This window comes from Bidens hawaiensis, unplaced genomic scaffold, assembly GCF_021521415.1.
Source record: "Bidens hawaiensis isolate Kalapana, Puna unplaced genomic scaffold, B.hawaiensis_p1.1 tig00023403_1, whole genome shotgun sequence".
Lineage (NCBI taxonomy): Eukaryota > Viridiplantae > Streptophyta > Magnoliopsida > Asterales > Asteraceae > Bidens > Bidens hawaiensis.
In genome coordinates, this window is record NW_027493669.1 from 63,300 (window position 1) to 135,388 (window position 72,089).

Genomic DNA, 72,089 nt, shown 5'->3' on the forward strand with positions numbered 1-72,089 from the left:
GCCTCTTGGTTCTTCCTCTTTCGTGAACTCTTAGGACGACTGCTTTCAGGCTTTGGAAGAGAACTGGGGTGATTTCCTTCTTGATAGTACTACGTGTGGACACAATGCGTCAATATTTTTGAGAGCAAAGATTGTGGCAGACTTGCCTGCAAAAATAACAGGTTAGTATCTCTTAACCCTTAATTCTTATGACTAATAAATTGGTGTTTCTTACCAGACATATCGGAACCCACCGATTGGGACGGATCTTGGAAGCTTGATTGAAATTGGAAGGTCCTTTCCTCCTCGTCTATAAGGTAAATCGAGTTCACCTTATTCCTGGTCTACCGGTCGGGGGGGGGGAGCAATTTCAAAAAACTTCAGAGCTGCAAGAAGAATGCAAAATATGTTAGTTCGATACATTTCAGCATATTGCCTCAGGATAACGTATCCTACTTTTGGTAACCCAAAGATATGGAAGACTTCCGGGATCTGGAAGTGAATCCCTTTTGACAAAGAAAAACTGTTTCTTCCACTGGTCATTGTTTTGAGTGTTCCTCAAAACAAGAGGGGTTCTGTCTGACTTGGTCTTAAGGAGATAGCGAGAAGAGCCATGGCTACGAAGGTCATACACAAAGGCCAGCTCTGAAGGGAAAAGTCTAAAGCATGGTCAGTAATCAACCTTTCAAGCACGAACAAGGTTCTCCAAACCATGGGCATTGTTTGGATAGAGCTAAGGCCGGTTTTTCTAAAAAAGTCAGTGGTAAAAGCTGGAAAGGGGTAAGTGAAACCAATTTTAAAAGGTAAAAAAGAAAAGCAGATCCAGGATTTCGAGATCATATTAGATCTGATTGAATAATCAAAATGCCTAAAGACAGTTCCCGGTGGAAAACAGCCTTTGGCCCTTAGATTGGCAATATCTGTATCATTGAAGATACACGCCTCACTGGCGGGATCTTTGAGGAGCCGTTGTAGAACGAACTCCTCATTACCGGAAAACTTAAGCTTCTTATTCATGTTCGAAGAAGAAGATCAAAGAGAGAGAGAGAGTAGATTACTTGGATAATGATCAGATGAAGGATTGAGTTATTTATCCGAGTAAATATAAGGATAACCAAGGGTTTGACAGGCTTCATGGATGAATGACACGTGTAGTTAATCTATTCCACCGGCAAGATTTGAAATTCAAAAATTAACACCTGTAAAGCACTTTTACAGCCGTCAATTTTGGGGACAACTGTTAAGCATCAGATTTTCGGTATTCTAAGCAAGCGATATGTTCAGGATAACTCAAAGATACAGTATCCTCCAAAGCAATAGGTATCCTTAATATATTGTATAACTAACGGATCAATCGTCATTTTCTGTTGTTTACCAGGTCATATAACGTTCCAATGATCTCCTGAAGACTCGGACCACTCGGCAACGACTTCAAAAACGTGCATAATGGAAGGCAACGGCTAGTTATGAAGTAGTCCAGCTTTCCCTGATTTTTAGGCATGTTAGTTAGCTAAATTTTTGTATAAATAGAGCAGTTATCTCTGGATCAAAATTCAAAACACACGACATTACTTACACACTAGTAATAGCGATCTTCTGTAACACCATCCAACGAGAAAGAGCTCCACTACTTGTAACCGATTTCGATTATTAATAAACTGGTGGTGATAGTTTTCACCAACCGGGGTTTTTTTCTTGTTATCCTTAGGAAATTCCTCGCAACAAATCCTTGTGTTAATGCATTTTTACATTCATTTCTACTCAACCACCACACCTCACTCACTAATTTGATTACGAAATTACACTTGTTAATTTTCAAAATACGGACGTTGCAGTGGTTCAAGCGGGATGGTGGTGCACGGTGATGGTGGTGGTGGCCGGTGATTGTTGCAGTCGGTGGTTGTGGTCACTGGAAATATAAAGGGATTACTTATTAAAGGTTAATTGGGTTTTTATTTTTATTTTATTTTATCAAATTTGTAATATCTATATACTACATGACTCTTTTTGTATTAAAAAAATAAACGAAGTTAACAATCTGTTACTCTGTTAGTGTGGGATTGTTATTGGTAACCAAATTGAAAGTTAAAATTGTCACTGATTATATTACTAGTTGAGATTAATATGAGTCAATAGTTGAAAGTTTGAATTATTAGAATCCAATTTTCCTATATATTTTTAACACCCAAACCTTGGTATTTCAATTTTTGAAGAAGTGTAAAATTTTTAAACATTTTCACAAAACCTAGAATATGATGAATCAATCACACGAAACACAATTACCAATTTGGCTTTTCATAGATCATATCCAACAAAAATGAGACTTCAACCGAAACATAGGTTTACGGGTTAAAGTCAACCCAAGAGCGCACAAATCAGAAGCATCTGATATTGGTCAAAAGAATTATGTCTCTAACAATGTCAAAACCTTTTGTTTTGCCATGCAATTGACAAAAACAACATAAATCAAAGCAAAATAGCGCAATAGAACGTTATTTGTTCTGTCATTGTTATTCTTTTATATATGCGATCAAGGAAGTGTAGCTCTGAGTTCTTTCCTGTCTGTCCCAAATGACTGCAAGACATAAGTAACAAGTTAAATTATAACAAATATCAATTAAAGAATGTTAACTATAGTTATTATTATTATTGTATTATTAGGGTTTCAGAAAGATTATTAACAAGGGAACGGAGAATTAAAAATAAAAATAGAAAAAGTACCTCGACCCCGTATCCTTTACGGAAAACATTTGTAAAGAGCTCAGATTCATCGGGCATTGGGCTTTCCTGTAGTTTAAAAAAAAAAGATAAAATCGGTGAATTGTTCGGTGGAAGTTCACTTATGTTTGTTTATTTAATATATAAATGAACATAATCAAAACTTTTGTTCAATTAGTTAAACGAACGAATATGAACAAATGTCACGTTTGTTCATTTTTGTTCGTGAACGTTTATTTACATTCATTCACTTATGACATTTGCTTACATGTTTTTAAGTTCGTAAGTTTATGTTTATCAACATACCAATTTAATTTTTTTACGCCGGTTACGATAGTCTAGTTTTAACCTTTAATAACTTTTTTTAAGGCCGAACAAATTGTTGTTCGCATTATGTTTGTTTATCTATGTTCAGTTAAGGCCATTCGGTTACTTTCATGAACCGTTCGTTCACACTGTTAACAAGCGAACGCTATATTTTCTTAACGCACGAGCATGAACAAGAAAACCTCGTTTGCTTAGCTGTTCGTGTTCGATCATTTGTTCAATTAAAGTTAAACGAACAAACACGAACATGCATTGTTCGTGTTCACGTACAAGATTCAAGATCTTAAATTACTAAAAAGAGAATTTTGACTGGTTTTTCACCTTAGCCTGAGTAACGGCTTCATCAACTTGTGTTCTAATTTTTTTCTCTAAATCCTGTAAAAATACATAACATAAATCATTATTATATTTCAGGTGGGACCCATTAAATTCAATATTGAAAAGAGTAGAAATGCAGAACAATAATATCACCTTCAATTCTTTTTCAGTGGCTAAATCGTTAGCCAGTATCAATTTCCTTACTCTTTCAATCGGATCGCGTTCCTGAAAGTAATAAATTAATTACACAATATTGATAAATGAAAACCCTTTTGAAAAAAATATGTTAAACGGTTAACGAACCTGTCGGATTCCACTAATTTCATCACGTGTGCGGTAAGTGCTCCCAGGATCCGACATAGAGTGACCATGATACCTATAAGTGTCCATTTCTACAATCTGAATAATAATTATAAGGTTAGCCAACTAATTAATAACATAAAATTGAAACTTGAGTTAAATACTAAGGTTCGCCCAAAAATAACTCTTCTAGTCGTTATTTTAGTTTTGACTTTTTAAGTCCGATAATTTCACATTCTGTTAAATTCACTGTAAACTAATGGCATTATTGTTACTTAGTAAAAATATAAAATCAGAGACCCAATAAAAAATTTAATATATTAATTCATAGATTGTACCTATGATAGTAATATACTTTGTTTTCAATAGGTCCCAAAGTATTACAAATAATTCAAGAGTATTTTGGTAAAGGCTAACATGGCATTTTGATGAGGTTACTAGTAATTATTATGTTGGACTTTAACTGAAAAGCAATAAAACTATTGGATTAAAAAGGTCAAACTTAAACTACTGGACTAAAGAGTTATTTGAGTAAAACCGTAAAACCATATGGACTAAAACCATGAACTCTTAAAACATTAACTACTTACAATAGGCCCATTCTTCAAAACATGTTCCTTTGCAAATTTGCAAGCTTGTTTCACAGCAAAAACATCCATACCATCAATCTACACAACAATTAAAATCATTTACAGATTGATAATAATAAATAATTACCAAATAACAAAATTTAACTTTAATCAAGATATATAAATGACAAACTAACCCTTAACCCTGGAACATAATCACCACGTTTGTAATAAGCAGGACTTTTTGCAGATTTCCATTCAGCTGTACCCATACCATCTGCATATCAATCCAAAAACCCTAAACTATACCATATAACATTTAGGAGAGCTGTGAATAGTAGGTTATTTATAACTCTTAGAATAAAATCTTTTATAAAATTCCAAGTATGCCATCACAACATGCTTACTTTTATCTATGTTTCAATGTAAGTTTAGTAGGCGGTAGCCTCGCCTACTAAACAAGCCATTAAAGCTTTCTTTAGCCTTTTTATTTCCTTTTTTTACATGACTTTTCACTGTTACGCCTTATTCTTTTTTACCACAGTGTTTTACATTTCGGTTTAAATTTTGTTATCACGTTTTAACTTGCCACAATGCCCCACCCCCGGTCCAACGTTTTTACGTATGTTTTTTTGCAGTTTAACGCCTACCTCCTTATTATATAAACATGTAACAAACCAGCAAACACAATCACTCATGATTTGACTTACAGTGATTATTTTCGCATAGAAAAATCACAGGCAAGTCCCAAAGAGCAGCCATATTCAAAGCCTCAAACAGCTGCCCTTGATTGGCAGCACCATCCCCATACATGGCAAACGTAACATGATCCTCCTTCCGATACTTCTGCGCAAACGCTAGTCCGCACCCCAAGGGCACCTGCGCGCCAACGATCCCATGCCCGCCGTAAAAACACGCACTCTTTTTGTAAAAATGCATGGAACCGCCTTTCCCATTGGAACAGCCGCTTTTGCGGCCCATAAGCTCACCAAAGCTCTCCAACAAGGTGCCACCGCGGCCGAGGAACAAGCAGTGGTCGCGGTAGGCTGTTATTATGCAGTCTTGCTTTGTTATGGCGGCTTCCATGCCGATGCTCACGGCCTCCTGGCCGTCGTAAAGGTGGCAGAAGCCGCGGATGAGTTTGGATTTGTAGAGGGAGTCTGCGGCGATCTCCATGCGGCGCATGACGGCCATGTCGGTGAAGAATTGGGTGAGTTCCTTTGGGGTGGTGTCGATGGATCGTGACGGTGGGTCGCAGTTGTGGCCGGTGAATGGGAGGGTGGTTTCGACGGTGATGGTGGTGGTGTCGTTGGTGGAGATGTGGCGGCGGTGGAGGAAGGCGGAAGAGGAGGTGGTGAGAGGGAGGATCCGGCGAGCTAACGACATGTTGAGGGTGGTTGTGGATCGGGAGTTTGGAATGCTAGGTTTTGGTGACGGTGGAGAATAATAAAATGATAGATAGATTGGAAGTGAATGCATGTTGTGAAGAAATAGAGTAAAATACAAGTGTTGTCCTCCGTCTTAAGTTTATTTACAAACCAAGTCCAGAAGTTATGCCGGAAACCCATTTTTAGGGTAGGCTTTACAAGTCTCACTACTACATTCTCCTTGTTATATCGTTTATAGTTGTTTAAAAAAAATCAGCTTATATATTCCGTTCCTTTTTTGACCTCACATACCCTTTTATTTCGGCTCGGTCGACGTATTTAAATCCTTAGAGACGATCATGTTGCATGTTATGGGTTTACATGTAACTATATGTTTGAATGTTTTGAGATTTTAATCGTTTGAGGCTATTTGTTGGCTATTTGTTTGATTGCTTTTCTTTTCCTTTAATCTTTTTTGAATTTTTATTGGGATTTTGTCGTTATATTTTCATGCCATTTTGGATTCTCAAATAAGTACATAAATTATCAAATACATTAGATATTCTATGCCTTTTATAGAAGATTTTCAAACTTCAAATTATATATATATATATATATATATATATACGATCAGGATCATGTGAGAACTTTTTGGGAATTGAGAACTATGAAAACCATTTTGGACCACAAAAAAACCCAAAAATAAAAAAAATCATAAAACAAAAAAAAACACAAAAATAAAAAAAGTAAAAAAACCAAAGTTCTTATTTATCATCCCGGTTTCTAAAAAAAACGTAAAAAAAATTCTCGGTTTAGCTAAATTATACATATGCATATATGTATAATATGTACATATATGTACACACATATTTTTTTCCTATACACATATGTATAATTTAAGGTAAATGATAATGTACATATATGCACATTACATAACTATAGATTAAATGAAACTATACATATGTGTATAGGTATAATACGAATTAAAAAGAAAAAAAATCGGTTTTTTTTTATTATACATATATGTATAATATGTACACACATGTTTTTTCCTATACACATATGTATAATTTAAGGTAAATGATAATGTACATATGTGTATATTACGTAACTAGAGATTAAATGAAAGTATACATATGTGTATAGGTATAATACGAATTAAAAAGAAAAAAAAATTCGGGTTTTTTTTTTAATGAAACCGGAATGAAATATAAGAATTTTGGTTGTTTTACTTTTTTAAAATTTTCGGGTTTGTTTGTTTTATAATTTTTTAAATATTTTTTTAGAAGGTTTTTTTAGTGGTCCAAAATGGTTCTCAAAGTTCTCAATTTGCCAATAGTTCTCTTAGGATCCTTACCCTATATATATATATATATATATATATACCTATCTACCTATTCTAATAAAGTAAAATAAATGTGGACACTTGTCATGTTTTGGTTAATTCTTACAATTTTTTCCCTCCAAAACTAATTTACCCTAATATATGTAATAAATCAATAATTATTCACTTTTCTTTTAAACTATATTTACTACATATTTCAAGATATATTTTTATATATTTTTATAAATATAAATATTAACATATTATTTTACTACATATTTCAAGATACTTGATGAATTTCAAAAAATCAACAACAAATCATGTTTCTTAAATGAAAATTGTTTCGGGTTTTTTATGGAAATTAAATTTGATATTATGGGTCAAAAGTTGGTAAATAGATTATTTGATACAAGTTAACTACATTTAAGTCAAAATTTGTTACGGGTCAAAAATGAAAATTTTGAGTATTTTTGAAAGTTTGAGAATGCAAAATAGATTTATCATCAAATTTGTTATAGGTTCAAAGTGTTGACTTTGAAATGTCAAAAGTATGAAAGATAGAATTTTAAATATGATTCGGGTTTCAAATTTATTTTTAAGGGAATTTTTTAAAATAATCAAAATGTTCGGAATTTGACAAACTGACTATTTTTCCCTCAACTATTAAAATATAAGAAAAGACTGCGAACACTTTCGATATACCATCCCCATGCCTATTAATGCTTCTAACTTTTATTAATTTTAAAATATTTATGTTAATATTAATTTTTTCTTCAATTGTGACCAGACTGTTGTATGGGAAGCATGTCATGGAAAACTATGCTCAAATGAAACAAAATATTCACAAAATTGGATGGGTTAACATGTTATTTTTTATATTGTCATTATGACAAAGTCGAGAAGCCCTCTGAAACTTATCAAAATCGTTTTCATGGTGTAGTTCAGAAAAACATAGCTCTTGAAGAACATCCATTGTTATAATTTAATGTTCAACTTTCCTTTAACGAGTGGTAAATTGATAAATATACAATAAAGGTAACGCTCCTTTTATATTTAGACTGAGTGGTTAGAACTACTATCGTATGATAAGCTTTATTTCCGAAATTGGTTCATAACCAAAAGTCTTTCAATTATACATATATGGCACCGAGAATAAATTTTTCAATAGAAATAAATATTCTAGGGTACGTTTTTGCACGAGCATTTTTTTATTAAGTTCATTTAAAAAAATAATTTTGTGATATAAATAAAATCAATTTATGTACACATTGTATAGATACAAGTATAGATGTAATATATATTTTTTCATATGCGCTATGTAATTATTTGTTTTACTTATAATTTTATAATTTGAATTATCTCGTGTGTGACACGGGCTCTAAAACTAGTATTCTAATAAAGTAAAATAACTGTGGACACATATCAGTTTGTGGTTAAGCCTCATAATTTTTTCCCTCCAAACTAATAATTATGTCATAAATCAATAATTATTCACTTTTCTTTTACACTTCATTTATATTATATATATATATATATATAGGGTAAGGTTAAAATGAAAACCCACTTGAGCTGTGAAAAACCGCGAAAACCCTATGTAACATCGTTTTTTTTTTATTTTGTTACATGTAATATATGTTGTAACATTTAATACAAAACATCAAAAAAAAATATTTTGCTATTTTTTAACATTTTTTTTACTAATTTTTATATATGTTTTCAGGAGAGAGAAAAAGTTATATTAATATTTACATTTTTATTAACTTTAATTGTGGACCAAAAGATTTAAACATTAATTAAAAACATGTGGTTGAGAATGAGTTTCTAGAGTTTTCACAACTCAAGTGGGTTTTCATTTTATACTTAGCCTATATATATATATATATATATATATATATATATATATATAACATTATTAAATTATTTACATTCCTTTAACTCTATTTTATTATATATAATATACATTTTTATAAAAATAAATATTCTTATAATTTATAAATGTATGCTTTAAATCTATCTATTTATTTTTTAGTTAATTTTACTAAACTATATATGTTAAAATGTAATAATATATACCATTCACTTTCATATATAATAAAGTTTATCATAATCAGTTTCTCAGACTTTTTTATCAATGATTGTTCAGGTTTTTTGTGGGACTTAAATTTGATTGTTACAGGTCAAAAGTTGGTAAATGGATTGTGTGGAACAAGTTAATTACATTTAACTCAAAATTTGTTGCAGGTCAAAAATGGGTCGTATGAGTATTTTTAAAAGTCGAGAATGCAAGTAGATTTATCATCAAATTTGTTACGGGTTCAAAGTTTTGACTTGAAAATGTCAAAAAAATGAAAGTTAGAATTTTTAAACGTGATTTAAGTTTCGAATTTGTTTTTAATGACATTTTTTGAAATAATAAAAAGATTCGGGATTTGGCTAATTGACTATTTTTCCCACAACTATTAAAATTTAAGAAAAGACGGCGAACATTTGCGACATGCTACCTCCAGACCTATCAATGCTACTAACTTTTATCAAATTTGAAACATTTGCGTCAGCATTGACTTTTCCTTTAATGGTGATTAAAATGTAGTGTGTGAAACATGTTATACAAAATTATGCTCAAGTGAAACAAAACATTCACAAAATTGAACAGATAACGTGTTATTTTCATGTGTTGTCATTATGGCAAAGTCGAGAAGCTCCCTCAAAATTATAAAGATCATTTTCATGGTGTAGCTTAGAGCTATTATTGTATGCAAAGTCTTTTTTGAAATTGGTTCATAATCAAAATTCTCTCAATTATATGTATATATGATACCGAGAATCAAATTTCTAATAGATGGACCGTTCTCAGGTATTTTTTGCACCTGTGTAATTACTAATATTATTTATTAAGTTTATTTTTAAAAAAATCATTTTCTGATATAAATAAAATCAACTTTTGTACAAATAATATAGATATAAGTATATATGTAATCATTTTTTATATACAGTATGTACTTATATGCTTTATTTATAACTTTATTATTTGGATTATCTCGTGTGTTACACGGGATCTAAAACTAGTATCTATAATATATATAAATGAAAACCCTAAAATCCTACATGTCGCGATGTGGTCGCTCTTCCCTTTTATGGAAGCCACCAGATTGCTTGATTTTTAAATATAGGCCTCTCATTGATTTAACCCAAATTCATGGGTATGGGTTCTACCAAAACCAGATAGCTCTTAAACGGGTTATAACATCTCATTAAATTAAAAATTAATCTTACCAATTATTTGATAGGAAATCCTATAAAATAGGGATATATTAAAATTTAATATCCAATTTAAAAAAAAAGATATTATCTATAATTAATAAACAATTTTATAGTAAAAAACATAAGCGGGTCATGGGTCATCATATCCTAAGAGCTTTTAAACGGGTTATAACATATCACTTTTTTTATGAAACCCTCTCATCATCAAACCCTAAGTATATTATTAACTTTCTTATAATAAAATAAATTAAAATCCAAATAGTAAATATTAAAAAATAAAAAAATGTAAAAAGCCATTCTCTCAATCCATCAGATAGTTTTATTTGTAAATGAAGGCTTCTCACGTATTTGATTCGAATTCACGGGTAAATGTAACAACCCCAAAAATAAGGCTATTTTTTTTTAGAAAACTCACCGTTAGATACCGAGTGTGATGTTGGTTGAATAGTTGAAGTGAATTATATATTAATGTGCTTGGCTCGAACCGTTGAGATGACAACTAATGGGACGGCGTAGTGATTGGGCAGATTTCAGTAGAGATATGGATAAGTTTAGTAACAATACCATAATTTATAACATGGGCTCGACCCAAATTAATCAAACGGGACTGCGACTCGTTTAACCCAAACAAACCGGAACGCGATAACTCCAAAAAGTTTACGAAGTATTCCATAATCATTTAAGTCATGTCAGGTGGGTGTCCGAAATATTTAACCCAAAAATCAAATGGTTTCTTATATCATCAACTGGTTACGGAACCCAAATGAAACAAAAACTGGTTAACATCTAACATCGAAACAATAAACGGGCATGGCCCGATATTCCAGATATTAACCTGAACCCAATAATAAGTCGAGATATATAATAAATATTTAAATCTTACCCTATATCTTAAAATCATATGATTATCGGACCGTTTACTGTTTATCTCTAAACCGATCCAACCGAACCAACGGTTAACGGATCCGCCTGAATCTGAACTATCTGAGCATCTTATCATGATAATTAACAATCAAAAACCGATGTTTTATATACAAAGTCCAGGTTCTTTATTTTATAAAAAAGGTGTTTTTAAATTTATACAATTAAAACAAGATTCTTAAATTTTATCAAAATCCTAACTAGCCAATCCAGTACACCCCTTCCTGCATACGCTCTCTTCTCTGCTCCCTTCAGAACTTGCAGCCAATTCACCCAATAAAATTTCATGCATTCATCTTCAATCAAGAAACCTTCTAATCCTTTAAAATATCAATCTTATAATCGCCTGCAAAATTGCTCTATGCCCTCTTGAAGAACCGAACCAGCCCATGAACAAGAAGAAAATTGGCCCTAAGTCCATTGGTCTCTGCTCTCTCTTTCAACCAAGAAACCTGCAAATCGAATCTTTTACAACCTTACACGAAATCACCTGCTGCAAATCATAGACAAATCTCATCATCATCATCATCATCTGTTGAATTAATTCCTAGCTTCATCCTCTCAAGAGTGCGGGTTTTGTTTACAAGAACACAAGTATTCGGGTAATCATGTATTGTTATAATCAATCTGTTCAATCCATAATCTGTTCCTTACAATCATTCTATTGATTCTAAGGTTATTATACAAATTCCCAGACCTAAATTCCTCCTCTCTTGCTATCCGATTGCACTCGGGACTGGAGCAACCGAACCTTCAAAAACTGTCCAGTAACCAGAAGCATATGTGAGTTTGGTTTTATCATCTTTCTCGTCTAATCCTAAGTGTTTTGGAACCCATGTGTTGTCCGGTGAATGACCAGCTCTATACACGATGAATCAAAATCATGGACTAGTCATTAATATTCCCCAACCTCAACCTTTAACCAAACAAAAGCTGAATTTTTGTAAGTATAGAACCATAACCGAAAACAAACCAAACAAACGGGATATAAACTAATTCATTTAACTTGTTAAACTAACCAGAACACCTGGAGATTATAACTGGTTTTGAAGCTTTAAAAATTACAATTGTGCAGCCCCAAAACCATGCCCAAACTTATGGGCCATCCGGTAACTCGTTTAAGGGTAAACTAGCTTGCAAACGAACCCGATAAGTGACCTTATTAACATCTGTACATTTAACAAAAGTTCCATAAGTTAAACATGCATATTTAAGACCTCAAACCTGGTAAACACCAGCCCCAAAAGTTAATATCCAACCGAGTAAGAAAAACCACCCGAACCGACATTTTGGTGACCCTTTTGATAAGAAATAAGCCGTGCAACCCAAGTAATAGTATGATATCTTTTTGCAGCCATAAAAATAATATTTTGATGATATATAATCTGACCCGTAACCACTTTACATGAATTATCGCATTTAAAACCGAATTATGTCCTTAACGGGCCAAAAACCTTAAACCGCAACATTAACCGAAACCGTTGTCGTTTTATGAACCAAGATATGACATTACATCATATTTTATATATTATAGCTGGGAATAACTGATTTGATGATCAAAACTGAGTTTTGTTGATTATATAGCTAAAAGGGTATTTTTGGAACAAACCTTGGACGAGTTATATTCTTAAATTGTGTTTACACACGAATACTATTTCAAACAGAAATATATATGATTTATTTACTAAAAGCAATTTATAAATATTTTGGACTAATTTGGTTAGAAAAAGAAACCCGCTTACGAGCCTAGACGCGTGTTTCGCTTAAAACCGGCAATGAACAAGCATAGATAAGTCTAATTGTTTTAAAATGATAAAATACATGTTTTCCCAGAAATATACTTAAAATACATTATATTAATTATATATAATCTGACCTGGAACCATTTTGCATGAATCTTCGCTTTAAAAACCGAACTAAGACCCGAAAGAGCCAAAACATGGCCCGTTAGCGAAACTGCAGCTGTGAATAATCTTTCAAAACCCATGAAATGCCAAAACAACCTATTTTAATTTATTATAACAGGTCCTAAAATGTTAGATAACCAAAATTGAGTTTTGTTAAAAATATAGAATAAATGTGATAACGGGCCCAAAACCGAACCGAACCGAAACCACGGTTTGGGTTCCTTACACCCTATTATCAATATAAAAGTTTTAATAAGTCATTACCATGTATTATAACAGGTCCAAAACTATTTCGTGATGAAAGCTGGATTTTAAGTGATAAATGTGGCTAAGGGCATTTTTGGAACAAAAGAAAAGCCGGTTGTTTCTCAAAAACTTAAAATATAAAAATATATTTTTAAATCTAAAACTTATGATCTAAAATGACAAATATAGGTTATAAAATATTAAAGAATAAGCGGAGTTAGAAAAAGGGCCCGTTTACGAGCTTAAAAGTGTTATTTCGTTAAAACCGACGAACGGGCCAGCTTCTAAAGAATAAAATGCTTCAAAAATATAATTTGGGTATTTTTCCAGAAGTTAGGTGTAAAATACTTTATTGTAATGATATAAACCATTTTCAATACATACAATACCCTTTTTGTCAAAAACTGCCGTTTAAAACGTGAATTACGGTAAAACGACATAAATCGGACAAGCATCTTGAAAAATGCAAAATTATGAAGTTTTTTTTTTAATTTCTCACAGTAAGTATAAGCTTATAAAACCATAATTTGAGTGTTTACTTATTTTATCAAAATTAACTAAGTCTTTTACCCGATTTTTGCCGAAACAAACGTTAAACGAAAGTGCGGGTACTAAACCTGTGCAACACCAAACTTTCTGAAATAGCATATTTTTGTGTAATATATTTTTTCTAAAAAATTAGAAGTTTTAGTTACAAGAGCATTCGTTTATTTAAACTATTCATTCAAGACATAGCGTTAAAAACCGACAACACCGGCTAACCGATATTGTCAACTTTTGCACACACTAGGCATGGCTGTTTAAATAAGAATCATTAAACTTTTGATATCAATGAAATGTATATAACTTCTATGTTCATACGGTGGCCCGAAACCTAACCGAAAGCCCGAACTTTCCAAAAATGGAAACTTTATCGAAACCCGACAAGTAAATCGAGGTAACTAAAACTCTCAAGAGTTGAACTATAATACTTATACAACAACACCAATATTGTAAAATTATTTAAGTGTAAACTTTCCATAAAGGGGAACTTTATTCACCAGGAACCAAACACATTGGCCGATAGTTAGAATTAACTAGTACACGACAGCCATAACGAAGTTTACATTGTTGTCCAATAACTTATTGTTGATATATATATATATATATATATATATATAATAGGCGTACTTGGTGGTTCCTAGCGTAGTTGCAAGCTCATAGATTGTCTTTCATTTACACATATTGCGTACGGACCAAGGTGAGTTTCGTGCTGCCCCTTTTACTTAAACTTTTTGGGCTGAATACATGCTGTGATTTACTTATGGTGTGATGTTTATCAAGAACTGTTTCTGCCATTTTTTTTGTCCCACTTTAAATTACGCAATCATTAACTCAGGGAGTGAGCCTATGGCTCGTATGGGTAGTACTATTTGGGAGACCCCCATGCACAGTGACCCTATGTCGGGTAAACCACACTGAGGTCTGCGGACCGTTGCGGCATATGACCTAACATTTGGATTATTGCTTGGCAGAGTAATAATCGGGGACAGGTGCCTTTCGGTTGTAAGTCGAGGGGAGGCTTATGATTGAATGCAGGATTGATTGTGGACTTGATTGATGTGCACCATGCTTTATACTTACATACACGCCAACTTGCGCGCTTTTATAAATTAACTCTTTTATGTGTATGTGAGCTAAACTCACGAACTCACCAACTTTTTAGTTGACACTTTTTAGCATGTATTCAGGTACGTTGAGGATAACAATTTGGATTAAGCATTGTAATGAGTATGACTAAAGATAGAAGCGTATGTCGAACATGAATAGTGAAGATTAGATGCCAAGAAGATTAGTAGAACCGAGCACGGGATTGCAGCAGTGTCAGAGATGAGATAGTTTTGTAGTTACACCTTGTCTTAAATACATAGTGCAAACGTTGTAACTTATTTTTATCAATAATATTCCGTTGTTTACATTTGGTACCAATTTGTCCATAAAACGACCAGGCCCCCATGGCAGGGTGTGACAGTAAAGATCTCACCAAACCTATACAGTTCTTAAACGGGTTATAACATCTCATTATAATAAAAATTAATCTCATCAAATATTTTATATGAAAATCCTATAAAACGGGATATACTTAAAATTAATATCTTATCTTATTTAAAAAAAAGATGTTATTTATAATTAAGAAACAATTTTATAATAAAGAAAATAAATGGGTAATGGGTATCACCAAACCCAGATGACTTTTAAACCGGATTATAACATATCATTTATTTGTGAAACCATTTCATCATCAAACCTCAAGTATATTAATTATTAACTTTCTTTCAATAAATAAAATTAAAATCCAAATATACATATATAAATATTGAAAACGAATAATGTAAAAAATCTAGTGTGTGTATGTATATATAATATATAAACAAAACCCCTAAAATCCTAGGTGTCGCGATATGGTCGTCCCCCCTTTTACGGAAGCCACTAGATTACTTGATTTTTAAATGGAGGCCTCTTATTGATTTAACCCAAATTTATGGGGTATGGGTCTTACCAAAACCAGATAGCTCTTAAACAGGTTATAACATCTTATTAAATTAAAAATTAATCTTGCTAATTATTTGATATGAAAATCCTATAAAACAAGGATATACTAAAATTTAATATCCAATTCAAAAGAAAAATATATTATTAATAAACAATTTTATAGTAAAAAACATAAGCGGGTCATGGGTCACCAAATCCAGATAGCTTTTAAACGGGTTATAACATATCATTTATTTATGAAACCCTTTCATCATTAAACCCTAAGTATATTATTAATTTTCTTACAACAAAGAAAATTAAAATCCAAAAAATAAATATTAAAAAGCAAAAAATGTAAAACAACCATTCTCTCATGCCATCAGATTGCTTTATTTGTAAATGAAGGTTTCTCACGCATTTAACCCGAATTCATGGCTAAAGGTCTCACCAACCCCAGATAACTCTTAAACGGGTTATAACATCTCATTATATTAAAAATTAATTTCATAAAATATTTTATATGAAAATCCTATAAAATAGGGATATACTAAAAATTAATATCCTATTTTATTTAAAAAAAGATATTATTTATAATTAAGAAACAATTTTATAATAAAGAAAATAAACGGGTAATGGGTATCACCAAACCCAGATAGCTTTTAAACCAAATTATAACATATCATTTATTTATGAAACCATTTTATCATCAAACCTCAAGTATATTAATTATTAACTTTCTTACGATAAATAAAATTAAAATCCAAATATACATATATAAATATTAAAAACAAATAATTTAAAACAACACCCGTAATACGGGGGATAAAATCTAGTATATATATATATATATATATATATATATATATAAAGAGAGGTGGGATCTAGAGAGAACTCTTCTTAAATAGAGAACTAGAGAACTAATAAAAACTATTTTTAACTTTTTTTTAAAAAATATTTTTCAATTTTTTTTATTTCCTCCTTCTAATAAGATGATATTGTTTCTTAAAAAAAACCTTCGATGTAGTTCATATGTGCACTAATGTGTATTGCATATATACGATAATGTGTTATTGCATATAATACAACACAATTGCATTATACAATACACACTATTGAATATATGTAAAATACAAACACCTAATAGTTGTACTCAAAACAATCGCATATACGTAATACAACACTAATGCACATATGCACTATATTGTTTTTTGGTATTTTTGTATATAATATAACACTATTGCACTAATACAATACAAAAAATTACATATATGTCATTTAACATTATTGCACATATCAAAATACACACCAGTGCACATATGCAATAAAAAAAGTCAATGTATTGCATATGTGCACTACAACGAGTTTTTTTTTATTTTTTTATATTTTTTGAGTGAATGGTAACAAAATATAAGAATAATGGCAAAAACGGAAATTTAAAAATATTTTTTTAATTTAATTAAAAATATTTCTTTATTAGTTCTCTAGTTCTTTTTTTAAGAATGAGTTCTCTCTTGATCCTTTCTCTCTCTCTCTCTCTCTCTCTCTATATATATATATATATATAAATATATATTACAATTAAGGAATTTGGTGTCACAAAAGAATTTTTGAATATTTTATTAGTTATGTTTTGTATTTATTTAAATTATTTTTACCAAATGTGATATCTTGGTGGGTTGTTTGGTCCAAGTTTGTTAATTGATGAGATGACTTGCTATAACACAATGCAGGTTCAAGACCCAAATTTGGTTTTCTTGCATGGGGCTCCTTCGTTCTTTGAATAGATACTTTTATGTTTTTTTTTCTTTTTCAATTATTTTAATTGTGTTTTTTTATAAATGTGTTAATATTGATAACAATTTTGGTGCCACAAAGTATCCCATTGGGACATTTGGCGAAAGACATTTTTCTTTGTTTTATTTTTGTTCCGGTACCGTATTGAACGTGACGAAAACCTGAACGAATTCGCGTAAATTCAATGCGTTTTGTTTTAGCTCTCTAGTAGCGTAACGAACATGACTAAAACCGACCGAATGCCAATTTTTTGAAGTTTCAGTACCGTAACGAACGTGACAAAAATCGATCGAATTTGCGTAGACTCTCCGCGTCAACGCTTGGGATTGATAACGATCAGGTTTTACCAACACTTGATTTTACCAACCGACTTTACTTCATTGGTCCAAGTTTTTTGTTTTATTTTCGATTTTAGTTACCGTATAATAACGCACGTAACTAAAACCAACCGAATTCGTGTTGACTTACCGCCTCAACGTTTGAGACCGACAGCGCTTGGGTTTTACCACCGTCTGAGTTTTACGACCTGCCCGGCGCGTTGTGTCGGGTAAAACTCTAGTAAGTACATACATTCAAATTTGTAATTCGGACACTTAATTTAAGAGCCTATTTGTTGTAATAAAAAGGTATGACCTATAATTGAGGTGGTTATTGGGATGGCAATGGGTCGGGTTTGGGCCGGGAAACCTATACCCGATTATTAAAGTCCGTTTCAAAGTCGTCGGGTTTTAATCGGGTAATTACCCGTCGGGTCTCATTGGGTTTTAGGTAAGTTTGTTATCGACTTTTAACAGTGATTGCGTCTGACGTGATTTTCTCACATCTAGATCTAGCAATCTTGAAACCGCCCAAGAAGAAGCCGAAATTGAGTGATTTGTTGGTTAGGAAGGCTGTTACTTCCCCACTTATCAGTGGTATTTGCTTATGTATGTCTTTGTTGGTTCTCCTGTTTTATTTCTATTTTGGTAGATCTTGTCGAGGAAGAAGGCCGATAGTGTCTATGGAAACTGCCCATAATGCCATGGATCCCAGGGCAATTTGGCGAATAAGGAAAAGGGGATATTGCAGGGCACCTCAATGGGAAATATCAACTATGCAGTACCCCATAGGATTGTAGCGCTTTGAGGCGGATCTTTTGGGCTCCCGCTTTTTTCTGTGGCTAAGTGCCAAAGGACAAATAAGCTTTAATAGGCGAAATCCAGGACTCGGTGCCTGTTTGGATGACACACAATTTTCTTTGTGGGACCAATGGTCTAATGGTGATGCTAGGACTCAATGCACGCCTCATTTGCTAGTTGATTGAAACATGTTGAAGCCAATATACTCAAGGCATCATAGGGTTTTTTTTTTCTCACGGTGCCTGATGTGAATCACTTTGCAAGAGGCAAAGCACTGAATGAGCTCTGTGTGATCCGAGCCTCCTGCGAAAGCATACGAAATGGTGATAAACGAGCTAGGATCAAGGATCGATCTACAATGTGTATTCACTCTTGAAAGATTAATGAACGGATGTGGAGAGTTTGATTCGATTAACAATCAATATAGGATGAACAATTGAAATAGAAACACAAATAAATAGATGTAGTAGTATGATTCATTAATAGATCGATTCACATGAAGAATACATACATACATACATCCATACTCGCTATCCCGGGAGAGCTCACCCTGGGGTAGAAACTCTCAATACATAACAATATCACACATGACGACCTAAACAAATAACATAAATTATTTATTTATAGACGTCTTGTGCCTTGGTCTTCACTCCATCCGCCTTTTGGATAATACCAACGAAATAATATAAAACTCGTTTAGTTCACCCAAAATAAACTTCAATTACTCCTTTTTTTCCTTGTCAACTTGCAATTATTGTTTATGATAAACAAATAACGATTCAATGCGTCGGTCTAAAATATAAAACCCAACAAGCTCCCAATATTAGGTCAAGTATAAGGCCATGATTTTATCCTTGGCTTAATAGGTCCCATTAACCTGACCTGCTATCAGCATGGAATCCACGTGTGCTTCTACATGGCATTCACCAAGCTTGTCCGAGATGCGCAAACCTACCAAGAAAGTGTCGTAGTGACGTAGGTTGTCGCGGTCTACTAAAAAATAATTAATTAAAAACTTAAATACCTATAACTAGTACGGGTAAGTAAGGTCGTCTCCTCAGGGACTCAAGGAAAGTGTTAATTTTAATACTACTAATTTAATTATTAAACTAAGTCGGACAGACGATGTCAAACGATTTTTAGAAAAAGATTAATTAAAACTAAATACTTACTTACATACGATTTGTAAATAATATTAATGAAAAGTATCCATTCTAGGTTCGGTTAATGTGACATTCAACTTAATCCCATATTCACTTATCTTGATCGCGCAGTAATTACTAAACCTAGTAGTTGGATTGTGATGTCAAACGATACCCTAACCGAATTGACGACACAATTGAACTCGGTTTACCTAATTACCAACTTGTGTTTGTTAAAACCAATTAAGAGACAATATTTGATGATAACTAGTCAATGACACAAGAGCTTAAACCCTAAACGTTGATGAACACAAACAAACAAATGTTGTATTAATTAATAATCCAAAACACAAATTGTTAAAATAATCAATCAAGAATTAAGCAAGACCAAAGCAATAACTCAATCAAGCTCATAAACATTAAGCATATGAATTTGGTCAGAAGTTAAAATACATAAAAACCTACCCTAGAATGAACACGAGAACTTAGCCAAGCATTGACATATCGATTATATCACTTATCTTGATGATCATGCAAATCCGAGATGAACCGGAAGCCTTGGAATGGTAGAAAGTTGCCCTAAAACACCGCTTCAGCCTCTGGAAGTCGTAATAATCCGAATGGGGAGGTTAAGAGGTTTATATCAGGCAAGCCCTAATTTTTGCCGACTTTGAGCATTTCCGCGTATCGCGAAGATGACAGGCAAGCTCCTTCGTGTATCGCGAAGGACAAAATAGTCGCGGCCTGGATCTTACAACTTCGCGTATCGCGAAGTTGTTCCCCCATACGCGAAGATGCAATTTTTCAGATTTTATTATTTTCTTTTCTTGACTTCCTCGTGATGCGTGCACTTCTAATCTCTCACTTCTAGATCTTCGTTCCAAGCCCATAAATATCCTCATTAAGCTCCATAGCTTCCAAGTTCCTGAAAACACATAAACATACTTGAAGTACCAATGTTCATTCGATTATTTAACTAAAACTAACTAATTAATATATAAAATAAACTAACTTTTATCCAACCATCACGTAGTCCACTTCACTGTTTATTCTTTTGGAGTCAAGGTGGATGGGATACGTGAATTTATGTTTTTCAGGACTGGTCATCCTTAGTCTCCCTACAAATCCTTCTTCATTCGAGGCTCCATCTGTTAATAAGGCCCACTTGATTTTCTTCCTGTGCGGTTGTGGGTTCTTATTCTGCATTACACTCTCAATCCTCTCAACCGGCACTTCCATGGTGAAATCCGCAACCGTTTAGCCCTTTATGGTGGGCCCGGGCTTATAATGTAATGTATGTTTGCCCAATTCGATTGCCCATTTGGCCAATCTCCTTGAGAGCTCGGGTGTAACATCCACTTTTATCAAAATAATAAATAAAGGAATTTTATTATAATTGTGTGTTATTATTTATTTTAAATGATAATAAGTTGAGTGTTGGACTTGGAAATAAATTTAAAAAAAACATCGAATTAGGAGTGGTTATGGGCTTAGCATATAAAAGCACTTTAAACCCCTCCTAAAACCCTAGATCACATTTACATTCATTCCACCTACACCTCAAGAAACACACACATAAGCTCTCAAAACACCAAGTTTCGATTTAGCTCGGAACCAAGAACAGACTTCACCAACATGTATATTAGTGCTAGATTAACAGAAAACGTGAAAGGGTCAACATAAAAAACACTATCTATAAAACCCGGATTTCGGATTTAGACTCGTTAAGGTATGTTTTAACTAAAAAGGTTATGTATTTGATGTCGGATTGCCATAAAGTTCGGTAGGATGTTTGATTGGGTTATAATAAAAATATTAAAGTTTCAAACATTATCATAAACGAGCTAATTGGTTTGGTTCATGCTAAACGAGTACAATTTTTGGTTCGTAAAAAGGATGGGTAACTGAAGTCGGTTTACATGAAATTTAGTATGCCACTAGATTGGAATCAAACACTCAATAAAGTCGCAAGCTTTATTTTAAATGAGCTTAGGGGAAATATAGATCAGATTTTGAAGTTGCAAACCGGAGTTGTGAACGTGATTGTGACCGGAAGTTGCGAACCGGGGGCTGCGAATCAGAAGTTGCGAACCTTGTTAGATCTGTTAGGCTTAACTAACAAAGATGGTCTATTAGGTTAGCTTAGTTGACCCCATTAACTTGGTAAATTAAACTCATTAACTTAGATAGTTTTGTAAGTCTGCTATATGGTAAATTAAGGCATTTAGATGTTAAATAGTTAGCCATGTCCAATTAAAAAAAAGGAGTTACTATTAATTCAGAACGTTTCAGGATCTAGGTGTATTTCTAGCCCCCTTTCCTTTTAAACGTCTTGAGGGCTGCATACTCGTAAGTAACAAAGTTAACATACTTTCTTTAATTAGCAAAGTATATTGTATGTGAATGTTATATATATTTTATTTATTAAATGTATGTATGATTAGGGATGAGATCGGTACTGTACCGGTACCGATATCGAAAGTACCGATACCGCATTTGAAGAAAAATAGGAACCGAATACATCGGTTCGGTACCGGTACAGTATTGGTATTGGTACCAGTATCTCGGTAATTTACCGCTTAGATACCGCTTTAGTATTTTTTTTTTTTAGCATTTAACTAGTCCAAAATGGCTTCTATTTTTTTTAGCTACAAAAAAAAGGTTTTTAGTTAATTCTATGTTGAAAATAACTTCAAATTATTATATATCGTTTATTATCACTAACATACACAACTATTAAAACCTACTGTGATATAATGGAAATCACAAAGTGAAAAGTTTTTTTTTTCATAAAATACTTACAAAATCATAACCTTATTTCTTGGTCTGCACAAAAGCAATATTTCATATCAAAAGGCACATTAAAAAATAAAAACTATTACTTCAAGTAAATAATGGTGTTAAGTAATTTATCGTTTCATACCACTAACTTCATATTGTTCTTTGTGGAGATGGTGTTCGGAAATTTTGAATAAAGATAATGGTTTGATCAGTAGGTTTTCAAGAAAAAAAAAGAAAAATTGAATTGATATTATAAAACTTCTTACGAATGCAATATAGATCGCTTAAAATTCGCACAAAATAGGTAAACATAATCAGTGATATTCTTAAAAGTTTAAATAGGATCCTCTAAAAAATTATCTAGATTTATCTTATATAAATTCGGTACCAATACCGATTTTTACCGCAAAGTACCAGTACCGATACCGCTTTTTACCGATACCGAAATTGACAAAAAGGAATGCTGATACCGGTACCGCTTATGAACGGTCGGTACGGTATTGGTACGGTAGCGGTACAGTTTTGGTATTCGGGAAAAAAAGCTCATCCCTATGTATGATTATGTTATGATGACTGACCCTTATAATATCTGTGAATGTTAGGGTGGTAGACCCTTATAATATCGGCGAATGTTAGGGTGACGAAACCTTATAATATATTTGAATGTAGGGTGGCAAATCCTTGTAATATCTGTGAATCTTAGGGTGACGACCCTTATAATATTTGTAAATGTTAGGATGACAGATTGACAGACCCTTATAACCACAATTTTTTATGCCTAGTGATCGTTGGCTCAGGAGATGGCTATCACATACTGTAGATGGTCGCCGTAATAAAAAAAAACTAGTTTAGACGAGTCAAATCAAACCATTTTTGCTGGTCTAGCTGACAGACCAACTCGACTGCTTTAGCACGCATTCGTCGAAACCATAACTAGCAATTTGTTCGAGAAATTATGATAAAACCGATCATGATAAAAGCACGTACTCCGACACCACTACTATCACCGTTTTGCTGCCACCAACTCAGCTAGGGTCTCCACCACCACCATGATCACCGATATAAAAAAAAATAACGGGTTGACCCATTTTGATATATCTTTCCCCTAAACCGGCTTGGTTCAACCAAGGCTAATTGTAGTTCACACCGGTTTTGACTAAAACCACAGTGATACTTTTTTCTTTTAAATGAGACATTTTGACCCGACACCCAACATGCCCCCGTTTGCCAACCTTAATTGTAACCGCCACATATATTAGGATTTAGGAATGATTATATATACAACAAATAGCAAACTGATGCGAGTGAAAATCACTCTTCATTATCAGCGATTCTTTACATCTCCTAAATCAAAAATTACAACCCTACCAGTGATTTACAAACCCATGAAGCACTATTGTACAAGCTTTCAAAGCATTAATTTGTAAAAGTACATTGCCACCTACCAGTGAGATTTCACCATATATGAAATTGATGTAATTGTATATCCAGTTGAAATATATCCATTCTAAGATTTTACCCTTCAAATTTCACCGACAAGACGTAACACGTCCTTAAGGGGTATTTTAGTCTTTCGACATTTCAAGGGTAAAAGGGTAGTTCACATTGACTGACCTACATACTTCATCCTGCAAGTTCACTTATTGGTGGTCGATCCATCACGCTAGATGCAGCTATCGCGTTTCTTTGTAATTGAGGGTCAATATCAGGCAACTTAGGAATCTAAATTCACAAAAAAAAAATGTTGAAAAGTTTTTACTTTCTAGAAGAAAAACATAACCTTAAACATATACCTGTGCCAGCACATCAATTGTTCGGCGTAACAATCGCGCTAAATCTCCTTCGTCCATTGCGCAATCCACCATCATTTCCCGCCACGTCAGACCAGATGCCCATGCTTCTACCATACCCGAAAATTGGCTATCTAAACAGCAAGGTATCTGCATTCATATGCATAAATATTTAAAACCTCATAAATCGTTTTTCATATTATTTCTTTTAGTAATCATATAAGTTTGTATAATCATATGTTTTGGCCCGTTTAGGGCTTGTAAACGACCAAAACAAACATGAGCGAGGCATTTTAACTTTATCGAACAAACGATTGAGTATAAATAATGGCAAGAACAGGGTTTTCTTTTCGTGTTCATTCGTTAAGAAAATGAGCGTTTTCATGTTCGTTCGTTAGTAGTATAATGAACGACTCATGAATGTAAACGAACATAACCAAGCAAGCACCAATTATAAGTAAGCATAAACATCAATCTGTTGGGCCTAAAAAATTAATAAAACTGGACTACACTGTAACAACTGATATTTTAATTTCATAAAACTACAGTAAATTGTAAAGACCTCGTAAACTTCAAGTCTTAAATGAATATATAAACGAACGAACTTAAGCAAGCGTAAACTAACAAACATAAACAAATTTTATTGAACGCACGGTCATGAACATAAATGAACGAATGAAACGTTTTCATGTCCGTTCTAATTACTAAATGAACAAAAATATTTGTTCATGTTCGTTCGTTTATTAGATAAACGAGCTTAAAAAAGCGTAAACTAGCAAACATAAAAAACAAACATAAATGAATTTCATTAAACGATTATTCACAAGCATAAATGAACAAACGAGACATGCGTTCACATTCCTTCATTTAACTAAACGAATAAAAGTTCATAAGTTAACTAAATGAGCGAACTTCACGTTTGGTTCATTTACAATCCTAGGTCCATTAATTAACCCGATGAACTAACCTTTACGTCATGCTTTTCTTGAAGTTGCAAGAGTGATCTTCTGTGGTCATCTAGAAAATTAATAACTTCTAAAACAGTACTAGAAGGTTCATAAATATAACTGCAAGAAGAAATTATATGTTAAACAGTTAAAAACCAATTAAACCATTAAACATTATAATAAGATAAATATAATATAACACACCTGTTATTTTTTGAAGGTCTAACTTTAATTCCTTCAGAAACAATGCTTCCACACACAGCAGCTAATTGTGGTGGTTTAAGATTAAATAATACTTTATTTCTAAGAACCATTGCAATCCAAAGCTCGTTTTCGCCTCGAAGAGCCGCAGCGGTTTCACCAAGAGGAAATATTACATGTGTATTAATATCTAAAGCACGTATTTCATGTATCACATTGCTCACCTGTTGAAAGTATTTATCATTATTACTATAGTAATTACTATATAGATTAACTTCAAATGTCAGTATGAACAGTGTTTTTTAAAGTTTCATTTTCACCCCTTATACTATAATAATATGCACCTTTAATTCATTTACTTATCATTCAATTTGATTTTTCTCTAACGTACGTTAATAACTTTTTTAAAAAGCTGAATACACAACTGCATTTAATTTTTTCTTTTTTTCTTTTCTCAACATTCTGGTAAAATTTTGTTGAAAACAGAGTTGTATTAAAAATAGAGTATTTTTTTTGGTATGGTAAGCTATACGAGTGCCTCGGTACCATGACGAATTGAACTGATTCCGGCCAAATATTTTCGATCGATGTATTTCGGTCGAGTTTAAAACACGTGTCGATATCCTTTTGGGCATATCACTACTTTATTTTATTTTATTTTTTTGGGTTTTCGCTTTTGGTTGCTATAGCGAGTGCTGGTACTGTAACGAACTGAAACGATACAGACCAGTTCCCGCCACATCGCACGGGGAATTATTCGAAGTTATTGTTACTTATCAGATTACCTGCAGAAACTCCTTCCATCCAGATGGTTCAATCTGCCGTAAACGAGTTATTAAACGATTTGATCTCGCTTTCAACCGTTGGATCTTTTCCTCAGTGAATCTAGCAACATCCACTATTTTTTTGTATTCTTTAAATCCTTCAGTTTTAGCTATTTTTTTCTTTAAATGAGAAACTTTATTTCTTTGATTCTTATAAGCTTCTACTGCATCGTAGTATACTTGCGAATATTGCACAACCTAATTAACAAAAAAGATATATTTATTAGTAGTTAAAACACAAATATCCAAATGATTTCATAGGGATTTGAAGTTGCAATAATCAGTTTTTAATGTTTGTAATTAAAGGTAATCTGTTTATCATCTACAGGCCACAGAATCCGTTTGGATAATCGTTTTCATACTAGTTAGTAACATATATAGTATATGACTATTTTACCCTTCTTAAATATTCAATTTTAACTCTACTTTAATATTTGAATCAAAATGGTTTAAGCCATGTAAACAGATTCATTGAGATTAAGGAATCGAGTTATAAAGTTTTTAAATGTAAGGTATAATTCATTTATAATACGATACAAAAGTTGATTTATAATCCAATTATTTATTTGCACTTCCATACCTAAGGGTCTATTATATTTTTAAAAAAATCAGGTTATCAAATGGTTAATATATTTCATGATCAGAGGAAACAGATTATTATCTGATGCATCAAAAATATCAATTTCAAACTTATTATTGAAAAAAAAACATTTTTTCCATGATAGTATGATATGTGTATTATTTAGTTAAAGATATGAAGAGGATGAATATAAAATATTTCACACCACATGCAAAAAGTTATACGTGATTATTAGACAAATGCCTTATTTTTTTAATAAAATAGGTAAATCTTATATTTATTGAAGAATAAGGGCAGAATAGTCATATTCTCAATTGTGTTTTAATGAAATAGGTAAATGTGATATTATCAATGATATCTCTTTTGCCTTCACGGTAAGTATCATAATCTTTAAAAAATACAAACGAAACAAGAAACAATGATTATTAGTTATTACCTCATTATCCTCAGGAAGACTACTTAAAACAGGCACGTTTAAACTCCAAGACCACGTCTCTAACGACCCTTCCATACACCAAATACCTCCAAGTTCAGATTGACTAAGCTTCTGCCACTGCATCTCCATTTTTTCAAGATGAACAGTCATGATTTCACGAGGCAAAGCATCACCATTATTCAAAGCAACATTAGGAAAACCCACTCGATAAACCGTCTTAATACACCTTTCTGTGAAAAGATACCATGTGTTATCTGAACCAAGAGCCGCATAATAACACGGTTTTATTGTTAGTTGACGTTCCAGGTCACCATCATCTCCCGGTATCATTTTGAGAGCAAAAGAATCATTCTCAACAACCTGTATGCAGCAAAGTAATATGATATTTATAATTTACTTTTAGTAATAAATTTTAATGCATTAAAAACACATACCATATTTTTAAGTTTTGAACCATGCATGGAATCAACTTCACCTAAATAAACAGCAGGGACCAAATGTTTGGTTCCAGCATTATCATGATACTGCAAACACAAAAATGGTAAATGCCCGTTTTCCAATGTCTGCAGCAACGGTCTCAAAGAAGACATTCTTTCCATTTCCATTTTTCTACGCAACTCTGTTCGAACACGTTTTTCTGCCTACAAAATATAAATATCATTGTGACATTGTTTACTATAATTATTAAAGAAGGCACTTTTTTATGATAATACATACTCTGAGTTCCTCCTGCAAATCTGCCATTTCTTTGTATGCTGATTTTGATAAAATAGTCTTGCTCTTCCTGTCAATAGCTTCATCACTAATTTCAGAAGTCAAAATCTGAATCTCGTTTTGTATGTTATTAAGTTCATCTTGAGCAGCAACCATAACATTACTCCCAACATAATTTCCAAAACTCTGTTCAACCAACTTTCTTGCTTCTTCTAGAGTCCGTCCTGTTCTAGAAACTTCTGTACCGTCTCCTTCATTTGGTATCTGAGTAACTTTTGCACCCTGCCAAGACATATTATTAGTTATGCTATGTCACTACAGGTGGTAGGGCAAAGGGATCGTGTAACAGGCCAAAACATGTTGGGTTGAAACGCGTCACCTTTTAATATGAGTTGAAACGGAATAGAACCATTCCATCGATTCTACACGTACCCAATTAACCCGACCCAATCAAACGCTTTACCCAAAAACCGACTAAACCGATTGTTAAGGTCGGGCATCGGTTATACCTTTAACACCAAAAACCCACATAACCAAAACTGATTAACCTGAAACCCAATTACCTCGAACTACTTGGTCCAACATTTGGTCTTTTATCAAGAGTTCGTGAATACACATTAACTTCCCAAATAGTTTGATTATGTTCCTGTCTTAAATTATATTAATTTATTAACTTTCCAAATAGCATGAGGGTTTGAATCTTTTAGAACACAAGTGTAGTGTGTAAACATTTTTTATAAATTAACATATATGTCCAAACGAAAACTACCCAACCCGATAACCAACAAGCAGAACCCGACAAACCCGATTGTCTTACGGAATTATGGATTGGTTGCCAGATACATTATTATGCATAAACACCCGAAAACCCTGACCCAGACTACATGAAACCCAAATAACATGCCCGATCAACTATTCAACACCCCTACAATGGGATGAGTCAGATCTTTGTCAATTCTTTTTTAATAAACGATCAATGTGTTAACTATGATTACAAAAACTATTATTATTATCAAAAATATAGATCACTTAAAACAATTTAGGGGGTGTTTATTTTACCTCCTTATAACTTTTCATTAAGTTAATAAGTTACAAAATTGTAACTTATTAACTTTTCCCTCTCACATCAAAAGCAATCCCAAACACATCATCATCATCATCATCATCGTACTCAGTATATCCCACCAATAGCCAAGCTATGGTAGGGTCTGAGGAGGGTAAGATGTAGACAGCCTTACCCCTACCCCAAACACCTTATTCTTTTTTAAAAAGTTAATAAGTTATAAGTTAGTGAAAATAAGCAATCCCAAACACCCCCTTATTAGATTGTATGAACTGAAAATGGACTTTGGGCTACTTTCGACCCATTTGAGCAGAACCATTTAGTTAACTTCTTTCTTTGATCCGTTTGAAATAAAACACAACCCAATATTAGACATAGGTTAATATATATTACATTAGAGGGATTAGAGTGTAACATTGAGTTATATGGGTTTGGATCAAATACAAATGAAATTTGTGTGCTAATTGTGAGAATCAAGTAGAGTAATTATATATACAAGTAGAGTAATTATGTAATTACATCATAGAGTAATTACATAATTACTCTATGATGTAATTACATAATTACTCTACTTGTATATATAATTACTCTACTTGATTCTCACAACTAGCACCTTAATTTCATTTGTACGTTAACTTTCCCCATCTTTGTAATATGTACCATATAATTACAATACACAATATACGATCTTTTACAAGATAATCGTTTGCATATTACCGCAAGAAGATTGAGAACCATTCCATACGAAGCAGTAAACTGTGAAACAAGTGGTTGCAACCCAGCTATAAGAAGTCGACAACATTCTTCAGCACCTTCATAAGGAGTCTGAACAACAACCGCATGGCCCGTTTTATCAATCCCTCTTCGTCCAGCCCGGCCCGCCATTTGAAGCAGCTCATTGGTGGTTAACTGGATCCGTCCACTTTCACTCCGTTTACTGAGTGATGAAATCACAGCCGTTCGTGCAGGCATGTTGATCCCAGCAGCAAGTGTTTCGGTAGCAAAAACGACTTTAACGAGTCCTTTTTGAAACAATTCTTCTATAAAAGATTTCCAAAGAGGTAAACAACCTGCATGGTGAGCTGCAACACCTCTAAGTATCCCTTTCACAGCTGATTCTCTAACCGCATCGGGATATTTGAGTCGGAATCGTTTTAACGCAAGATCAACTTCACTTGTTTCGCACTCGTCTAAAAGTTTGTAGTCTTCTAGATACTGAACTGCCACGTCGCACCCTTTTCGGCTAAAGATAAACCAAACTGCAGGTAACATATCCCTTGTTTCAAGGTGCCATATTGTATCTACAACTTGAGGAACCTAAAAGATATCATAAAGGAATGGAAGATTATGTTAAGAATTGTAAACGAATAGAATATTCGTGTCCGTTTGTTTGGCATTAACTGAATATACAATCGAACACGAACAATTAAACAAAAGTGTTTTTCTTGTCCGTGTTCATTCGGTAAGAAATGAACGTGTTTGTGTTCGTGTTTGTTTATGTTTGTTCATTAACAGTATAAACAAATGGTTCACGAATGTAAATGAATGAACATAACTGAATATATATGAATGAACATAACTGAATTAAAACCAATTTAAAGTGAAAATGCACAACAATGCATTAAGCCTAAAAGGTTACTAAAAGTTAAAACTAGACTAAGTTGTAATGGGCCTAAAAATAAAATGAATATATTAACGAACACAGCTGAACGAACTTATACAAACACACACTAAATGAACGTAAACGAGTTTAAATGGACAAACGTTCACAAACATAAATGAAAAAACGAGACATTTGTTAATGTCCGTTCATTTAATTAAATCAACAAAAATTTGTTCATGTTAGTTCGTTTTTTTAAATAAAGCAATATAAATGAACTTCTTGCCGAACGGTTCACTGAGATAAAACCAATTATAAGCGTGAACAATGTGTTGGCCCTAAAAATGTTGTTAAAAGTTGACTACATTGGAATGGTCCTAAAAATTTTACGAATATATTAATAAACGTAAACGAACCTCCAGCGAATGTTGATATAAATATATCAATATTAATATATTAATGATTGTATTAAAAAAATTTAAGGAACAGATCTAAACTAACAAACATGATGAACGTAAACCAGCGGGCATAAACAAATTTAAATGAACGAACAAACGAGACATGTGTACAGGTTTGTTTGTTTATTTAATAAGCGAACCTCCCGCCAAATGGTTCATGTATGGTTTACTAAACATTTGATTTGTTTACAGGCCTAACTATGTTGGTCAAATATTGAAATTGCAAATGGTTTGTACCTGTGAACGTCGAATGTTGCTTTTGTCATTCTTTGAAGACGGTGATGCATTAGAATCATAGTTTCTTGAGTTCCTTCTTCTAGGTCTTTCTTCCTCATATGACTTGGTTCCCAAAGAATTAAGTTGCAGATAATTGGTTGATAGCTTCCGGTTCATACCCGTTCCAGTTTCATTGAGAAGTGGAAGCAAAGCGGTTTTGGTAGAAAAGTGCCAATTCAAAGGAACTGGACGTTTTGTTGATGTTACCAGCTCGGTTTTACCATGAATCTAGAACACAAAAATCCAAAAATTCAACATGATTTCAAATGTTGGATGCTATTGGTGTATAAGATAGGCCTGTAAGGAACCAAGCAAACAGAAACGAAGCATGCTCATTATGTTCATTTGTTTAACTTAACCAAACAAATGATCAAGCACGAACAATTTAACGAACGAAAATCTTTTGTTAGCGTTCATTCCTTTAAGAAATGAGCATGCCCGTGTTGTTTATGTTTGCTCATTAACAATATAAAAAACAGTTCATGAAAGTAAACGAACTCAAAAGAGAACACAGATGAACACGCATAATTGAGCGAACAATTAAATTATATTCGAGTTGTCAACATCATTCTGTTTGGCTAAAAAACTAATAACTAAACTAAATCGTAATCAGTGATGTTATAATTTCATAAACCAGACTAAATTGTAGCGATCCTTCAACTTTTCTAATGAATATATAAGTGAAAGAACTTAAAACAAATGTAAACCAACAAACATGACTGAATGAACAAGGCGTGGGCTCATGCTCATTCGTTTAGTAAATAAACGAGTATAAACGAACTTCCCAACATTCTAAAAATTTACAGACCTATAAAGCGGGACTATATTTTAACTGAATCTTGTAATTAGAATTGGAGTGGGGTGCTCAATATATACAGGAAACTGGAAAGATACTAGAAACCAGAAATCCTTGAGATACCTATTTTTAGGGCTAAATACAGCTTAACCCTAATAATAACTCTTAATAAATATAATTAGCATTGTGAATAGAGAAATACCTGATTAATCCAACCAGATAACTCATCTGGATTTGCTACTGTTGCTGACAAGCATATAAGTTGAACTTCTTTTGGACAATAAATAACCTATAAAAACGTATAATTACACACAGTTAAGAGTGTTATACAGCACTCAATGTGTCAAATATTATACAAACTTAGGTCAAGGAAAAAACGCACTATCTCTTCCCAAACTGTACCCCGAGATATGTCACTAAGATAATGCACTTCATCCAAAACAATCACATCAACATTGAAAAGTCCACTTTCTGATGACATAATTCCAACACTGCATTCAAAAAGACGTGCAATGAATGTAATATGCATAGAAACATGAACTTACACAGTACACAATACACACCTCTGATACAACATGTTTCTAAGGATCTCAGTGGTCATAATTAGAACCAGTGCATCCCTGTTAATGGCAGAATCTCCAGTAAGAAGACCAACATTATCTTCACCAAATGCATCACTGTAAAACCAAGAACCAAATGTGTTGATTGTTGAATAATAATCAAATTCACATTAAGATTAAGTTATGCTAATTTCTAATATAATATTTACCAAAACTCGCGAAACTTCTGATTCGATAGTGCCTTTAGAGGAGTAGTGTAGAATATTCTTTTCCCTCTAGCTACTGTAGCAACAGCTGCAGCTTCTGCAATCAAAGTTTTACCTGCACTTGTAGGTGCAGAAACTACAACTGAAGAGCCTCTTAGAAAAGCTTGAATTGCTAACCTCTGTACAAAGTCAAAGTCAAAGTCAACATTATCAGGCTTTATACTTAATGTTGGAATCATATATGAAGATCAGCAATTGCAGGTTGCTAGAAAGCTGACTTTTAGGGCAAAATTAGGCCTGTAAATGAACACGAACAAATGCATGTTCATGTTCATTCATTTAACTTCAAACGAACACGAACACCTAATCGAACAAATATTTGTGTTTATGTTTGCTTGTTTAAAAAACGGAACATGTTTGGGCTCGTTCATTAAAAAATCTAAACGAACAGTTCAGTAATATAATTGAGGTAAGATAAACGAACATAAATGAACAAAAACGAACACGCTTAAATGAACAAATATAAAACATATTAGAGTGATATAATTTGTAAAATACAAATAAGATTAAATTACTTTCTATTAATATGTAAACGTACAAGAACGAACATAAATAAAAGAAGGAAATCGAACATAAAAGAGCGACCGAAACACGTGTTCATATTCGCTCGTTTATTACCACTGAACGGTTCACTTAAACTAACAATTATCATAAAACTGAAAATAGGACCTGAAATTTATCAATTCTGAAGTTATAAACCGACGAAAGCTCATCAACATCCAGTATCCCGTCACCGTACTCTCTGACGTCATTCCGAATCCTCTCAATTCGTTGCCACTTAAACTCTTCAAACCGAGACTTGTTCTCCACAACAACATTCTCGACGTCATCGTCTTCAATTTCATCATCATCTTCTTCAAACTCCGCATCCACTGCGTACTCTTCCGCTGCTTCTTCTTCATCATCTTCATCTTCTTCGGTGTCTGAAACCTGAGACTGAGACTCGCTTCCTACCGAATAACGTGGTTTTGGGGATTGGAAATGGTGGTTGAGGCTTTGGAAGGATGTACGGAAAGAGAACGGTAGGATGGCGCGAGAGTGAGGTTTGAATGTGAAGAAGAAGAAATAATGGTGAAAATTAGGGTTTTGAAATGAAGATGAATATGAAGAAGATGAGAGTGTGTTCATGGCGGGAGGGATGGATTGGGTTGTGGCGTATGCTACTTGTGGATATACTGTGTGGTGGTCATTGTTACGACGTCGTTTACGGATATTATTTGTGGCTTGCAAGTTATAAAGAAGTTTATTATTGCTCGATTAGGCTTTGATTAAGCTTTCTTAGGATAAAAATAGAGTTTGTGATTGTTGATTGATTACGTTTGCAAGCATATACATCTACTCACTCCTGTTTGTTTGTATCGAAGATATATGTAAATCAAGCATATATATAAAGCAGTCATTTGTCACTCACATAAAACACTATTCATTAATGTTTAAATTAAGTTGCAAGTTGTACAAGTAGCTAATACTTTTGAGTTTACACACGTTTTCTCTTCTTTGTGTTGCCCACCTACCGGAATCCATGAGTCATCTTCCTGGATTTTACTTTCTCTCTTATAGATTTTGTTCAAATAATGTTTTTGACGGAATTTTTTGTTTAGCGTTTTCTATATTGAGTTTTAAGAGAATAATTGGGTTGACTATTGTTGAAGTAAGATGACTTAAAACAAATTTTAAATGTTTTTGTAAACACAACTTCTTAAAATTAATTCGGGTCAAAGCCTATTTGAAATACTCATTGTCCAGTGTGTTGAGGGCATTCTCAAATTCAAGGTAAACATGTCATATTATTAATATGTCGCATATATACGCTAACTCTTCACTAATTATTTATGCACTTCTCTATTTCCTACGAATTTCAAAATTGACATGAGAACTGATATTGTCAAAATGTGACCAATGTCCTAGGTTGGAATACTTCTTTATATATGAAAATTTGATTTGTTAGAGCCTAAAACATGATAGATATATTATACCTGCATTTTTTAGGCTAACTTATGCATATCCAAATGCACAAAACTACCACAAAACACGTAAAATGAACAATGGCTACCACACACTGTAACGTACGGGTATAAATACATGTTAAAGATAAAGTACATGGATGATTTGTGGTGAGGAATTCTACTCACAACCAAGACAAATCCGATAATTTCCTTTCCTTTTGTTTAATCCTTACACAAAGAATGTCGGTGCATGACTTTGATGTCATTAGCGATGGGTTACATGATGGACATAGGCGATTCGAAGTGGAGACGTATAGATTGACAACGGTTGGATTAAGAAGTATCTTGATTTTCAGGGAACCGGGGAAGAGTAGGCGAGCAATGTTTTTAAAAATAGTTGAATCAGCCATCTAACTGGTTTAATGATAGGGTTGGTCGAACCATACTAGAAACTGAACGATTTAAAATTTAATATGAAAATGAAACATATAGGTATATGAGAATTTAGACTAAATCACAATTTTTGTTCTTATGATTATCCCAAATTATGGAATTGGTCAAATACCTAGAGGAGTTGGTCCTTTCTTTTAAGGTGATTTAACTAAAAAGCTCGGCAGTAGTTACTTGTTAGTGTAAAGGAATAAAAGCATGGATAAAATTCAAATAAAGGGTAACAAGTGAAGGTCATTTTTGGAAATGACTCATTCCATAATTTGAGATACCAAGGACAAAGTTGTAATTTACTCAAGAATTTAAAATAAAGTATATTGCTTTACTTTTGTATGGTTTTAAATATTTAATAAATAAATCATTTATATGAATTGGTCCTTCAATTAATAACCCCGATCTTGTTATGAATAACTACGTGATTATCTAAACGACTCTGTAACTTAAAAAAACATGTTAAAACTTTTAATTTAATAAAATATAAAAGTTAACTAACTTAATTGAAACACTTTTTAAAGTTGAATGACCTGATTGAAACACTTCGAAAACTTTAAAATGATCATTCATTTCACCATTATATATTTGTATTCATGTTATGGCTTATACATAATGATCTCTTGTATTGATCTCTTGTATTTAATACGAAAGACCTAAATAAAACGAGTTCTTCCATTCTCTTCTATACATCCTACGTTGTTATCTTTATGTACTTTATATATCGTACATCCTACGTCGTTATCTTTATGTACTTTATATTATAGTTTATATATATGTTGTTAATGGCTGTTGTTCATGTTGTCAACAAAGCATATCTTTTGGAGTGGGGTAACTTCGTTTCTGTTTTCGTTCTCTCAAACGTAGTAACGTAATATGTTTGGTTTTGACGTGGATAAACGAGTTGGGACAATCGGGCAAATATTATCTGATACCATATTCGTCCCAAACCTACAAAATCTTTAAATCTAATCACATACCCGGATACCATCCCAAATATTTTTTGTCACCTCTATCAGGCAAACAAATGAGCATTTCACAATCCGTTTTTAGGTATAAAATGACTCGTAAAAGGTAAATGTTGCACAAACGTAATAAGAGATAAACATCAAAACATGGTTCCTACCGTATTTTTTCTAATTTAAATACAATTATGATTATTTCTAAAACTGGATTATGAACTAACAAGTAATTATCAAAGATAACTCGTTGGTCAAAGTCAAACTGAGCAAGAGACATTTGTTGCTATGCAAGTACCTCATCCAATTGCTTGTCGTGGTTCCATGGATTGAAGCCTAGACAACAGAAGCTTCTCTAACTTCAATGCTTTTAGAGAACGACCATTCGAAACAGTAGCATGTTCAAGAGATGGGCCCGACCCGGCCCGACTACTGACTCGTTTTCTGCCCATTTGCACCATTGAATCCGATGTACCCATGACATAATATACCTGTCATATATGATTGCAAAATCTATTATGGGACATCCAAGAAAGTAATGTGATTATTATTACACAAAAGGAATAATGAATGTTACTTTATGCGTAAATGGGGCTATCTTGAACTCGAGCCCATTTACAATATGAAATTTTTCCATGGCCTTTGCCATTGCCGAGTCAACGTCATCACATGCATATTTCCGCTTATTCCTAAAAACGAAAGAACAAAATTATATAAACCCACATTTATATTTCCAGTATCTAGGGTCATATACTAGTAAATCCTAATAATAACACTAATAACTATAAATAACAGCATTAAACTATAAATTAAAAATTACAGAAAACGGCCTTAATGTTTATATGTAATCTACAGGTTTCATCCTTTATCTTCAAAAAGCACGCCGAACATCCTTTATGTAAACTTTTTGTAACAGATTTCGTCCTTTAAACTAACGTTTGTTGGTTTTCATTGTTCATACCAAATTGCTCTCACCTGCTATGACTCAATGATGAAAGCTAATGGACGTTAGTCTAAAGGACAAAATCTGTAGCAAAAAACTTATGCCCTGTTTGGTTGGATGGAATTCAAGGGATTTCAATGGAATTGGAATTTAAATTTCATCCCTTAGTGTGTTTGGTTGGTTAACAAAAGGATTTGGAATTGGAATTCATTCAAACCAAATCACACAAATGAAGGAATTCAGATTCCTTCACTACTTTGAAGGATTTCATGGGATTGTGTGTGAATACCATAAATAACCCTCGACCTCTACCAACAGATCCAAACCGTTCGCCGCACTAATCAGCACTACCACCCACTGCCAACCAACACAGGTCGCCCGCCACCGCCGTTGTCGCAGCCCCTCCCGCCACCGCCGTTGTCGCAGCCCCTCCCGCCACCGCCGATGGCAAACGCCCGTTGTAGACATCACTGACAATTTCTCCTGCCACCACCACCAACAACAACGAAATTCCGGCCACCTCCTCCAACATAATTCCGGTGATGGATCTGCCACATGATTTCAGATCTATCACGTTTTTCAAATCAAATATTCATGCAACAACCGATTATGAGAAGAGAGAAAAGAAAGAGATACGTTGAAGTGAGAGGGGTAGATGTTGTGACCGCCGGAGGCGGTTGTTGCCGGAGACGGTGGTTGGGCTTGAGAGATGAAGAAGAGTGTGTTGGTTACTTGAGAATATAACTCAGGCCCTTTTTTCACTCATATATTAATTTGGGGGCAAATGTGTCTTTTTGAGCTATTTTATAATTTCAATTCCATTAAAAAAGTTATAACCAAACACATCAAGGATTTGCAAAGGGATTTTAAACTCCAATTCAAATTCCAATTCAAATTCAAATTCAAATTCCAATTCCAATTCCAAAACAATCCATGAACCAAACGCCCCCTTAGCATAAAGGATGTTCAGCGAGTTTTTCAAAGATAACAGACAAAACCTGCAAGTACATGTAAACATAAAGGACGTTTTATGTAATTTTGTCAACTGCAAATGACAACCACATACCTCTTTAAGAAGATTCGGTGCTTCTTTTTCCTAGGATTAACCGAAAGGAGTTGGATGTTTAGATATGCTGAAAAACTTGGGTCCATCAAAGAAGCCGGTGGTTCAGACTTTTCATATCCGAAGTTTATTATTTGTATCGTTAACCGGGTTTGTCTATGCATTTCTGGGATAGGTGACTGCAACAAAAACAATGCTTGTTAAACCAGACTATCAGGTAGAAGTAACTTTTAAAACGGGCCAAACGGGTAGGCTGTAAAGCAGCGAACCGTCCGGCTGGAAGTTCGTTCGTTTAATAAATAAACGAACATGAACAAGGAATTCTGTTCGATCAATTAAATGAATGAACATAAACAGAGGTCATATTCGTTCAATTGTGTTCCTAAATGTTCGGTAACGTGTTCATGAACGTTTGTCGTTTACGTTCGTTTATGTTTGTTTGCATTCGTTTATGAAATTAGCGAACGAACATGAACAAACTCATTTCCTTAATAAATGAACACGCAAAAAAAATTTTATTCGGTGTGTGTTCGTGAACCATTTGTCCAGTAAATTCTTCACAAACGAACACGAACAAGGTCTAGTTTGGTTTAATTACAGCCCTAAAAACAGGATTAATGAATAAACCTCCTAAATTACGTATATAAAAAAATTAGACTACTCACACAGTCGAACCGGAAGATCTTGGAGTCGTTAACAATAACGCTCGCGTTTGCGTTGTAAAGTTCGTCTGCGAATCCATTCTTCCTTAAACTCTCATATGCATGCAGATCAAGCAGCTTGTTATTAACTTCATCCATGGTGATGGCTAGTAGCTGTGGAAGTGTTAGTCAATGGTCAAACTGGGAACAATATATGTAACTGAAAACAATAACTACGGAGAAATGATGGTGTTACCAATTTTGTCAGCTTGTCAATTAGCTTGTCCAATGTGAAGACAGGAAACGACCAGGTGCCGAGAACAGCCCGGCATTCATCCTCATATTTTGCACTATCAATAGCACCATCAAGAAAACTATAGAGTAGATCTAAGAATCTGTGTACAAGATAATAAGAATGATCATTGAGGGTAAAACGGTAAATAGTATGGATGTAAACGAACCAAATGCTAAGTGAACTGTTCGTTTAGTTAAACGGGCGAACATGAACACATGTTGCGTTCGTTCATTATGCTCATGAACTTCATTTACGTAATTCACTTAAATTTTTAGGCCCATCACAACTTAGTCAATTTCATGATTTTCCTGGGGAATTTAGTCTACCTTTAATAAATTTTTAGGCTCAACAAATTTATGCCCTTTTATGTTCACGTCTGTTCATTTAAAACTCGTTTACGTCCGTCTGTTTAGTTTGTTCTTTTGCATTCATTAATAATATATTCGTTTATATTTTTTAGGCCCGTTATAATTTACTAGTTGAATAACTTTTTAGGCCCAATACATTGTTGTTTGCATTTAATTTTAATTATTAGCTCAGTTATGTTTGTTCATTTACATTCGTGAACCGTTTGTTTATACTGTTAACAAACGGCATTTAAAATAAACATGTTCATTTTTTTTAACAAACGAACACGAACAAGAAAACCCTGCTCGTTTAATTCTTCGTGATTGATCGTCTGTTAGGTTAAAGCTAAACGAACGAACACAAACACAAACACGTTCATTTTCTTGGCAAACGAACACGAACAAGAAAACCCCATTGGTTTAATTGTTTGTGTTCGATCGTTTGTTCGGTTGAAGTTAAGCGAACGAACAAGAACAAACTTTTTTCTTAACAAACGAATGCGAACAAGAAAAACCCGTTCGTTTAATTGGTCATGTTCGATCGTTTGTTCAGTTAAAAGTTAAACGAACACGAACACACATTTTCTTAACGAACAACACGAACAAGAAAACCCCATTCGTTTAATTGTTCGTGCTCAACCGTTTGGTTCAGTTACAGTTAAACAAAATAACAGTAACATGCCGCATTCCTGTTCATTCGTTCGGTTCGTTTTACAGGTAAGTAGACTTCAATTGAAATAGTTAAAACACCTAGCATATGAATCATTAGGTGTTGTATCATTTGAGCCCCTCCATCTTTCAACCAGAGACTTTTCCTTTGCTTCCTCTAGCCTTGAGTATAATATCTATATTTAAAAACTAAATTTAATAAAAACTAAATTAATAAACAAAAATAATTATACCAATATTTAGCATAAAACACAATCTTTACTTGATGAAGTCTGAAGAAAACATAAAAGTCATCGTTTCCATAAAAGACCCTAGATTTTCTGTTATTATCAACTTCTGCAGAAACATGCAGCATTACCGGCTTCGCTCTTTCCAACAAATCTTCAACCGGATAAACATCGTCACCAACCGCATACGCCACATCATCACTCTCTCCATTATTATCATGATCGCCATCAGGAGATAGATCCTCTTCATCACCAGATTCACTTCCTGAATCATCACCATTTTCAAAAGCAAAACCATTCTCTTTAACACCACCATTAGCTAAATGTACACCTGTAATGATACGATTGGCTGATTTTGCAGCAGTTTGGTGTGAAGACCGAGGAGGAACACCGAGCATAGGCTCCACAAAAGTGGTCCAAATCTTTACAGCTTTAGTAATTTGTTCGGGTGAACTCGTTTGTGCAATTGCATATTTCATAACCTGATATAAATCTTCATGTATATCCAAATCAGAATATTTAAATTCTTGATGTGGAATATTGTTTTGCTTTTTTCCGGGTCCGATACATTGACGGATGTTATCTTCTATAGATTTTTCTTCACTCATTTCCTTAATTTCAGCCAACAAAGCTGCAATAATAATATAAAATCATGAATAATATACTATCTATAAAAAAGAAAGGGGTACTTTGATATATACCCTATAAAACTTGTCTAAGTGTATATGCTTCTAAAATAATCAAAATATCATATATATTATATGTATATAGTCTTAAGAGAAGTACTTGGAATTTGAGAACTTTTGATTACCATTTTGGTCCATTCATTTCCCTTCAAGAAATTTTTTTTTTAATTCTTTACAAAAAAAAGGACTTTTTGAGAATTTTTTTTTTTTTTTGGAATTTGTACGTGTACAATGAATTGAAAAATATGTGTGTATACGTGTTTAAAATTGAAAAATAACTATTATACATATATTGTACAAATAAACAAAATTAACAAATTATGTGGTTGGATGCATACAAATTAACAAATTATGTAAATGGAGAGGAAAATGATAATGTACATATATGTACAATTAAGAGAATGATAATCTACATATATACACAATTAAAAGAAATGATAATGTACATATATATTCATAATGCAACCTATGCAGTTAATGCGGTAAAAAAAGCGAATATCGGTCAAGGATATCGGTAATTTTATATACCTGTATAAAAATGTAAACATATATAATATTAATAGTAACATCAAAAGTCAACACTCAAAAATGTCAATATTTGTAACATGATCTAATTGTAAGCCATGAAATCTTCCTCCAAGTCCACATCAATCAAGGCATCTAAAATATCGGTTAAATATCAGTCATATCGCCGATATTATAGGTACCGATATTTGAACCGATATATAGCTTGGGGACCGATAAATGTCAATACTCAAAAAATGTCAATATTAATAGTAATATCAAAAGTTAACATGATCTAATTGTAAGCCATGAAATCTTCCTCCAAGTCCACATCAATCAAGGCATCTAAAATATCGGTTAAATATCAGTCATATCGCCGATATTATAGGTACCGATATTTTGCTTGGGGACCGATAACCGATATATCATCGACATCCGATACCGATATATCACCGATATCCCACCGATATATCGCCGGTATTTTTAGCATGGTATGTAACTGGAGATTAAATGATAATGTACATGCATGTACAAACTAAAAAAGAAACTCGAAAATTTCCGTTTTTTGACCAAAAACAATGCTTGAAGGGAATTAAGTGGTCCAATATAGGGATGTTCAACGGGATGGAACCGTCAGAACCGGAACCGAAAATGACTGAAAAATAAAACCGGAACCAAACCCTTCATAGTAAACCGGTTTGGTTCCAAAACCACTAAAATCAGTTCTCGCCTAATCGTTTTTGAGGCAGAACTGATTCTGTCGGTTATGTAATCAAATGGGGATGTGCAAACTTAGCAAATTGCCCCAATAAAAAACTAAAATTAAATCAAACCAACAAAAAGTAGCAACATTTATACTTCAAAATTCCTGCCATCCAAATTAAAAGTAGCAACAATTAAAGGTTTCAATCCATAATTTTTCGGTAAAAATTGGAATATTAATATGAAACATGACTTCTCATTTGTTAACTTATTATATCTTCTTGCTTGTGAAAAACGTTACGATCGATAAATACCTGCTCATTATAGAAGAAGTTAGAAACAAAAAAAGAAAATAAATACATGTTCATTATAGAAGCAACTAAGCCAAGAATGGAAGACTTGCAATCGACCGGTCTTTGCTAACAGTTGCAAGAGAAGATTAGGGTTTAATAAGGTTCCAAGAGAACGTTAGGGGGTTTGTTTAAAGTTGTCGATCGCGTCTGTTGGTCTTTGGCTTGTGAATCAGAAAGGTGGTATATGCAAAGCCATTAAACAATAGAGACTAAAGTTATTTTGAATTTTAATATTCGGTTCTTCGGTTCCACATCTTGAGCCTTTGGTTTTACCAGGAACCATTTAATACAAACCGAGAACTGGAACCGTAAGATAACACACTTGGCGGTTCTGATACACCAGTTCAGTTCCAGTTCTCGCGGTTCCGAACCATTTCTGGCCCGCCCCTATCCAAAATGGTTCTCAAGGGTTCTCATACAATTCTAATCCTACACACACACACACACATATATATACATACACATTTTAACATAATTCATAAAAGCAAATCAGAATATGGCCATTTTAACCTTACCTTTCTTAGAACTTTTGAAGTTCCATTTAACCCATTTTCATCGCATCTTTTATAGTGCTTTTTTTTTCCATTTTACAGCAAATATTTGGCTGTTTTCCATTTGACTCAATTTTCGCCAAACCAAATCGGAATCAGAAAGTCAGTAAAAAGATCAGTAATAAACACTGTAAAAAATGAAGTAAAAGACGAAAAAACAGTAAAATGTGGAGTAAAAAGATGGATAAAAAAGTAACCGTTACAAAAAAAAACATTTTTTTAATCAAGCAAATTGGAAAAAGCAATAATAAACTTCATTGTAAAAAAAGAAAAGAGAGGGTAAAAATGAAAACTTGAAGTTTTAAAAAAACATTAAGAGTTGTTATGATATTTTTAATATATTAGAGAGATATATAAGATATTTATAATCTGGTTTGAATATATTTGATATTTTGCAAGTTTTGCTGGGATATTATATATATATATATATAGGGATAGGTTATTGTAAAAAGACAATGTTTCCTATAGGAATGGTAAGAATAATTATGGGCCATTAGATAAGCGGATCCAAGGGTTGAGATTTAAAATTACCAAAAACCGACATAGTTTCCTAGAATTACTCTTTCACTATTATAACCAACATAGTTTCCTAGAATTATTCTTTTACCATAGGTTTTAATGCCAAATGTCAAAAATATATTGGTTCTTACCATTTTTAGGAAACTCTTTATTCTTATTTGAACCCTTTTCTATATATATATATATATCTATATATATATATATATATAGAAAAGGGTTTAAATAAGAATAAGATGTTTCCTAAGATAATAAGAACCATTAGAAAAATCACATGTGGCTTTACTTTTAACTTGCATTAAAGGGTAGTTAGGTAATTTTCTCTTTGCATTTTATTATATTAAAAAATAAGAATAATTGCTTATGAATTACGATCAAAGGGATTATTGTCTTTATAGTATTTATGAATTATTAATAAATCTGATTAATATAGTTAAAATCCATGCCTTCAATCATCCATTTCAATTGACTTTAGAATCTTTGTAACTGTTCAACGATGACATACACTAATTTACGTTATAAATTTTCATTTCAAATTAATCATTTTTTCAATCAAACTAGTTATCAGCGAATGACATGGGTAGTGGGTTGGTAATTAATTAATAAGAATTAATTGTTTTATCACACACCAATTTACTTTGTGAAGATCTGGGCGTTTTATATCAACTTTAGATCTCCACCATTAAATCCTAGATCTAAGGGTTCATGTTTATTCCTACTCTTCTTAGGAAACACTCTATTCTTACAATAACCCCACCCTATATATATATATATATATAGGATTAGTATCATTTGAAAACTCTTAAATTATTTAAGAACTTGAAGGAACTCTTAATAACTAACGTTTTTTATAAAAAATTTTGTATGTTAATGTTATTTAAGTGTAGTTTTATCACTTTTGACATCTATATTTACGATTACAATTATGAAAATTAGTTTTTTTACGCATATCTATGTTTTTTTTACACATATGTAAATTTTTATCACATAAATTTTACACGTGTATAACTTGTGATTTATATATGTAATCAAAATTTTTTTATAAATATGATAAAACAAGTATCAAATAATGTTAATATATAAAAAAAGTTAAAAAAATATTAGGTTTTTAAGAGTTCCTAAAAGTTCTTAACTTTTTTTGAGTTCTCAAATGAAACTAACCCTATATATATATATATATACACAAATCATTCTTAACATGAAAGCGGTGAGAATCAATTTGCTGTTATTATTAGGATTGTTTTTATAACTGTTTGCTGTTATTTTTTGTTCTTATTTGCTGATTTTCGATTATGAGACGTTATAAGTATTTGCTGATTTACATTTTGTTGCTATTATTAAGTTTTTTTATTATGCTGTTATAAGTACTTGCTCTTATTATTTTGTTAATAATTTTGATTCTTTTGCTGTTATTATTAGGGTTTTTTCTTTGTTATTATACAACATTGCTTATGTAGATTGATATTGTTTCCTACGTTCTCATTTTAGGTAGATTGATATTGTTTCCTACGTTCTCATGTTAAGATCATTTTGTACATGAAACTTCCCCTATATATATATATATATGGGAGGGTTATAGTAAAAAAAAGTAGTTTTCTAGGAAGACTAAGAATAAATCATAACCATTGGATCATGCTAATCAATGGTTGAGATTTAAAATTACCAAAAACCGACATAGTTTCCTAGAATTATTCTTTTACCATAGGTTTTAATGCCAAATGTTAAAAATCTATTGGTTCTTACCATTCCTAGAAAACTCTTTATTCTTATTTGAACCCTTTTCTATATATATATATATATATATATATATATATATATATATATATATATATATTTTTTTATCAAGTTTTGTAGGGATATATATGAAATTATCCATAAATGAATGTTAAATGAAGTGTTAGTTCACCTTTAGCGCTCAAGCTCTTTGAATCTTGTTGTTTGAAATAAAAGCTGCGATGATCAAGTGATTTGTGGTAGTTTTTAGCATAAATTTCGGCCCAGACTTTCTTATTATCAGCACGACACCGAAGCCACTCTTCTTGTTTCTGCTTCAAACGGGTTAATATTACTGGTAAAGCAAGAGATGCATTTTTTCTTAAAACATCCATCACGTCATGCCCGTGATCACCGTACAAGCGTCCAATGCATTTCAAATGAATAGCTGCATTACACAAAAAAAATCAGCCAAGAATTATTCGTGTCGTGTTCAGGTCAACCCATTTTATGTTCGTTTACAAATATGACTAATACCTAATGACTTGGTAGCAATTTAAACAGCTGATTACTCATTCATATGAAGCATTTTTTCTGATTTCTGTTATTTTAATTGTTTGTGCATTTCTCTTGTTCCAAAACAAACTTGTGTACTTAGAATAAGCGAAAGAGGATAATTGGAAAATGAGCGGTTACCACAAACAAAATAGCAACCCGCTTTTTCACAGGTCATGTTCGGGTTGACTGGTTTTATGTTCATTTATGAATTGAGTAATACCTAGTGACTTAGCAACATTTAAAACGGTTAATTGCTCTAAGTCATATGAAACATTTTTGTAGTTTTGCGTATTTATCTTCCATTCCCGATCAACAAATTTGTTTATTTAAAATAAGTAAATGAGGATAATCAGAGAACGTGCAGTTAGAACTAACAAAATAACACTGTTGGAAGTGAAGAGTATATAAAAAGGTTCAAAGGGAAAACAAATTCACTTTTTGAAGTTGAGTTATACAAAATATTGAAAATCAAAATATTCAACTCTTAACTTTAAACACTTATCATCTCTGAAATCAAAATATTAACTTCTATAAAAACTCAAAAACATGTTATCAGGTCAACCCACTTTTAACGGGCCATGTTCGAGTTGACCTATTTAAGAAAACGGGTCATGTTAGGCGACTCAAAACCTGTTTTTTTCTGTCACGAGTTTGAGTCGTGTCAGGAATTGGGCCTCTAGTTTATAGCAGAGTGGATCTATTTGGGTTATGTTTTATCTCCCAATGGTCAAATGGGTCAATAAAAAACGTAGATTAACGGAAGCGGGTATTTTTAATCAGTAAAATCTGATAAGTTGAGTCTATTCAAGAAACTTTATTTTTATATAATATTACAAACTATGTGATCATATTTGACACGCTAAATATTTAGAATTGTTGAGATTTTTGGAAAAAAAAAGTAACAAAATTACCCATTTTTGCCACGTGCACATGTTATTAATCAGCTTCTCACCTGTGAAGTCTTCAATATTAACTGCATTGTCGGTCTTGCCCGAGTTATCATTAATCCTGTCCAATAATTCTTCGACACGTTTGGCTGTTACGTTTACAGATTCTACTAACATGTCCAGTTCAAATCTGAAATATACAAACCAAAAGCAATTTATGAAAGTTTTATGGCAAAATAAGATAAATAAACACTTAATGATGTTATGATTCAAAGAAATTTCTAACCTGTCATCTTCACACCGAAACAAGCTTTCTTCATATTGATTCTTACGCATGTGTTTGAAAGAATAATCCTCACTGCCAGATGTAACCGACACCCAATGATCATTCAACACCTCATAACCAATCTTTGTTCTTTGACTAGCTGAAGGAATTGGGTACTGTATCAAGAAGCACCAATTTTTAAAAAATAATAATATAAAAACAAGCATTCTTTATGTAAAATTTCATACATCTTTTGGCAGAAGTCTGTAACTTGGAGTGCAACATTCACAGTCAGAAAGATCAAGTTCTTGAATTGATTTTGCAAGATATTTTTCCTTGCTGGAAATTGAAGATGGTTTAGATCCCGATTCTGCCAAAAGTCGAAGTAAAAGTCAAGCTACAGTGATAAATAAAAAATTTAGCAATGAAGGGCCTTCATGTAAATCTAGGCCTGTAAACGAACCGAACGTTCGGGAACTATTCGTGAACCGTTCGGCGGGAAGTTCGTTTATGTTCGTTTATTTAATAAACGAACAAACATGAACAAAAAATTTGTGTTCGTTTAATTAAACAAACGAACATGAACACATGTTCCGTTCGTTCATTTATGTTCATGAACGTTCGTTTATGTTCATTTATGTTTGTTTATTTCTGTGTTTATGTATTAATAGAACATAATTAAATATTATCTAGATAGGTAATCTGATTAAAGGTTTTTATATTTGTTAATTTGCGTTCATTTAAGTGTTTTCATTTAAGTTCATTTATGTTTGTTTGTGTTCATTTATATTTGTTCATTTATGTTCGTTTATCTTTGTTCAGTTATGTTCGTTTAGATTTTAAACAAACGAACACAAATGTCCCTTTTTATATAAACGAACATGAACATAAATATTTGTTCGATTAAGTGTCCGTGTTCTTTTAAAGTTAAATGAACGAACACAGGCATGCCTTTGTTCGTGTTCATTTGATTTGTTTACAGGCTTTCATTATTCACATTGACTAATACATTGGTCTCAAATCTATAGGCTCTGTCGATTTTATTTGTGTTCGTTTGTGTTCATGAACCGTTCGTGAACACATTAATTTCGTTAATGAACGAACACGAACGTAAAATCTCGTTCGGTAAGTGTTAGTGAACCGTTCGTGAACACATTATTTTCTTAACGAACGAACATGAACAAGGCCTTGTTCGTGTTCGTTTGGTTCGTTTACAGCCCTATGTAAATCAGCATTGAGATATAGCGACATGCAAAAACACATGTATAGTTCAGTAACTCATTGAGAAAAAGCTATATGTGTAAATACATTATTATTAGATAAAGATCTTAGAGTTAAATACAGTTTCAATCCATGTGGTTTGACCCAAAAGACTAAAATGCCCTTCTATATGAAACTAATGAACCAAAAAGGCCCCAAAAAAACTATTGGAATAGTTTGTTATTTGGGTCAAACCACGGGGACTAAAACTGTATTTAACTCAAGATCTTATTAACTAATAGAGGAAAATAAGTTACTAGTAGCAAGTAAATAAGAACTTTTATTAATAATTACTTGTTGTTTCACTGCGGTCTATGAATTCATTGACTTCTTCCACAAGATCCACATATGCTCCAAGCAAATTATTTACCTAACAAGTGAAAAAAATGCTTTAAATTCACCAAATCGTTCAAAATACCATCAAACATAAGCACACAAATTGAATGAATAAAAGTAACAAAGAGACATAGGCCTGTAAATGAACCGAATGTTCAGTGAACCGTTTGGCAAAAAGTTCGTCTGCATTTGTTTACTTAAAAAATGAGCGAACATGAGCAAAATTTTTTGTTCATTTAGTTAAATGGACGAGCATGAACACATGACTCATTCGTTCATTGACGGCCGTTTATGTTTGTCCGTTTACATTAATTTATGTTCAGTAGTTAAGTTTTAAGTTCATTCGTTTACGTTCATTTACATTTTTAGGGCCCAATACAATTTAGTCTAGTTTTATGAAATTGATATATCACCCATTGCAATTTAGTATAGTTTTAGTCTACTTTTAGTTGGTGTTCCCTCGATTATGTTTGTTCATGTATGTTCAACCATGTTCATTCATGAACGTTCGTTTATACTATATACAAACGAGCATGCTCATTTTCTTAGCGAACGAACACAAACAAACAAGAAAACCAGGTTCATTTATATGTCCATGTTCAGTCGTTTTCGGTTAAAGTTAAACAAACGAACAAGAACACGAACATTCCCAGTTCTTGTTCGTTTACAAGCCTAATTAGCATTTAGCAACATGTTAAAAAGACAATTAATTGCTTAAATTCTGCCAAAAGCGACACACATCCACACTAAACATAATTAAAGATATATAACAACGTAAAATATTTACCAGTGACTGCAGTTGTGGTCGAGTAATAGTTTCTGTGCAATACTGTTCAATACACTTCAGAAACGCCTGATAATCTTCTGAGTTACTCAATCTTTCCTTTACTTTCTCACGAAGCCGAAGCATTTGACCATGCAAATCTACCCAACATTAGAAAAAAAGGTTTGATAATGATAGGAAATAACATAAAGTTTCATTATTTTTTTTTCTGAAGTAGAAGATAAATACCTTGATGAAACAGTTCAGCTACAGTGTCCTCAAGAGTACAATCTTTGTCATCCGGATTATGGTCTTTGAGTTCTGTGTCTTCTGATGTGTCGGTTTCTTTATCAGCCCCAACACATCCTTTTTCATGAACTGGATCAGTCCGGTCAATGTTGACTTTGCTTTCAACATAAGTTTTAACTGCCTTTTTAGACTGAACAGGTCTCGGTGTGACAGCTGGCGAGCTCCTGTTGTCATGTACAGAGTCATTGTTGCTACTAGAGTGACCAGAATGATTAGATCCTGCTGCTGAAGAATCAGGAAAAAAGTTTGTGAACTCGTTAAGCAAATCCTGTTGATCGTTAAGAAGTGCAGCAACCTGAAAATGATAGCGGTATAATGTACCAATTAAAAAACTACAAAAAAGAGTTGTTAAAAACTAAATATAATACCTCTTCGTGGACTTCCTTGATGGGTTTATTTTCTTTTTTGAACTTATTCAAAGTATCAAGAAAATATTTGTATGCATGGTCTTGGCCTTGAAATCTCATCTGCAAGCAAAAACTCTTGTAAGATGAAGAGTTTCAAATGGAAACTAAGGTTTACCCTCTCAAACCACGTTTTCCTTAAATAGTTAGAGCAAAGGGGGTTTAATAGGCTTGTAAACGAACCGAACGGACACGAACAATTAAATGAAAGGATTTTCTTATTCGTGTTCGTTTGTTAAGAAAATAGCTCGTTCGCGTTCGTTTATGTTTGTTCATTCACAGTATAAACAAACAATTCACGAACGAACATTATTGGCCTAAAAAGTTACTAAAACAACACTAAATTGTAACAGGTCTAAAATTTTAAATGAATGTATTAACAGACATAAACGAACGAACTTAAACAAAAGTAAACTAACGAACATAAATGAGCATAAACAAACGAACATAAATGAACTTAAACAAACAAACATAAACGAACGTTCATGAGCATAAATGAACTTAAACAAACAAGCATAAACGATCGTTCATGAGCATAAATGAACAAATGAGACACGTGTCCTGTGCCCATGTTCCTTTGTTATCTAAATAAACGAACTTCCAGTCAAACGGTTCATGAATAGTTCACCGAATGTTTGGTCCGTTTACATGTCTAGAGCTTAAACTAGTAGCTTGATGGTACCATTTCCAATAATGATATTATTACCTTTATTTTGTTTACAAATACAATCGCTTCTTCTAAATCCAATGGCTTCTTAACATTATGTTGTACATTCTCGCGTGGGAGTGTGATCTCAAATCCATTTGGAAGAAAGGGATTGAAACCCAAAATTAGCTCCCGATTCCCATCAAACAATTCTTTAACTCTTTCTACGACACCTGTGGTGTCAAGTCTAAGAAAATATATAATAACTGTAATCAAGAACGCGTTTCCACATAATGAAAACATGAAAACTGAAACAACACCTTAGCCAAACCTTTGCGCCTTGAAATCATTCATGACTTTAAGAAACTCATCATATTTTTCCTTTTTGTCTTGAAATGCATCTTTAACTTTCTGAAGATATGTAATGACGTCATTTGTTGTCAACTTCTGTGAGCTGCCTTTTGCATTCATTGGGGATTCCCTATGCCTAGAGCTTCATTGAAGAAGATAAATTGAACAAATCAAAACATTTAAAGAAATATTATCAAACAAGTCTTGAATAGGGCTGTCATTTTTATCCGCAACCCGAAACCTTACCCTTAAAACTATTAACCCGGCCTGAAAGTATCCATACTCATGAAACCCCCCGAATCTAACAAACCCAATCCCGACCCGTACCAATTTGAGTCGAGTACTGAGTACTTTTTAATTAGATTCGGGTAAACCCGAATAACCTATTTGACCTAGTCATCCATAATAAATGTTATTATATCGCCAATTCCAATATCTACGGTAACATAGTCTACCATGATTCCAACATTCCCACCCCATTGAATCAATTACTATTCCAAAAACTTTAATTCCACCAATTACTCAAGAGATATGGCTATTTATTCAATCAATCAATCAAGTGTCAAGATTGAATACGTTTATGCTTGATTTTTTTTTTAACTATTATTGGAGTTTTTTTAATTTCACTTGTGTTAAGGATTGTGTATTTTGGTTTATGTGGCTTGTTATTCGTTTATGGAAGTTAAATTTTGACGATGATATTTTTGCTTAAATTTTAGCATACGCATATTTTTAGTTTTCTAGGTCAGATACTCGAAACCTAATTAACCCATACGCATAAAACCCGAACCCAAATAACCCGAACCCGAAGAACCCGGGGGAGATTAGGGTCGGGTATGAGTACTAGAAATAAATTTCTCAACCCCGAGAAACCCGAAAGTACAACCCAAATAACACCCCTAGTCTTGAATGGCAAGGCATCTCAAACAGACATCATTAACATTCATTAATCTGCAGAGGGGGTTAGATCATAAAGCAACTTAACGAAAAAATGCCCTAATTCAAAGCCTTACACTACAAAATCAAATTTAACCTAAATTCATAAGATTTTTAATTTAAATTTGATTATTGACAAGGATCTATACTTCTCTTGTAAGTTATAACTTATAACCCTAATTGAACAAACCAAAACATTTAAAGAAAACTAATCCTATAAGTCATTAAAATTCATCAATCTGCAGAGGCAATTAGAATGCTAGATCATCAAGCCACTTAAGCCCTAATTCAAAAACAAACCACTACAAAATTAAATTTAACCTAAATTCATATAATTAACAAAATTCAAATATTGACAAGGATTTGTACTTTTCTTGTAATTTATAACCCTAATTGAACAAATCAAAACATTTAAAGAAAAATAAATCCAGCAAGTCATTAAAATTCATCAATGATCAATGATCAATCTGCAGAGGCGGTTAGAATGCTAGATCATCAAGCCACTTAACAAAAGAAGCCCTAATTCAAAACCAAATTTAACATAAGTTCATATAATTAACAAAATTCAAATATTGAAAAGGATCTATACTTTTCTTAATGAGTAATAACCTAACTGAAAACCAGTGCATCTACATCCAACAAACACCAAATCTCCCTAAACAACTTTACATAAATCCACCTGATAATATCATAATCACACACATTTTCCAAACAAATACATCTACAGATACTTACTGTTCAGAAGCAAACGGCCGCTTTATTTGAGGACTGCTATACACATTATCAAGTCACTTAACAAAAGAATGCCCTAATTCAAAGACTTACACCAAAAAATCAAATTTAACCTAAATTCAGATTATTAATTTAAATTTGATTATTGATTTAAATTCGTATGATTAACTAAACTTTTGTTACAAGTCATAACCCTAACCGAACAACAGTGCATCTACATCCAACAAACACCAAATCTCCCTAAACAACTTAACATAAATCCACCTGATAAACATCATAATCACACATTTTCCAAACAAATACATCTACAGATACTTACTGTTCAGAAGCAAACGACCACTTTATTTGAGGACTGCTATACGCATTATCAAGTAACTTAACAAAAGAATGCCCTAATTCAAAGACTTACACAAATCAAATTTAACCTAAATTCAGATTATTAATTTAAATTTGATTATTGATTTAAACTCATATGATTAACTAAACTTTTGTCATAAGTCATAACCCTAACCGAACAACAGTGCATCTACATCCAACAAACACCAAATCTCCCTAAACAACTTAACATAAATCCACCTGATAAACATCATAATCACACTCATTTTCCAAACAAATACATCTACAGATACTGTTCAGAAGCAAACGGCCGCTTTATTTGAGGACTGCTATACGCATTATCAAGTAACTTAACAAAAGAATGCCCTAATTCAAAGACTTACACCACAAAATCAAATTTAACCTAAATTCAGATTATTAATTTAAATTTGATTATTGATTTAAACTCATATGATTAACTAAACTTTTGTCATAAGTCATAACCCTAACCGAACAACAGTACATCTACATCCAACAAACACCTAATCTCCCTAAACAACTTTACATAAATCCACCTGATAAACATCATAATCACACACATTTTCCACACAAATACATCTACAGATACTTACTGTTCAGAAGCAAACAGCGCTTTATTTAAGGACTGCTATACGCATTATCAAGTAACTTAACAAAAGAATGCCCTAATTCAAAGACTAACACCACAAAATCAAATTTAACCTAAACTCAGATTATTAATTTAAATTTGATTATTGATTTAAATTCGTATGATTAACTAAACTTTTGTTATAAGTCATAACCCTAACCGAACAACAGTACATCTGCATCCAACAAACACCTAATCTCCCTAAGCATAACATAAATCACATACACGTATTCATTCATCAACAACAAAATCCACCTGATAAACATCATAATCACACACAATACTCACTGTTCAGAAACAAATGGCCGCTTAATTTGAGGACTGCTGTACGCACCATCTTCATCTCTAGACCGCTTCGTTCCTTCAAATCAACACAATTGACAATGAAAACCTAAAACAACAGCAATTAACAAAACCTAATTCAAACCTGTAAACAGATCACCGTCAACCATGGCGTAAGCAATTGAGCTTAAGCATCAACAGAAGTAGCAGCTAACAATGCAACAACAGCAGCAAATCGAATACACGGAATTATTAGTATACTCTTCCAGAAGATCTTCAAACTCGGCATTGAACTGTAACTGATTTTGCTCAGCAGAAGAAGCGTATAATCTGTGTTTCAATTCAATGTATTGATTTACTTACAGAGGAGATATAGATACAGGAGTTTCTGTACGTATAGGTGTATAATAATATTATTATTGTTATTATATATATGTGTGTGTAAATACACACAGTGTGTGTGTAACAAAGAAGAAAGAGGAGAGAGCAAATAGACGGATAGTGACGGTAATTTGACGACGGCTTTATTTTATGTTTAATGAACCGGATGACCGGCAACCGGTGCTACCCGTAACTTTTATACGCTTGCTAGGACAAAAGTAGGGATAGCAAGTTACCAACGGGTCGGGTATTGCTAATCTCATACCCATATCCGATTATAAATTTCAGTCCTATATCTGGCCCATTACCCGTCGGATATGTGTCGGGTAATTACCCGTTGGGCATCGGGTATACCCATTAGACTGTAAAAGAAATTCATTAGGATTTTTAAGTAGATTTTTTTACAATTATAGTTATCATATATATTTTTATTTATATATGAACGGCTACAAACTAAAATGTCACATACTAGCATTGTTATCCGTGCGTTGCGACGATTTTTACATGGTTACAAATTTCGTATTTTATTTGTAATAATTAGGTTTACATCAAGTTTGGCACATTTAAAATTGTTTTAACAGTATAACCAACATTTGAATGGAAAATCTAAAGTTAAAAGTATAGGTGCACCGTGCACATCTTCCTTTTCCTTGGTTTGCAAAAATGTGACAGCTAATATATTTAGCGAAAGGTTGAACATATATCTAAAACATTGCATATTAGAAGTTTATTAGAAGTTTTATGAAAAACAAATACTTACAATTAGTTATAGAAATAAATTAATAATTAATTTAAGTTTAAACGATGAGAATTATTGCTTTTTATATATATTTGTATATATGATACGATGTGTTATAAAATTCACAAAAAAAAAGTTATATTTTCTATTTCTTCTACTATTTGATACAAATTATAATATAAATTAATGTAAAGCTCAATATGTAAGGCTATAAAAAGTTCCTTTAATTAAAATGTTAATTAATAGGTTTGGATGTGAGCCTGAGGAAACAATTGAACAAACTATAACGAAAAAAAGCAACACATGAGTAAAAGAATTAGGAAATAGGGTTTAACTCGACAACAACAAAAAAAGTTTTAATTGAATATTAAACTTGGTGAAGTCACCACAAACCCACCATCTTCTTCATCTCTCCACCACCGTTCTTTGTTTTTACCGCCGATCCTACAAGTTGTAATAAATGTAATGCTCAATATGTAAAGGTTATAAAAAGTTCCTTTAATTAAAATGTTAATTAACATTGTTAGGATTTGAACTTGAGGGAACAATTGAAAAAACTATAACAAAAAGAGCAACACAATAGGGTTTGATTGAACAAAAACAAAAGGTTTAATTGAATATTAAACTTGGTGACGTTATCACAAACCCACCATCTTCTTCTTCGTCTCTCCACCACCGTCTCTTTGTTTTTACCGCCGATCCTTGCAATGAGTGTGTTCTTTTAAACCAACCATTACATGTGTTGTGTTAAAATCCATTGTTGATTATTTTTTTATTATTATTCTTATGATCTGTGTCTTCTTCTTGTGAAGTATGCATTTGCATGATCAATTTAATCAAGAAAACAATGAAAATTTTATTAAACAATAAGCAGTAAGCCAGTAACTCAAATTCTCTTTTGCATACGCATGAAGGGTGCAGTGGAGATCAACAAATGCAATTCTAAACCATTTTAGTAATGATATGCACGCATATAATAATAATCTATTTATATATGAGTTGCATTTTACTAATAAGATACAACCGTAAGAATAATACTATTAACAATCAAAATCACATAGATAATAATTGATCAACACAGAATACGATGATTACATAAATCGTAATGGACAAAGAGAAATTAATTTGGTGATATCACCACAAACTCATAGAATATTTCATAAAGCACACGATGATACTAATTTTTTTATGATTGTATTTGATTTCTATATTACAGAACGTCATAGAATATTGGTAATTTAAAAACAAAAATTGAAACTGGCGTTAAACCGTGCGAGGCAGAGAATATGAGGAAATAACCGCCGGAAATGGTAAAGAAGGAAATTAAAATGAGCGAGAGAGGTTTTATAGATATGAAGCAAAAATAGGGAAGAGATTATGACGGCGGTCGGAAGAGTCGGTTGGAGAGTTCTAACCTTATATACATTATACATCATAACCCCAATTGGTATTATCAAATAATTCAATTATATTCTATGGGTTATTGATAAATTGTGTAGATAAAATTAAATAATAAATAATGTTATATTGATATATGGCAGCGGTAGTGATAAAAATGAAATAATATATATTTTTTTTAAATCATAGGGTGGTAATAAAAGATGGCAACCAATTCTAAATGTAGTAAAGATAATTACATCTATATAAACGTTATCATAAATAAATAATAATACTAAAACTTTTATATAACTTTATATATAAACTTGATAACATATAAAACATAAACAATACTTTTTAATACATATCTTAAATGCAAAAGGTTAAAAAAATGAAATTAATAATAAAAAATTTTTGGGTATATAGTTCGGGTAAACGGGTATGTCTTTTCGGGTAATCGGGTCGGGTACCACCAAATCCCATTACCCGGCCCGTATCCGCAAAAAATTTTTAAAACTAATCCCATACCCGGCCCAATATTGGTCGGGCTTCGAGTATACCCGTCCCGAATGCTTCGAGTTTCGGGTATACCCGTCGGGTTCGGGTTATTTTGCCATCCCTAGACAAAAGTTATACTCTTGTCTTGTGAGTTTTTGAGGGTTGGTTTATAAATGTTTACACTTTCTGGTTAACATTTGAACTTTAACCCTAAATCATATTACCACTTCACTAAAATGAGAATGACATTTCCGCTAAACTATTACTTCCTTGTTAATGACCATTCTACCCCTTTTATTATAGTCGTTTACATTCTATTTTTATTTCTATTTTGATCGGCATCAACAATAAGTAAATGAACTTGAAGAAACGTGGATCTACTCACTGGTAGCAGATCTACTTTCCTCGGGTGTGATTATACTATTTCACCGATGGTTCGTCTGGATCAATGTTCTTCCACCTATAAAACGAACAGCGCCGTTACTTACCCCTCAGAAAGGGACAGAGGGGTCCTCTTTGGGGTAACCCTCCGGCGTGAGAATAAGTATGTGTAGGAGAAGATAATAATGTGAGAGTAAGGGAATTGGGAGAGTATTGCTTAATTGCTGAATACTGTATGTTACTCTGTATGATTATGTGATTGTCTCTCTGTGTATGAGAAAATAACTGACTAGGGCTGCCTGTCAGTGAATGTAATTGAATATGCTTCAATGTGAATCAATGTGTCTGTAACTGTGTACGTTATGATGTATTTATAGTGCTAGGGTTCTCACTGATTGAGCTGAGATCAAATTAGGGTTTTGTTGGCCTCCTCCAATCGATTCGCGCCACGTGTCCCTGGAGACACCTGGTGCTTTTTCATTGGTTATGATCACGTGGTAACCCATGAGTCATGCTGAGCTGTCCACCTTTCATTTAGCAGCTGTCAACATCAGCATATCCTTATTCCTTAAAAAGATGCCTTCTGGAAAGTTGTCTGACGTGCACAATCAAGGTTGCCCTAATCCTGATTTGGATAAGGACGAGGTTGATTATGTGCACGTGTGATATGCGCCCATCCTGAGGATGCGCGAGGTCTTCTCTTTATTCTCACGCGCAGATATTTCATGCGCAGATGTGATACGCACAAGCATGTAATACGCGTCACGCGCGGTTGCCCCACGCGCAGCTGCGCCATGCGCAACTGTGATATGGGTGGGCATGTATGATGCGCGAGCATGTGATATGCGCCGCGCGCGGATGCGCCACGCACGATGTGATATGCATAAGCATATATGATGCGTGAGCATGTGATACGCGCGAGCATATGTGATGCATGAGCACATGTGATGCGTGAGCATATGTGATGCTTGAGCATATGTGATATGTGCAAGCATGTGATGCTTGAGCATAAGTTTTGGCTTTGTGCCTTGATAATATCTTTGATTTCTAATGTCTTGTATATATCTTGTGGGTTGACCCGCCCCGCTCGATGTTGAGGCGGGTACATACCTCTTCAAGCCCCCCCAGTCTAATGTGTGTCTTATCTCGCGCGAGCGCGGTAAGATAGATATTAGACTTACTGATCTGGTCTTTTAAAAGGGGTTTTGTCGTTTTTTTGGTTATTTCCATCGTTGCGCGAAGTTCTATCCATTTGGTTGAAACGAAGGGTCCAAACACGTGGTTAGTTGGTGGTGACGTGCGCCGTAAACGTGTCAGACGTTTCGTGTGCTCGAGGTGCTACAGTTGCCTTTCATGTCCCCTCGCACAGCTGTCTGGAACACGTGTCGTGCTCGCATTGGTTTGCACCTGCGAGTGGGGGCGCGTCTCTGCTCCGTGGCAGGTCGGTTACATTTTTATGTCCCCTCAACAGTGTTAGGGACACGTGCCGCGCCCTCGTTGGCTTGCACCTGCGAGTGGGGGCGCGTGAAATCCGATCAGTTGCCACATTTCTCTCTCCTGGGCCTATAAAAGCAGGCCCTTAGGAAATTTTTTATCTTCATCTTCATTGTTGCAAATTTTCGAATTCCTGCCTTTCACATTCTGATTTGAGTGTTTTGATTGTTTCGAATCCTCGATTATCTGCTGCTGCAGTTGTATGTCTGATAGTTCAGACTCCTCTAACCCCTCCATCACCTCTATTGCCTCCCGAAGACGCCGTGCGAAATCTGTGGTGATGTCGACATTGAAGCAGAAGGGCAAGGGGAAGAGGGTTGTTGAGACCACATCAGAGGAAGTAGGGAAGACCAAGGCCCCGAAAAGGTGGAATGAAATCCCCTGCAAATTGAGGCAGGCCGATCTCGACAGCCTCATCTCGTCACAGGGTTTTTCCGCCCTGTTTGGCTGCATGTTGCCTGGGGCCGGGCAAACGGCGGCGGACCCGCCTGCCGGCTACATTTCACTGTAAACCCATTTTTTCACCCACTGCAACCTTCGTCTTCCGATGACAAGGTTTGTAGGCGCGGTGTTACGTTTTTTCGGGATTCATATATCCCAAGTCCATCCGTTTGGACTTGTGCGCATGACTCATTTCGAGTTCATGTGCAAATCACAGCGCGAGGAGCCCACCCCTCGGCGCTTTCAATTTTTTTACAAGCCCAAGATCCAAGATTCTTGGATCTCCTTTATTCCTCGCAGTCAGAAGGTTAAATGCAGCACCGTATCATTCAAGAGCCTTCATGACTGGTCTGAGAGGTTCTTCTACATCAGGGCTGGTGTAATCCCCATCCGCATGACGATGCGCGCGATCGATTCTGCGCCCGCGGATGCGGATGTTATTAAGAACCCAACAGGCGCCTAGGTTAAGAAACTGACCACCGAACCATCCCCCGCCAAGAAAATTCGCAAGGAGGCGCTGGTAGGGGTCGGCATGAGTAAGCTGTGGACCGACAGCGCGCTTGAGCCCGTTATCCAAGTCGACGGGTTGTGTAAGTTTATTTCATTGCTTTATTTCTTTTTCTGCGCGAACATAATTCTTTTTGCTGATATCACTTGACTTGTTTTTGCGCAGTCACCAAGGATTATATCCACGCCGCTTATGATGATCAAGTGGAAGGTGGCTCCGTCGCGCTTGGCGCTGGGGAGGTGGGCTTCCCAGATCGCTTCGATGACATGTTCATCCCTGTCGATCTGGCATTTGACTTTGATAGCGACGCGCCTGGTAAGCCTTCGCACTTATGCTTATTCCTTTAGAACACCAAATTTTGCTAACACTTGTGTTGCATGTATTGTAGATGCGCTGGAGAACTACGAGCTGGAGCTCGCTGAGGAGGAGGAGGAGGAAGAGGAGGCGCCCCTACTAAAGCGCAAAGCTAAGGGGAAATCTGGCGCAGGGGGCAGTAAGAGACAAAAGAAAGATGACACCCATGTCGCTCATCCCCATGCTCAAACGAATGGACCTAAGGAAACCCAGGTGTTTACCACCAAGGGTTCTTTAGCTTCCCTGCCTGTGAAAGTGGGCAGACCTCCTGTCCACTTGAGGTATGGTGGCGTCACCTCCTCCGTTCGCGCGGCTGAAGAGAGAAGCAGTGCCGCGCCTGCGACAGGTATACTTTGCTTATCTTCATCTGATTGAATTATTATTAAACCTTTGCTCCTTTGAATGTTTGCAGGACCGGCGACGGTTGCAGATCAGCCGCAGGAGCCACAAGGTGCTGAGGCTGCGCCGGGGTCTGCTTCGAAGTCCCCCGTTCTACCCTCTGAGAAGGGTAGAATGAACTTTATGGCGATGTTCGCCGCGCGAACAGAATTGCGCCAAGGTATGTTTTGCACATTTGTCTTCTGAATTTTTTCTTTTGGATCCAGTCATAAACCAATTTTCCTTGTTGATTTGTTCATAGGAGTTGTAGCTGGCGTACAAGCTGCTGGTGACACTCCTGGCGCCGTTGGCGGCGCCGCTGGTTCTGGTCCTGCTCCTGCTAGTGCTGAGTCTCCCCTTATTGGGATTACAAAGGAGCAGGAAGCCGTATTGCGCGCCGAACTGGCGGCGTCGAGACCTCCCTCGCCTCCTCCTACACGCAGCCCTCCCCGCGAGACAGGTTTGGAGCCCTCCAGGTCGCAGGAGAAGAGGCCTATTGAAGAAGATGAGGAGGATGAGGGGGCTCAAGCTGAAGACTCCTTGGGAGACCGCGCCAGCCCTGCGATGCCACAAGAGTTCGCAGCGCAGACTTCTGGTGGGGCTGGCGCTGACTTTTCTGCTTCATCCCCGCAGGTATGTTTTAATTTGTTGCTCCGCTGCGTGTACCTCCATATAAGTATGTTTTATGACTTAGAACATTTCTTGTGTTTTGCAGGAAGGTGACCACGTTCACCGCCCGAGATGGAATATTAATGAAGACAGTTCCTTCCAATCCATGGGCGTATGCGAGGACTTCTGGGCTCATGCCGTGCCTCCTACTGAAAGGAGGTATCAGGAGGAGCGCACCCGCGCGGACTTGCTGAACGACCATATTTTCGCTGGGTCGGCTTTCTTTGCTGCTTCCCAAGAGCTTCGTCGCGATTATATTAAAGTACGCGATGCTCTTGTGGAAGCCCAGCGAGAGGCTAAGGTGGCTGCCTGGAACCTTTCTGATGCTCGCGCGCGAGCTGAGAAACTCCAGGCCGAGCTCAGCGAAAATCGAGCAAGTGCCAACACCGCCTTCATTAAGCGCGGGCATGAGCTCCAAGCTGCGCGGGAGAAGCAGCAGGTGGCGGAGGCCGAAGTTGCCAAGTACGCGCGGAGAGTGCGTGTCTTGGAACAGCAGGCGGAGGCGCGTGACCAAGCTATCGTCCAGAGTATCACTGAGAAATCCTCACTGGAGAGCGAGGTTGCGCGCCTGAAGAAGGAGTTGGCGGCCGCGCAGGCCGATAGAGATGAGGCCTTGGCGACGGCAGCATCCAGCCAGGAAGCACTTGATGCTGCGCAGGCGGAGAAAGAAAAAATTTTGGCGGCAGCAGCGTCTGACAAAGAGGAGCTAAAAAAGACCAAGGAAACTGTTGAGTTATTAAACTCCCAGGTTCCTGCCCTCGAGACGTCTGTTGCTGGCCTCGCGCAGGATCGCCAATGGCTGGTGTCACAGGGTATGACTCGTTGCGCTTTGGCGATGAAATATTCCGCCGAGTTTCAGGCCCTTGTGATGGACTGCAATGCTGCCGCGCGCTTGGTGGGTCGATCTGAAGGGTTTACGGATGGGTATGAATATGGCATGTTGAAGAAGAACCCATCCGAGTACCCTTACAAGAGCGACGCGGCCTGCGCGGACATGGCCGCGGTGGGGGAGAAGTATATGAATACTCCCATCCCCATCCTTATGCAGGTACCTCGACCTTAATGAGTTTTTCTTGATTAATTTTCCAAGTGTTTTGTACTCAATACTTTTCTAATGATTTGCAGATAGCTGCGCTTGCTGACCAGCCCGACCTCGGCGCGCTAAAGAAATTGCTCGATGAATGCGAGAGGGCTGGTGGCGATGATGGTGGCGCGGGGGATGTTGCCCCTGCCAGCAGCTCTGGCGCGGCGAAAGAATCTGCTCCTGACACCGTCGTGATAGAAGACTCCATTGAGGAGGAAGAACTTGACTATGGTCAGTTCGGAGATGAGGAGCGGGCCGCGCCAGATGCTGAGGGAGATGATGAGGGTGATGAAGTGGCTGACGTCGACGTGGAGACTTGAGAAGCCCTTCATCAAATTTTATATATTTTTTTTTTTTTATACTTGTAATTTGTAACTCATCATACTTGTAAATTTCAATTGTATGGAATGAAACTTGTTTTCTCTTTTTCACATCTTGCGCATTTCCATTCATTTCTTCATGTTTGCTTGTATAGATATAAGATATGCTTGCACGTTAAAATAAGAACAAGGTTGTAAGGAAATTATTCACTTAACCATAGTCCTATTTTGTAAGTGGTTTCGCAGTATCTTGTTTATGCTGACATGCGCGATATCTTTTCTCAATTCCTTTTTTGCGCGTCGTTGTCGCGCGGTTTTTATATGGAAGTATGAGTTTTAGCCATTACATGTCAGCATGTGTTACCCAGATATCCACTATGATTCCGCGCGCGACCTCGACCTGAGACCTTAACAACTATGATATGGCATGTACTTTGCCTTAGTTGTGTTTAAGGATTTTTATGATCAGGCTGCGCGGGATGTAAGATGGATGTTTGTGAGTGTTTTGAGCTAAGGCTCTTTGTTTTGGGCTAAGGCCCTGATGTTTTTAGAGTTAAGACTCATTAACGTGTTTTGAGCTAAGGCTCGCGCATGTATGTTTTACTTCGTTTTATTTTGTTTTGAAGTCAATATAGTGTTGTCATATTGCTCCAAATTAATAAAGGAAGTGTGAAACATGTATGCAAAGGTAATAGAACAAATATTGAAAGATAGCGCGAATCATCATTCATGATGGCTTAAAAGCCTTGATTACATATTTGAATTTTTACATGAAGCATTTTCTAAGCTGTGCTGCATTCCATGCGCGCGGTATCTTTTTTCCATTCAAATCTTTTAAAGCATACGCGCCTTTCCCCAATTCTTCTGAGATTTGATAAGGTCCCTCCCAATTGGGGGACATTTTTCCTGGGGGTATAGCGCGGCTAGCTTCATTGTTTCGAAGGACAAAATCATTTTTCTTGAAGTGACATTCTTTAACGCGCTGATTATAATATTTTTCCAGCTTTTTCTTGTATTTGGCTTCATTGATGATAGCCGCTTCTCTGCGTCCTTCAAGCAAGTTGAGGTCCAATCTTCTTTCGCGCTCGTTATCAGTTTTGCTCATCATGAGTACCCTATGGGATGGGCATCCAATTTCTGCTGGAATCATAGCCTCTGTCCCATAGGTTAGGCTGAACGGGGATTCACCATTGCTAGTTTTGCTTAATGTCCTGTGCGCCCACAGGACATTAGGTAACTCTTCGACCCAAGAATGGGATTCTCCCTCCAACCTTTTCTTCAGCCCATTTAACAAACTTTGATTCGCGCGCTCCACTTGGCCATTCCCTTGAGGGTGGTAGACCGAAGTGAAGATTTGGTTGATGTGCAATTCTTTGAGCCAGCTGGATATCTTCCTGTTAGTGAATTGTTTGCCATTGTCGCTCACAATTTCCATAGGAAGGCCAAAACGGCAAATGATGTGGCTCCAGATAAATTGCTTCATCGCCTCAGCTGTGATTTTTGCTAGTGGCTTGGCCTCAACCCATTTTGTGAAATAGTCTATCGCCACTACCAAAAATTTCACTCGCCCTTGCGCTTGCGGCAGGGGCCCCACAATATCAATGGCCCATTTGTGGAAAGGCCATGCAGAGGTCACCGGAATCAAGTTGTTCTTTGGCCGCATGGTGTTTAGCGCGTAGCTCTGACATGCCTTGCATTTTTGGATTTCTTTCAGCGCATCCAAGTACATGCCTGGCCAATAGTAGCCTGAGCTCATTGCCTTGGCAACCACCATGCGCGGGCCAGCGTGTATTCCGCAGATTCCTTCGTGAATCTCCCTAATCACATAGCTTGCTTCTTCAGCATCCAGGCATTTCATGAGCGGTCCCAGGTAAGAGCGTCGATATAATGTACCATCAAGTAGTTCATAGTTCTGCGCCTTGTGTCTTATCTTTCTCGCCTGTGCGCGATCGTCCGGTAACTTCCCCTCCTTCAGGAATTCCATTATTGGAGTTATCCAGGATGAAGGGGTTGTATGAATTACAAGGACAGATTGCGTTTGCACTGACGGGTTGCTCATCACTTCCACCCTGACATCTTTGCCAAAGTGATCAAAATTAGTTGAAGCCATCTTACTCAACGCGTCAGTAGACTTATTTTCGCTGCGCGAGATGTGTATGATTCTGAAGAAGTCAAACTGTTCAACGAGCTTTTTTGCCTGCTCTAGATATAGAGGCATTGTATTCTCCTTGGCGTCATAAAGGCCGTTGACCTGAGCAGCTACCAAGTAAGAATCAACATGGGCTTCTAGCCTTTTAACTCCAAACTTGCGCGCAATGCGCAGACCAGCCAGCAAGGCTTCATACTCAGCCTCATTGTTGGTACTCTTGAAGTCCAATCTAATAGCATAAGTATATTCATGATTATCAGGGTCCACCAGTTTGAGGCCTGCGCCGGACCCTTCGCTGTTGGAGGCTCCATCAGTGAATAGCCTCAAAACATCTTCTTCATCATTTGCTCGCAGAGGGTCTACCTCGCGCTGAGCTTCTTCAATCTTTCCCTCTGGGATTTCCGTGATGAAATCCGCTAAAACTTGACCCTTTATTGCTGGACGGGGTTTATAAGTGATCGTGTGTTCACCCAATTCCAGCGCCCACTTTGTCAGCCTTCCGGAGAGCGCGGGGCGTCGCAAGACTTGCTGGATGTTGTAACCTGTCAGAACTTCAATCGGATGACCATTGAAGTATCTGTGAAGCTTGCGCGACGCGTGTGTTAGTGACAAAACTAACTTTTCCATGATGGAATAGCGCGTCTCAGGGTCTGTCAGCACCCGACTCACATAGTATATTGGCGTTTGGATCCCCTTGCGATCCACCAATAATACTGCGCCGATGGCGCGGTCTCCAGCTGACAAGTACAATGTAAGGGTTTCGCCAGGAAGTGGGGCTGTGAGCGCGGGCAACTTTATGAGACATTCTTTTATCTAACTGAAAGCTTGCTCAGCCTCAGGCGTCCACTTGAATTGGCTCTTCTTCAAGCAGTTCCTCAAAGTGTTAACGAATGATGTAGATTTGCTGGCGTGGTTCGCTAGGAACCTGTTGATTGACACCAACCTACCATTCAGCTTCTGAACCTCTTTCATGGTGGATGGTGAAGGCATGTCAAGGATGGCTTCCACCTTTTCAGGGTTCACCTTGAAACCATCCTTAGTGACCATTACACCAAGAAATTTCCCCTCTTCCGCGCCGAAAGTACATTTGCTCGGGTTGAGCTTCATGTTAACTTCCGTTAAGCGCTGAAGAGTTTCCTCGATGTCTTTGAGCATTTGTCTCTCCTCCCTGCTCTTGATAACCAAGTCATCAACGTAGACTTCTAGATTTCTTCCGATTTGTTCACTGAAAACCGAATCCATAAGTCTCTGATAAGTGGCGCCCGCATTCTTTAAACCAAAGGGCATTTTTGTGTAACAAAAAACACACTTGTCGGTTCTGAAGGCCGTCTTGTCTTCGTCTTGTGGTGCCATTTGAATCTGGTGATAGCCTTTGTAGGCATCCAGGAAACATTTGAGCTTGAATGGCGCCACGGAGTCCACCTTTGCGTCGATGTTTGGGAGGGGGTAACAGTCTTTCGGACATGCTTTGTTGAGGTCCTTGAAGTCAATGCACATCCTCCATGACCCGTTGCTTTTCTTTACCATCACAGGATTGGCTACCCACGTCTGGTATCGAATCGGGCGGATGATGTTTGCGCGCAACAGGTCCTCAACTTGCTCATTCATGGCCCTCGCCTTTTCATCCCCCATGATTCTCTTTTTCTGAGCAATTGGCTCCACCGACTTGAACGTGTTAAGAGAATGTTGCGCCAAGTCTCGCGGGACCCCAGTCATATCGGAGTGTTGCCACGCGAAGACTGACGTGTATTTTGTGAGCAACTTTTTCATTCTCAATCTCATTTCGTCTGAAATGGTAGCGCCAATTGTGACCGTTTGCTCTGGGAATTTTGGGTTTAAAATCCACTTCTCTGGCGCATTGTCCGCCATTGGAAGTTTCATTCTCCCTTCCCGCGGCGTACTTGTCACTGCGCACAAGTGATCGCGGTAAACAAATGTTACGCCTGTTGGTGTCGGGAACCCCAATGCGCCGTGCGCTGGCGACGGTACAGCATTAAATTGGGCAATCGTTCCCCTACCCAGGATCATATTGTGGCATGACGTGGTGGGCAAGACCAAGAAGTTGACAACTTCGGCTCGCTTGTGCTCATCATCCCCCATAGTTAGTTCAAACTGAATCTGACCAAGGGGATGGATGATTTCATTTGAAACACCACAGATTGGTGCGTTCACAATTTCTAGCCGCGCTTGGTCTGCCGGGTCTAACTTTCTGAAACACTGCTCATACATAATGTCAGATTCACTTCCAGTGTCCACCAGGACTTTTGACACTTCGTAATGAGCAATGTGTGTGGTGATGACGAGAGGACTGCTTATTGAAGGGCCTCCCCTGATTCTTGGGAAGATAACTTGCTGCTCGCGCCAATCTCCGTTGATTTGCGCGCTTCTCTTTTTTGACGTCTGCCCTTGTCGTCCCCCCTCAGCCACACAGATTCTTTTGTATTTCTTGCTGGCAGAGGCTCCTTCCGGTTGCTCATATTCTATTCTTGGGTTTTTCACCAAGTGAGCCAGCCTGCCTGACTTTACATCCTTCTCGATCGCATCCTTTAAATGATGGCATGCGTCGGTGTTGTGGCCCGGGGACTTGTGAAATTCACAATATTTGCCACTGTTTTGCGGTCCCTTGTAGTGTAGTTGCTTGGGGGGCTTGAATTGGACATTCTCAGTATTTAACACCTGTGAAGGTGTTTTAGTGAGGGAAGTCCATATTCTTGGCAGAGGTCTGCTAGGATCTCTGCCGCCCTCCCTCTTGTCACCCTCCCCGCGACTACGAACATCTTTTTGGGGCTGGGGTGAGCTTGGTTGCGCTTGCTTTTCTGCGGAAGAAAAACTTGTTGGCTGCAACCTGGACCATACAGAGTTCTGTTTGGCCCTCTTCTCTTTGCTGCGCGGTGATTCAGCCTGATGCGCTCTTTCTCTTGCCCTATCTTGGGCAATCTGTTTTTCATTTCTCGCGAAGACTCGCGATGCTTCCATTAGTTTTGCCCAAGTGGTGGGCATACCATCTTTGCTTACGAGAGCTCGGCGGAGTTGATCACTGCGCGCGCCTTGTATAAAGGCCACGCGCAGGAGCTGCTCAGTTATACCCCCGATTGCCAGGGACTCCTGATTGAAACGAGTGATGTAATCTTCAATCGTTTCATCATTCCTGCGTACGCAGTGCATGATGTCATCAGGATCGCGCGTGTGCCTGCGCTGCTGTACGAAGTGGGCTTGGAACTTTTCTAATAGTTCCTCGAACCCATCAATTTGCCCAGTCGGCAAGCTCTCGAACCATACCCGCGCCGCGCCCGTTAGGCAGCGAGCAAACATATGACACCATGTTGGCATCGTCCAGCTCTCTAGGTTTCCCGTGTTGTAAAAACCTTGCAAGAAATCGTCTGGATCTGTCGTGCCGTCATATTTACCCAAACCACTTGGCATCTTGGTCTTGTGTTGGATGGGAGCCTGCGCGATGCGCACAGTGAACTTTGAGTGTTTCACCAAGATGGCTGGTCTGTAGGGTGTAGTTACGTCCACTTGCCCTCTGACTGGTGGGCTGTACGGCATGTGCAGATCCAGATCGGCTCTGGCTCCAGGCGCCATGTTCACAGGCGCGCGGAGCTGTGAGCCTCCTGCATGAGTATCCCGCGTCTTCCTCATGCTATGCACTTCTTCATCACTGAACTCAGTGTGTGCAGTGTGAACAGAATGTCCTTCTTCCGGCGCGCGCGGCCTTTTTGTAGTCTGCTTATCAAACGCTTGCCTTTGTGTTTGGTCGGCTAGCTTCTTCTGTTTGACCATTTCATTGTACTTTTCCATCAGACGCCGCTGCTCGTTTATGAGCCATTCATTCGGATCATTTGTTTCTTCTTCTGGACCCATTGGTCCTTTCAATTTCGCGCCGGCCATATTTTGTAACGTGAGATCGTCTGGAGGAGTTTCAGTCTGGCCGTGAGGGGTTGTGACGAAGGGACGGTTGCTGGTGGTACGCGTAGAATCACGCGGAACCCTCAGAACCTGCTGTCCGTCGTTAACACCCTCACGTTCAATATCCTCCAGAGCTTGATCAACGTTACGAACGCCAGAAACCATGGTGATTGATTTTTTTTTTATGTAGATCTGATGAGATCTGATTGCCGATGTAACAGTGGATGGCGCCAATGAAGAAACGTGGATCTTCTCACTGGTAGCAGATCTACTTTCCTCGGGTGTGATTATACTATTTCACCGATGGTTCGTCTGGATCAATGTTCTTCCACCTACAAAACGAACAGCGCCGTTACTTACCCCTCAGAAAGGGACAGAGGGGTCCTCTTTGGGGTAACCCTCCGGCGTGAGAATAAGTATGTGTAGGAGAAGATAATAATGTGAGAGTAAGGGAATTGGGAGAGTATTGCTTAATAGCTGAATACTGTATGTTACTCTGTATGATTATGTGATTGTCTCTCTGTGTATGAGAAAATAACTGACTAGGGCTGCCTGTCAGTGAATGTAATTGAATATGCTTCAATGTGAATCAATGTGTCTGTAACTGTGTACGTTATGATGTATTTATAGTGCTAGGGTTCTCACTGATTGAGCTGAGATCAAATTAGGGTTTTGTTGGCCTCCTCCAATCGATTCGCGCCACGTGTCCCTGGAGACACCTGGTGCTTTTTCATTGGTTATGATCACGTGGTAACCCATGAGTCATGCTGAGCTGTCCACCTTTCATTTAGCAGCTGTCAACATCAGCATATCCTTATTCCTTAAAAAGATGCCTTCTGGAAAGTTGTCTGACGTGCACAATCAAGGTTGCCCTAATCCTGATTTGGATAAGGACGAGGTTGATTATGTGCACGTGTGATATGCGCCCATCCTGAGGATGCGCGAGGTCTTCTCTTTATTCTCACGCGCAGATATTTCATGCGCAGATGTGATACGCACAAGCATGTAATACGCGTCACGCGCGGTTGCCCCACGCGCAGCTGCGCCATGCGCAACTGTGATATGGGTGGGCATGTATGATGCGCGAGCATGTGATATGCGCCGCGCGCGGATGCGCCACGCACGATGTGATATGCATAAGCATATATGATGCGTGAGCATGTGATACGCGCGAGCATATGTGATGCATGAGCACATGTGATGCGTGAGCATATGTGATGCTTGAGCATATGTGATATGTGCAAGCATGTGATGCTTGAGCATAAGTTTTGGCTTTGTGCCTTGATAATATCTTTGATTTCTAATGTCTTGTATATATCTTGTGGGTTGACCCGCCCCGCTCGATGTTGAGGCGGGTACATACCTCTTCAGAACTGAACCGTTGTCTCTTTTAAGCTTTGTTGACGGCACATGATCGAACAATCAAATTTGTATGCTTGAATCAGATAATCTAACTTGACTAGATTATCAAACCAGGTATATATAAGCATGGAACATAACTCGAATCCATAGTCGAACCAAGTATAATCGCATCTATCTCCATCTATTTATCGCATTATATTATCGCGTTGGGGCATATAATTGCATTGGTTTTTCGCATATGTAACAAAAATGGGTAAATAAAAGTTTTAGAAAAATAAGGGTAAAATAATCATATTATCAAATTAATTGTGACTGGAATTGTCACTACCACTTAGGTTGCGTGCTATGGCGGGGAGCTTCGAAGCACCTCCACAGTGCCACATCAGCGCCACGTGGGCATTGGGACATCGAAGCCCCATGGCATGATGCCCCTCTATGGTGAGGGGGCTTCGAAGCCCCCAACCTTTTTTCTTTTTTTTTATTTATAAAACAAAAAAACCAATACATTAATATATAATACAATAATAAAAAAAATACAATAATACTAAAATACAAAACAAATTAAATAAAAAAACATATAAAAAATTAAAGCTATTTTTAGTGGTCGTCCTCGCCGTTATCTTGCTTATTACTCCAAAAATGTTTAACCAAATCCGATCGAAGGCTGAAATTCGTTTCCTTTTTTCGTGTTTTTAATAAATTGACAAGTTTCTCATCTTCGTTTGGTGTACAGATCGGCTCTGGCTCATCGTGTACTCGCCTTGGCAAATTGCTATACCCGAGTCCTCCAATATCATATTATGCAAGATAATGCAAGTATACATTATGTTTCTTAACCTATCGATTTATAGAAAATGAGCTGGTTGTCTAATGATAGACCAACGTTTCTTTAATACACCGACTGCCCTTTCGATGTCTTTTCTTGCCGACTCGTGTTTTTTCTTGAAATACTGACATTTTTCGTCAGTCGGGCACGTAAAGCTAAGAACCAACGTGGCCCACTCTAGATAAATACCGTCGACTAGATAATACCCGTATTCGTAGTTGGCATCGTTCGTGGAAAATGAGATGTCGGGTGAGACTCCGTCTGTGAGGCGGTCAAAAATAAGGGAACATTAATCACAGCTACATCATTGTTTGCACCGGGCATCCCAAAAAACGCATGCCATATCCAAAGATCAAATGATGCAGCCGCCTTAAGAATAACTGTTGGTCCATCATGATCACCCCGATGATATTGACCTTGCCAAGCAACAGGACAGGCTTCCCATTCCCAATGCGTGCAATCGAGGCTACCAAGCATCTCGGGAAAACCGTGTCTTTGATAATGCACCTCGTATATTTTTTGTACGTCGCTTTGAGTCGGCTTCCTCAAATATTTTTTATGATATAGTTGTGGAATACCTAAGTTTAGCAAATTTTATAAAATTCATGCTCAAAAAATACAGTTTTGAAATAAATAATTAGAATATTAATACTCACATTCGTAGAATATGTGAAGCGCTTCACGAGCCACTATCTCCGACATCTGTAAATACTCTTCCATGGCAACGCTTGCAGTCCCGTACGCTAGTTGACGAATTGCCGCTATGCATTTTTGCATGGTTGAATATCCCGGTTTACCTCTCGCGTCCACCCGTTGTTGGAAGAATGCATAAACGCATTCTAAATCACCAACTATTCG

At 35.7% G+C, this 72,089-nt stretch overlaps 3 protein-coding genes and 1 pseudogene across 4 annotated transcripts; all 4 read right to left on the reverse strand.

The window, feature by feature from the left end:
* Positions 1-2,486: 2,486 nt before the first annotated feature.
* LOC143567420 (pyruvate dehydrogenase E1 component subunit alpha, mitochondrial-like) lies at positions 2,487-5,597 on the reverse strand. The gene is made up of 8 exons (XM_077053850.1): positions 4,922-5,597; positions 4,409-4,488; positions 4,233-4,310; positions 3,646-3,741; positions 3,496-3,567; positions 3,346-3,399; positions 2,701-2,766; positions 2,487-2,554 (listed from the first exon to the last, which is right to left on the reverse strand). Exons 1-8 carry the CDS (start codon positions 5,595-5,597, stop codon positions 2,510-2,512), a joined length of 1,167 nt encoding a protein of 388 aa, XP_076909965.1. The 3' UTR covers positions 2,487-2,509.
* An 18,609-nt stretch (positions 5,598-24,206) lies between these two features.
* On the reverse strand, positions 24,207-34,625 carry LOC143567424 (DExH-box ATP-dependent RNA helicase DExH15 chloroplastic-like; annotated as a pseudogene). The gene is made up of 16 exons (XR_013141412.1): positions 34,609-34,625; positions 33,764-34,269; positions 33,038-33,213; positions 32,832-32,945; positions 32,651-32,759; positions 32,471-32,557; positions 31,434-31,700; positions 29,856-30,455; positions 28,079-28,357; positions 27,796-28,002; positions 27,362-27,721; positions 26,307-26,543; positions 25,525-25,745; positions 25,341-25,440; positions 24,377-24,523; positions 24,207-24,305 (listed from the first exon to the last, which is right to left on the reverse strand). The product of XR_013141412.1 is annotated as a DExH-box ATP-dependent RNA helicase DExH15 chloroplastic-like (transcript).
* A 1,901-nt stretch (positions 34,626-36,526) lies between these two features.
* Positions 36,527-54,602, reverse strand: LOC143567428 (paired amphipathic helix protein Sin3-like 4). The gene is made up of 19 exons (XM_077053853.1): positions 54,507-54,602; positions 54,368-54,440; positions 51,410-51,571; positions 51,139-51,325; positions 50,397-50,495; positions 49,969-50,323; positions 49,744-49,880; positions 48,915-48,990; positions 47,609-47,730; positions 47,382-47,536; positions 47,161-47,285; positions 45,844-46,098; positions 40,661-41,256; positions 40,480-40,574; positions 39,344-39,482; positions 39,112-39,261; positions 38,450-38,625; positions 37,018-37,129; positions 36,527-36,931 (listed from the first exon to the last, which is right to left on the reverse strand). Exons 1-19 carry the CDS (start codon positions 54,529-54,531, stop codon positions 36,740-36,742), a joined length of 3,231 nt encoding a protein of 1,076 aa, XP_076909968.1. The 5' UTR covers positions 54,532-54,602; the 3' UTR covers positions 36,527-36,739.
* A 16,824-nt stretch (positions 54,603-71,426) lies between these two features.
* LOC143567425 (uncharacterized) lies at positions 71,427-72,008 on the reverse strand. Its single transcript, XM_077053851.1, has 2 exons — positions 71,888-72,008; positions 71,427-71,809 (listed from the first exon to the last, which is right to left on the reverse strand). The coding sequence occupies exons 1-2, from the start codon at positions 72,006-72,008 to the stop codon at positions 71,427-71,429; spliced, it is 504 nt and encodes a 167-aa protein (XP_076909966.1).
* Between the last annotated feature and the right edge of the window lie 81 nt (positions 72,009-72,089).

Bases quoted from the DNA above. Each gene is read 5' to 3' on its own strand.
- LOC143567420 (XM_077053850.1), bottom strand. From the start codon at position 5,597: ATGTCGTTAGCTCGCCGGATCCTCCCTCTCACCACCTCCTCTTCCGCC. The intron at 2,767-3,345 runs GTGAAAAACCAG...TTTAAACTACAG, and splicing joins AAGCCGTTACTCAGGCTAAG to GAAAGCCCAATGCCCGATGA. The intron at 2,555-2,700 runs GTACTTTTTCTA...TATGTCTTGCAG, and splicing joins GTAAAGGATACGGGGTCGAG to TCATTTGGGACAGACAGGAA.
- LOC143567428 (XM_077053853.1), bottom strand. From the start codon at position 54,531: ATGGTTGACGGTGATCTGTTTACAG. The intron at 51,326-51,409 runs GTTTGGCTAAGG...ATATTTTCTTAG, and splicing joins AATGATTTCAAGGCGCAAAG to ACTTGACACCACAGGTGTCG. The intron at 47,731-48,914 runs GTAATTATTAAT...GACTTTTGGCAG, and splicing joins AGACCGCAGTGAAACAACAA to AATCGGGATCTAAACCATCT.
- LOC143567425 (XM_077053851.1), bottom strand. From the start codon at position 72,008: ATGCAAAAATGCATAGCGGCAATTCGTCAACTAGCGTACGGGACTGCA. The intron at 71,810-71,887 runs GTGAGTATTAAT...TGCTAAACTTAG, and splicing joins GCTTCACATATTCTACGAAT to GTATTCCACAACTATATCAT.